The following is a 72,089-nucleotide window of genomic DNA, read 5'->3' as shown; positions in this document are numbered from 1 at the left end:
GTTTCACAGGTCTTTAAATTGCTCGATTAAAGATCAGAAAGAAGACATTCTAAAATTTGATCAACCCTAAAACACAAGTTATCAAGTTGTAAATCTGCGGTTAAAATATTGTCAACATGTGGCTAAATGAAAACGGCGGTTACGTTTTTGCGTCAATTCTTACTACTTTATTCATTAATTCACATCTTCACCTACATTTAAGTACTATAGGGTATAACTCAGGAGTAATTATGCTACTTTGATACAAATGTTATTTTAAATGTGTGTTATACTGTTCACAGTTCAAATTTAACACGCAAAAGCGGGTGTTCGTGTACAACTAGTACAGTGTTTTTCTAAATAAAGCTTTTTGTTTTTCTTAATTCTAAAGGTGTTAATATACTATTTTAACATGCAGTAAATGGATATAAATAAATGCCAGATCTTGAAAGTTATTCTGGATAAATCAGCAAAAACACTTAGTTCCAGGACATGTTCTGTCCCTTTTATGGTTAAATAAGCAAAAAAGTCCAGACGGACATTTTGTGGGTTTGGTTAAGTGTTAAATATTACTCTTTATCCTGACCTTGTGTTTATGTTTGTAGTGTTTATATCTTCCCATTAGTCTTTGTGATTTCCTTGCAGTGGATCATGGGAAGTGTTGTCTTTTTGTCTCTTGCTTGGTTCCCCTTGAGCAGCAGACGTTGCAGCAAATGGCAACGAGTAGTTGTGAGTTATTAGTGACAAACACACAACAAGAAATTTAAAAAACAAAAAACAAAAAAAACAACGATGGCTCAGTAGAGTCTTTCAACTTGAAGGTTGCGGGTTAGATTCCCGTCTCTGTTAGTCTACATGCCAATGTGTTGAGTGGTCAAGACTAAAGCACTATATAAATACCGACCATTTAACTAGAGGTACTGATGTGTCATCACAAGTCCAAAGTAAGTGGACAGCTCAACACAATTAGTCTTGTTTTAGATATTTGAATGCAGAAATGTTACATATTACGTCTTAAATTCAAATAATACGATATATTTTAAGTAAAGGCAGCGGTAAAACAGACACGTGGCGGAAAAGGGCTTTTTGAGTGACGGCTGTTATTCATCATTTCGGCTTTAGGGCAAAGCCTTGGAGCAGAACTGCTGAGGCTAGAATATCAGAAGAAAGTGGCAGCTGTTCAAAGTATCAGCAATAATATCCAGCTGAGATGAGCAGAGGACTGACAGCAGTAACTAGACTTGGAGTGGTGTAAAACCGCAGGAGGTTTGAGTTCACACACATCACACACACACACACACACACACAGAGAAACTGAGGCATTTATTGTCCTTAAACTGGACAGCAAATCTACAAGACAAATGAAAAATGAAATTGCTCTCACGTTTTTTGATAAGCACGTATCATTTGGTCAAAATGCATCAGAATTGAATTAGCTGTAATGTGTTCAAGATCCAGAAGATGACTCGATTTATGGCACATAGGAAATGAAAATAATAGAAATCTAGCATGTCTTATGTTACATCGGTTATACTCTATATTATATTCCACGCAGGGGAACACCTGTTCAGAGGAAAAGTACCTGTGTTTTTACTGGTGTCTTTATAACTGTGACCAGACAGAGAGTGTGGTACAGTGTGGTACAAAGTCTCATGCGTGTCAACAACAATACATCCATAATGATGAAGCCCAATAAATATTCAAATGTTTTTTTCACCTCTTTCCTCCGGACAGCTGTGTTTTTGTCAGTTACATTCAGACATGTGTGAAATCCATCCGTCGCCTGTATTTACTTCTCCTCCTGAGATGTTAAGACTGCTCTGGCATCTCTCTCGTTTCCATGTGGCGTTTTCCAACAGACAGGATTGATTTTGCTCTCTCATGCCATCTGTGACTGATTTGATGTTCGGACCAGATATTAAAGTGTGTCCTGAGTGAGTTAATACAACCTAAGTTAATAGTTTTAACCATATAAAAGAGGTTTATCGCACAATTACGTTAACGTATGAGCGATGACTAGTGTAAAAAAAAAATCAATAAAGTCACCTGAGGTGATGGTCTCTAATGAAGGACAGATTGAGTTCATGCATGCGTGTTCAGGACTGTGGAAACATGCCTCATCAAACCACCTCCCGCTATAGTTTCTGTCTGATCTGAGGGCATATTCAGGACGGATTAGTGCTCAGACCTAAATTAGCGCAATCCTTCACTCAGGCTGGATGTTAATAAAGAAGGCGTCACAGATAACAGGGTCGTATAGATGTCAACAGACTGATATCAAGTTGTACAGAGATAAAAAAAATAAGCATTAGGATTTAAAGACTTGTATCTTTTTTCCGTTTCATGTCTGACATGTCTGACAACCCCTAAGCTGTGACTTGGAAAAACCTTCCTGTTGTGTCAATCCCAGCATAGATGATTACGTATAATCTAAATTCACTGTATCAATAAACATGTCCAGGAGGCAGACTGACCCCACATTGACCTGTTCATATCGACTTTGTCTCGGCAGCCGTTGTGAGATTACAGCGGCCACTGTAGCTCAGTGGGACGACAGCCAGCCTGTTCATCTGAGGTGAGAAGTTAGTGAAGTAATTTGTTTATTAATGCTAAGTCGAGTGTTAGCGGGATGACGGATCTCTACAGCCTGTTTAATCTGGGGGCCACTCCCTGGTCTTTATACCGCAGTCGGGTTCCATCACGAAAAGGATTAAATAACAATCACGTCTTTATTTCTTTTATAGCCCTCCATAAAGAGTTTCATGAATGAACGGGGTTCTTCATAATATAAAACAATTACAGCCACTGCGTTGTGAAGACAAATTGACGACTGCTATAGTGTTTAATGGAAAGATACGGTAATGGAAAAAAAACGAAATACATTAATCTTCACCTCATAATGCATGCGATTTAAAGGTAAATGTTACTTGATATTTTTTTTAGCAGTGATGGAGAAGGTGACTTTCAGCAATAACTATTTAATACAACATTATCTATTTCAGTAGCAGTGATCTGCTTTTTTGTCCTTGGGTACAAAAGTACAAGCGAACCACCTGGCATAATCGCAAGCAGGTTTCCATGGTTACCGCCTTCTTCCTGGTAGCATATCACGTAGCCTGCTGCAGGTTTGTTCATTTTCTCTCTGAGTTCCATAATGATAATGAGGATGATTAGGTGATTATTATAAGTACTTTAACACATTACAAAACTGTTTAATGGCCTAGCACTGCAGAGACAGTAATGGTTATTTCTTATTTCTAAAATACTACAGATTTTCCTTTTTGCTTGGGACAGATCAGTTGCTACAGAGCAAGAAAAAAAACAACAACCCTGAAACTGTTGTGAACCAGTTGTATTATTCTAGCCTTCAAACTACGGAAACAACTGTCTGTACTTTAAGCTTAACTTTGCAGTCAGGACCACCATGTATCAGTCATGCAACACAAGTATCATTTCAAAGCAAGGCTGTTGTGTAACACTAACACTCTGGCATGTGATTGGCAACACACACATAAACAGACACTCTGTGATGTGTGATTTCCCTAACTTTCTTAGAGAACGGCTTTGCTTCAGAGCGCTTATCCACACCAGGACCTGCCATTATTTATTTGCAGATTTGAGATGTATGACATTTACTTATAAACGTGATTATTAGTGGCTGATGTGCTGTAAAAGGAGTAATGAACATGTTGTATCTGCTTCATCTTATATATTAAACTGAAGGTGGAAAGGCTATTGTGTTATTTTAACTGGCCTATATATGGTCAAACCTACTGTATGCAAACTAATCAGACATGTGCACACAAAGTAACACAAAAACAGCTCATTAGCTGTGATAAATAAATTGAAGAAGATTCTATTGAAGAACAGTTGTGACCTATTTATTACAAACAAGGTAATGGGAATGTAAACATGAACTAGTAGTCATGCGTATGATCTGAACTTTGAAATGATCAAATATAAACGTGTCCCTCTTTCCCAGATGGACATCAAATGAAAACTGAGAGGAAGAGGAAGAGGAAGAGGAGGACACTGAACCACTGCAGTACGTGTAGAAAACACAAGCAGGGACACAGAGACCGAAAGAAACATTCCCAGCTATGATTTTGTTTGATTATACTGTATGTGGCTATAATTTCAGCCACTGGATGATGTTTTAAACTCTTTTTCCATGCGTCGGTGCACGGCCCAGCAAGTAAAACAACAGCAGCTTTCTTCAGCTGTCAGAGAAAAGACTGTCAGGTAGAGAATGTGCCTCGTAAAAAAATAAATATATTAAATCTTCATGATTGGCAGCTTTATAACTTATTTCACTTTGCTAATTGGCAGGTTTTATTATTTTATTATGTGTTATTGAACAGTCTGAAAATGCAGCCAGTAAAGCATTTTTTAACATATTATAAAATATATATATACATATATATATATATATAGATATATGTATATAATTATATATATATATATAATTATATAACATTTTTTTCCCCTTCTTTTTACTTTATCTCCCGCTCTCGGGCAAATGCAGTGAAACATAATAATAATAAATTGCTGTCTGGAGGCCAAAGCTCTCACATGCATTTTTCGTTCATCAATCTCACTTTATTACCGTAGGCAAACTTTACAGATTATTTCAAGCCAAAGCACTTTATTTTTATTACAACACAATAATAGCCCTGATACTGTCAGTTACTAAGCCATGAGGGTTTGGAGATCATGAACAGCAGGGTTTTTAGTTTTTTTTGAGAAGCAGGTTATACACCAGTAGATGTATGAATAATAATAATGATTATTATTATTATATTTATATAGTGCTCACACAAACAAAACAACACACTGGATAAAACAAAACAAAAACATTGCTTATAGAAGAGAAAACAAAGACAAACAAAGAAAATGAATTTAAGAATGTATTGAATGAAAGTCTGAATATATATAAAGAAAGTCTGAATATGATGAAATGAAATGAATGAAATGAAAGGTGATTGAAAGGACATCAATTGACTGAACAAATTAGATAAAAAATGCATGTGGAAGTGGGAAAAAAGGATTTATGAAAAAACCCACTAACTTTCTATTTACAACACATTGTTTGCTTGAAAGAGTTAGTGACAGAAATGTTTACCAAACTGTATTTAAAAGAAAACCAAGTAGCCAATAAATAGACAGTTTCACACCTATATCATCTTGATTCCTTCAGGACAGGGGTCTCAAACTCAAATGAGCTGGGGGCCACTGAGCATCTAGTCTGGCACTGTTCAGTAGGGGGTGGGCGATAAGATGTTTCACAGACTTTCAAAATAAAAGTGTTTTGGATATGAAACAATGTAGCTCATAATAACAATGGATGAATGATGCAAAACGGATCTATTAATCAAAGAAAAATATGCGGAAATAACTTGTTATACGTTGATAAGTTGAAGTTAGTTATTACAAGTATTTTCTTCCATAAATTTGGAATTGCTGTGGATTGACACAGGCACTTCTTTAGCTCATTGAAAATTGCACTTTTACTTCATGTCTTAGCCAAATAGAAAATAATAAATAAAAAACGTTCGTGCACATAGGGATGCACAGTAAAGGTACAGCCCTGCGGGGTGAGCTGATGGGTGTGTAGGGTTTTCATCCTGTGAAACACTTTGACTTGCATTGCCTTGTGTGAAAAGTGCTATATAAATAAAGTTTGTTTGATTGACTGATTGATAAAAACCAAATAAAGTGAAGAAGACCTTTGTTGGCAGAAGCCGCCCTGTGTATCTAGTGTTTCTGCTTCATCAACAGCGTTGACGGAGCATTCATCCGCACCAGACACCTGATGTCTGTCTCCTGGTTTAAAGATGGAAAAGTCAAGATAACATTGAACTGAAACATACCGCACAGTTGCATGACGTCCTCAATGAGCCACAGACAGACATGTGGTTTTCAGTGTGTGTGTGTGTGTGGACTGCTTGGGTCTGACTGTGATGCAACGCGGCAAAATATGAATATTCTGTATATATAAATATGAATAACTGCCTGTATAGGATATACTGAATGAGTGTATACACATGTAATGCGAGTAATGTCAAGAAAACCCTCGCATACAGAAAATAAACTCACAGTTAACTGCCCTTTGTGCAGATTATCTGGTTAAAATAAATAAACAGACCCTCTCAATTTACAAATATTCCCTCTTTTTTTCACTGAGAAAAAAAATGAATTTACTAAATAAATGGTTTTCCATGACTTCAGAGGACATTCATTTTTTTTTTTCCTGGAGAATTACAAACCCTCACCTAACCATACAACATGTCTTCACCTTAAAATGTCATTATTTGACACACGCAAGCGGTAGTAATCTTACAAGCTAATTGTTCGACGAATAATTATATAATTATTATAATTAGCATAGCTGGTATTGTGCCTTCAACGAACATTACGAACCGTGCTCGGTGTTTTGCAGTTCTTCATCCAAAGTGATTTTATTCTTCTGATAAACAGCGAATGGAAGAATATTTCTTGGTGTTGTTGCGCTCTTATTCTGCTGCTGGATCAGTGAATCTTGTTTGCAAAGTGATAAAGTGTGTTTTCTTTGTTTACATGATCAAGCTGATTCTCCAGGGACATTTCATCAATGTTTACACTGTTAGGGTTTTTTTTTTCTACATCTGCTGGTTTGATTAGTTGGCGCCCCCAGAATTTACGCCCCTTGAGTGTTGACAGTAAGTGTATCTGTGGCATTCAGAAAGCTCCTGTGTGGGCTAAGAGAGTGTCAGCTGTGCCCTTCCCTAATTCAAAGAAAGCGAGGGAAAGACCGGTGTTGTATGTGTGTGGGCTGATGAGTTTTAGAAGCAACAACATTCTAAACTTAATAGAAATAGAAACTTAATACAAACGACTGGCAGCAGCCCAAATTCCCAGTCAAGCAGATAAATGTATTAATTACATAAGGACATACTGTACATACATGTCTGTGGTAATTAGGCCGACATTGTTCAAATGTGACCAGGTTTGTGACCAGGTTTTTCATTGGTGTATGCACAGAGATATCAGCTATTACTACATTGCACACTGCAAAAACAGTTCTTAACCCTTTAACACCTACGCCTCAAAACGTCCGTCTGGACTTTTTTTTTGCTTATTTATTTTTTCCCTAACCATAAAAGGGCCAGAACATGTCCTGTGAGTGAGTGCTTCTGCCCATTTTTCCAGAATAACTTTCAATATCTGGCATGTTAAAATACTTGTAACTTCTCAGCTTTCAGAAACCAAAGAGCTAAGCCTTCAAAAATAACAAAAAGCATGTCCAGCATTTTTACACACCATTGTACCACTTACAGCTTACTTACCCTCAATTTGTCCTGATGCAGTAAATTAATTTTAATCAGTGTCAACAAAGACAAACAGACAAATCATTAGTACTGTACGTTGTTGACCCATTGATGTTGTGTATGGCCTCGATCAATTCCTCATTTCTGTTCACCTTCTCTACTCCATGTTGCTCTAAGACAGCAAAAGGAAGCTCAGCTTCCTCTAAAATAGTGTCAAATATGTACTGTGTTGTATTTACGCTAGTACGCGCTTAGAATGTGTCACTAGTTCCTTCGGAATCAGCTGTTTATCACGGATGACGGATCGTCTTACATGACTTTTGCGTTCCCATAGCAGCTTCCTGCATTAAATCCACTTGAAACTCGGCTTCAACTCTTCTCTATCGGATGACACAGAATAGGTTTTTTTCACTGCGGTGAGCTCGATGGTGACACAACGTCACTTCCATGGAAGCTCAGCTTCTCTCGGAGTCAATGGAGCAGTGGGTGGCTGCGGGGCAAGTATTTGAAAGGTGGAACCAGTTTTTGATTGACAGCGTTGCAGAAAGACATAGACAAGACACATGTACATATACACTGTAAATAAAAACAGTTTTCTAGCATTTCCCTTGTTCCAGTGTCCTTGTTCTAGTTGTTTGTTTGCACGATTTATGTACAAATAACTGGGCCTGAAATGAGTTTTCGCTGTTTCAAAGAACAGCAAACTGGTATCAACGAGGTAAACGATTGGTAAATCCAAAACAGCCACCCTCCAAAAAACATAACCTGATGTTCATGCTCAAGGTCACAGGCGTCTCTCTCTGTCACATCCTTTCAGCAAACAGACAATAGATCCACTTTGATGTTTCAAAATAAATAAATAGAGAAGAGCTTGTCATGCCAGGCTGACAATGGTGGCCTTGTTTATCTGAAAGTATCACTGCTTTAGGCTGTTGGACTGACTACCTGTGCCACATTCCACCCTCACAGACACCCATGAAAACGCTGCACTCATGCAAATTCATGTGTGCCGGGACTTTGTATCATGGAAAAGTGCCATTAGTATGTAGGCCTTGTCTACGTTACAGAAAAGAGCTTCTTTAAATCCCCGTCCTCTTCTTCAGAGCAGGTGGTTTTTTTCTTCTGTTTTTGTCTCGATAACCCGATTGTCCCGCCCCCCTCGATGTAATTGAGCGTTATAAAGAGAATTCCCAGGGGTTTCTTTTGGATTCATACATCGCACCCATTCCCATCAAGGCTCCGCCCTGAATGCACATGAATGCACACTGCCTGACAACAGCTGGAAACCAAAAGTTCAAACAGAGAGGTTGCTGGGAGGACAGCGTTGATGATATGCTACGGACTACATCATGACTAAATCACCTGTATAAGAAAACACTGATCACGACCATAATGAACTGCAGGTACAGGTAGGTCGGGTAGCGACAGGTACGCCAGTGAATTATTGCATTTGCACTGTATGAAATGACTGGTTGTGTTTATTTTAGTATTGTAAGAGACACTATCATTTATTAACGTCTATCAGGACGTGAAAAGGGAATTTGAATACAGTACATAATCTGCGGGGTATTTCAACAAAAACAATACCTCACCCTCTGGTTCAGCTGTGTCAAATTCCCGCAGTGTGCTCAAGCATATCATGGAAAAAGTGTTGAACTGAATCTGTATTCGGGTTAACATCATTCCCTTGAATGCACAGCTTAAATAGAGTCTCTATGAACAATTGTGGAGGTTTTACATAAAGCAGACACGTGGTTGACACACTGATCACACCCAGGTTAAGCTGCGGAGCTCTGCGTGACAAGCAGGGAGGTACTGGGAAAAGTTCACCAGGTTAAAAAAGGATTAAAAAGACACCTGGCGAGGTAACGCACAAAAAAACTACTCCCGATGTGTGAGATGAACGTGAAGGTCCAGTCAGCAATTCAGAGGAGTGATGTGGGGAAAAAGGTGTCTGCTAAAGGAATAGTGCACAAAATAGGGGGCTGGGAAATACACAGTGGCAGGACAGAGAACACAAGGTGCCACATAATGAGCCACGAAGAAAACATACTGGTTTGACGTAAGTGAAAATACTTGTTGGCATAGTCAGCTGGTGCATTATGAGTGCGAAGGAATTCCTCTCACACGCTCACACAAACACACAAAGACACAATAACTGCAGGTGCAGTGCACTGCACAACGTGCACACATCCTCATCAGCCTTCATAGAGACAAAGAGCAAAGCCACACTGATTTTTCTTATTTCACCATTGTAAAGCTATACTTTGTTTCTGAAAATCTTTTTTAAAAATCCTATTCTATTTGACAAAATCATCCTCACATCTTGAGGGCAATTATTAAATAAAGTTGGGTATGTTCACTTTAAGGATATCCATGTATTACTAAAGAATTTGTGATTTTTCTACATCAGATAGATGATAAGTTTGTGTGTGTGTGTGTGTGTGTGTGTGTGTGTGCGTGTGTGTAGTGCATCAGGAAGAGAGGACAGAGCTCCACCAGCAAATGCACACACACACACACACACACACACACACACACACACGTTTTAGTGGGGACCAAAGCAGGTGAACATTGCTTCTCTGATACAAGACCTTTTTTTATCCACACTTTTAGCGTGACTAACATGTTCACATGTATTTTAAAATCCCCATTTTATGTGGATTTACACAATAATGCGTTATGTCAAGGTACTGTTTATTTACTCTCAGAAGTAAAAGTGAAAAGTTGTTTGAACGAGACATGCTGCATTGCTGCTCAGTAAAAAAAAACAAACAAAGAAAAAAAAACAATATTAGTGTCATGACCACACTGTTTTAGGCGATCCCTTCAGAGGAACACAACCAGCCACGCACACTCATGACAAAGACAAATCAACTTGTGACGCAAATAAATGCATCAATAAGGTCCCTGCAAGGCAATCTGGGCGTCGGCTTCAACCCCTGTGACCCCTCCTACAGCCCGAGAGGAAATCTCTGAATGCTCTCACCCTCCAGCACGTGAACACACTATGTCAATGCCCTAACAAGACAAGAAGGACAGTCTAATTGACAATGGATGCCTGCTCATTCCACTTTTTCATAGTTCTCCTCCGTAGCACCTTACTCTGGTATCTGTAGAGTTCACTATGGTCTTTCTGACATTTACTTCAGTCATTAGATTGACCAGATTGACCATCTGGCTGTATACATCACATGTGCAACACATGAAGCATTTTTCTTCCAGTTTTTGGGATTTAATTTGACTTTATAGAAATAATCATTTCTCATTTTTGTTCTACATTTTTATTCTGCATTATAGTTGCCATACTGTACCAGCACTTTGTATAGGTGAAGCCTGAGGCCTCATAAATCAAAATGCCTGTTACTTTCTGTGATTTTAGCACTTCCTACAATACTGTAGTTTAGTGCAGAGATTATAAAACCTTTGACTTAAGGTTTGTCAGATGGAAAACATTCCATCACCACTCAACGTCTGTGGGTTGGCAGATTTAAAATGTTCATGAAGAAAACAGATTGTTTTATGGGGAATTATGGGGATTACGATGACATTGAGAATGAGCCACACTTACGTCTTTCTGGTCCTCACTACGATGACTTAAGAACAACTTCATGAATGATGTGTGTCCTCAAAACCCAGAAATATTATGGTTCAACTGATGACGACAGAATGGAATGGATGTTTAAGTTTAACGTATACAAGTTGGCGACCTTTGTTTCTAAAGCGTGGGGGGAAAAAAACACCAGGCAGGTTTATTAGTTTAGTGTTGTCTGTGCCTTGTAAGCCCATATTCTTTAAGCGTGACACAATAAAAAATGAAAAAAAGAAAAAGACTGTTTACGTTTGTTCCATTTCCATGTGGAAAGGGCCTAATTCCACTGTAGTTATTCATTCTAACATAGTGTTGAGTTGTATTCCTGCATAAACTGTGACTAAACTGACATAAATGTTACATGAGGATCACTGATCGCTAACGGTCTCACAGTGACAGCTCCACACACAGTCCAGCTTCCAGCGGGGCGACGTCCCACCCAGCCACACCCTGCAACAGACCCCAGATGGCCAGCATCCGTCACCCTGAGGGGACACACGTGCCACTGGGACAAAGTGACAGGTGCTACAAGTGGAGATGTTAGGGAGTTGTTTTGCTGCCTCTGTGGGAAACCATTAACCTTACATGTTTTTTATTGTTAAGGCTTTTCAAACAAGAACTGTTCCTGTTTCCCCCATTTCCCATATGGCAGCTCACATTTTGATTCACACCGATCTATAGGATCTATTCATGGGTGATAAGCCGACTGCTGTTCTGCACGTCACAGCTTCGTGGAACAAATTATTAACACATTGTCAGGTTGTCCTCATGCTTCACACCCTTCCTGTCCGCATTTACCTCTGCTCTTGATTGCCCACTGTTTTGTCACTCTCAGTTCTCCTGCAATTCTCTGCAGGCCAACACCCTCTTCCTCTCCATTGTATGTTTACCCCGTTCTCAGTGTGTGTGTTTGATAGCCTGCTGCTTTATTACAGCCACGGTCTTTGTATGAGAATGTACTGCTGTGAGGTTACAGTCAGAGTAAACACGGATGCACTCAGTGCTGATGGTTACAAGAGTGCTTACAATAGCGATCATGACTCCATGCATGCAGTGCTGTTATCTTTACTCCAAGACACATTGCAACACCTGTTAATAGCTGCAACATACAATTGGTGTGTGGTCCATAAGACAAAAATATCTCAACTTTTTGGAATGCAGTAAACTATACACACACACACTTACGTGTAGTGTAGTGAATTTCTGCCAAAACCCTCCAATATGTTACAAATTGGACCTTTAAATGTGTAAATACAGCAAAAGTCCTCATCATGAACATTTTAGTCATGTTTTACATACTGTATGATAGTGTGTGAATACTGTAGTTTGATAGTTTGTGCTGCACTTTATTGTTTATGTCCTGCTGGTTTTTTTTTTTTTATGAATGCAAGCCTGGGATAATAATGTTTTGAGGTGAAGAGAACTGATACTTAACAGTTCCACCTTCTGCTATAGTAGTAGTAAATCTAAAATGTACTCCAGGGGGTCATAAAGTGAGTCTTGACTTGAGATGAAATAAATGTTTACTCAGTCTTTCAATGGTGACTATTCATAATAGAGACGAAGCGCGTGGAGGCGGTGAATTTTTTCAGTTTGAACATTTGCGCCAAGCAGTACAGTTTGACATGTTGTGCACTTATTTGACAAGGGTACCAAAATAAATCCTGAACCCCTAACCCATTTGGGTACCAAGTACCATGATCTAGCTCCTACAGGGTAGATGTAGACACACTACAGTCCCTTGATTGGTTGGCTTGGTGCTTTTCTCAAACAAAGCTTCTGGATGTCCTCCATTATTACCCTTTCATTGCTCTGTCGTCTGCGTCTTCTTCCTCCTGGAATTTATTGGCGAGCTACACTAGTGTGATGTTACGCTATTTATGTAGCTGACACCGCTATCATCATCCGGCCTAATTACCCTTGTCCAAAATCTGCTATGGCTTGTTTCCTAAAAAAAAATAACCAGTTAACTCCAAAACATGTAGTGACAAATCAAGGCCCTGCTATCATCTGTTATTAGCCTTGACTTTGAATGTCAAACACTTAAAGCAGCCATGTGACGACGCTCCCCTAAACAAATCTTATCCTGTTCAGACATGACTTTAATCTCAGAGATCAGATCGTCAGTGTCAGTATATCTTACACATCCTGTAAACCTTTCAAAAAACACATTGAAAAGTTCAGATTAACATTTTTTTTTTATACATATTTTCTCACTCTCCTGAAATGATCTCAACCATCGTTGTGTTTTTATAATGGCACGAGTTGGGAGCCATTCGCTATTTTAGCAATGCATCACTTGGATTGGACTAATTGCTGAAAATTGTCCCAGTTTTAATTCTAACAAAGATGTCAAACCAACTGTCCCAAGACAAAATCAAAGGATTTTCTTGTTATTGTATTATAATAACAATAAATATCATTATTGTTATTATTATTATTTAGTAGTAGTTCGCAGGATCAGATAAACCCCTACATTTTGAACTCTTTGTATAAGCTCCTCCCACCAGATAAGATTGGACAGATGCACGCAATTCAAACACAACAGATGACCTGAGGCTATGTTGCCACCTGTGAAATGCTTCACCCATATTGACATGTTTTTTTTAAATGTGTTTGCTCTTCTTTTTTTTTTTTAGTTGTTTTGCAGCATAGGCAGTTATTGTTAATAATGGAATAGCAGCCTTCTACTGAAGGGACGTGTGAGTGTAGCCCCCTCTATCTGACCTGCCCTGTGATGATGACGTCACAGTGGAAACAGAGACTAGAGGAGGTGCAGATGTCCAGTTCTCTCTCAATGATCGCTTGATTTCCATGATGCTGAAAGATTATAACTGAACAGTAAAACCAAATATATGTTGCCTACTCCGTTCACGAGAAGCTCCGTCAGCCGCTCGCCTATATAAGGTCTATAAACATTTCAAATGCCTGCCCAATCCCTCCTCTCCTTTCACTGAGGAGACGTCTTTATTTATTCCACGAGGACCACTTATTCTAGTGTTACCTGTTACCCTTCCTTCTCCCATATGGGAACTGTGGACTTATCAGACTAGGCAATCTAACCCGACAACCCTTGTGCTCTTGTACAGTCTCACAAACACGCACGTGCACGTGCACGTGCAGGTACACTCTCCCACACACACACAAACACAAATAAAAAGCTCTCTTTTCCCCCCCTCTTCTATCTGGCGGGATGATCTAATGCAGCAACTCTCCTGCCGTCTGGCTGCCACGACAGGTAAACTAAACCTGCGGCCTTGAATTACCCTCCTTCCCTCTCTCCCTTCACCTGTCCCTCCTTCCCTCCCTGCCTACCCCTCTATCTCTCCTCCTTTGTTTCTTAGACTTGCCACATGGTCTTACACGGGGTATTGGAGGTGCCCTCACAACAGACAGTCTGCTTTATGTGTGTGTGTGTGTGTGCAAATTAGCAGGACACACAGAGTGAGAAAGACTGTGGGATCATGGTAACTGAGACAAAGCACATCAACTTTTGCAGCACTACTCCTGAGGGGAAGGAATTTTATTGTTGGCCCTGTTCCCCATTTCCACCAGGTTTGTACAGTCTCGTTCAGTTGTGTCATTTTCCAACATAGCCAATCTGTACTGTCCCACTTTTTTGGCAGCAGCTAAAGGGAGGAGCTTTACTAGCTCCTCCCTTTAGCTGCTGCCTTTGAGATTCCTATTCTGTGCATTACAACAGGATTCTTTCTTGGGCTTCACTCTGTCACGCTTGTAGGACGTTCAGCTATTTACGTACAGTAGCTGCCACAGCTATTACCAGTTTGGCCTACAAACTTCACGGTAGGACACAAGCCACATCAGGGTCTACTATTCCAGATGGTAATGGTAAATGGTTTCTATTTACATAGCACTTGTCTAGTTTTGGTGACCAAAGCTGCTTTACACTACAGTTTTGCCATTCACCCATTCACTCACACTTTCATAGAGCACATCTATGTGTCTAACATACTGGGATTCGAACCCACAACCCTTCAAGTCCGTACCGTGGCGTGCTGAACTACACTGTATCACTTGGCGGAAACACAGCCTTAGTCAGGCTCGTGCCTCCAGTAGCTGTCGCTCATTTCCGCTCTCGCCATCATGGTTGACTCATTTCTATAGGGTTAGCAAATACAATCAAATGCTATTTTGTCACGTTTTACTAGCTTCTAATAGCTACCTATAAAGCCTTTGCAAATTCCACATGAGCCTAAAAGGAAAGACCTGATGTTGCACTCGAGACCTGTGCCAAAAGAGGATGTTTGTTCTGGAAAATGAGTGAGCTAGTGTGCACAATGATCTCATGCTCAACTCAATTAGTCTTTTGTCTTCTGCTCTTTGTTTGTTTGCGAGGAGGAACAATTATCACACTTCACGTTCTTTCCAATAGCGACATACAATATCACATTGTTACATAATTCATGAGCTGTGATAATATATGGAAGACAAGTGTGTTTTAGAAGGAATTAAATAAGTTAAACAGATGTATAAGTCAAGATTAAGTGAAGATTTAGATTTAACGTGACATTATTCCACGTGAAGATTGGTTAATGTAGGGTCAAAGTTTAAAGCTCCATAGTTGGATGCTGCAGTAGAGAACACCATGGTAGACTTCACCCATCTGCTGCCAGACTTAAAGGTCAGTGTGTTACATTTAAAGTATGGTTCTATAAGTATATACATTCTAACTAAGATTGTTTTGTTTTTGTAGCCTTAGCATAAGCATCTTACATGTACTTTAGGCAAGGGCCTTGCTTTATGGATGCAGCCATGTTTCTACAGCAACCCAAATGGACAAACTAGCCCGTGTTGATTCTGTGTTTTCAAGTGGAAACCTACAATGCATTATGTATTTGCATTGTCAAGCAAAACTATCAGAGCTGACTTGTTTATATTAAATGTTACGCACTACAGCTTTAAAGAGGAACTAACTTTCTCCCTACTTCTTTTTCAGTGCTTTATTTCAAATAGGCGAAGCTTCAATTTAGACATAAGCAGTTTTGTTGTATAGCACTGTGCACAGCGAGGCATTGGAGAGGAGTCATTGTTTGACACTGCAGACCTGGATAAACCTACTCTATAAAAACCCCTCTCCGAGAGGATCATATATCTGAATTTACATAGATGTTGGCACTTTAATGTTCAATAGACTTAGTGTGCACATGTTTGTCTGTGCATGGTGCGTGCCACAGTGGAGAACAGCAGACGCGGAGATTCTCAGGTCTTTGAAGAAAATGCGGCGTGTAAGCGAAAGAAGTGTTTCACACCGCAGATTAAATGTTGCCCGTGTAAGCGAGAGCATGTGTGTGTGTAAGCAAAAGACAGAGCAGAGGCACGGAGATAAAGGCATGTGTGACTGAGTGAGTGTGTGTATTGTAAATATGAGACTGAGCCAACAACTGAGCCCAGGAATCGAGAGGCCCTGAGGGAAAATTCACGAACTTCACGCTGGGAAAACTTAGTACTGAGCGACCATCATATTGTTTATGTTCTTTTTTTTTTCTTGTCAAAATGTTGTTGAATTTTTTTCTGTCTTTTAAACGAAATCCTACTGTTGCCCTTTGTACATTGTGGGTATTTGTATTTTGTTGCAAATGTTATTTTTTCATCATGTGATTTTGGGACACTTTGACGGCTCCTCGGATTCCTGTTAAACAGTGGACTTACTTGTGTGTGTGTGTGTCTGCGACTTGTGTGTGAACATGTGTGTGTGTGTGAAAGAGCATAGGGCAAAAAGCAAAGCGACGACCCATGAAACTGGGCAGAAATTTGATCCAGACAGGAGTGGAAGCCGCTCGCCTCCTCCTCTCTCAGTCCTCGTCTCACCTGTTTTCTCATTCTTTTTTTGAACTTCACTTTTCCTCTTATCTCCCTTTCCTTCCATCTCTCCGCCCTTTTTTCTCAACGCAAAGTGCTTATGTCTTTTCATTATTATTTTTCCTCATCCCTCGCTCCTCCCGTGCTATTCAGCTCCGGGCCAAGGATCACTGTCACACAGACACAGAAGAATGCAGTAAGGGGAGAAGAGGGTTTGGGAAGAAGGTGTAGAAAGCAGTAGAAAAGCAGTAGAAACGTGTAACCGGTTGAAACACCAAAAGATGAATGGTTGATTGTCTCTATATGTGACCCTGCGATGGATTGGCGAACTGTCCAGGACGTAACCCGCCTATCGCCTTATGTCAGCTGAGATTGGCACAGCAACCCCCGCGACCCTCCTGTGGAGAATAAAGTTAGAAAATGGATGGATGGATATATTGTAGATGAGAATATGTTCCTAGCTATGTGGGAACAGGGTTGTTCTTCCAAAGACAAACAATTAGTTTCTTAAATTTCTACAGTAAAACAAAAATATGAATAAATCTGAGTAAACAGTGATCAGGGAGAGGGTGCTTATAAATTGATGTTAAAAAAAATGGCAAAAACGTTTTTGGAACAACACAAGCGAATGTTCGGCTTTCATTTGAATTCTATACAGTCAAATAAAATGTATGTGCTGTGGCTCATTAAATTAATTTAAATAAAATATTTGTTTTGACTGCTTCTCAATTAACGATTCACATAATCGACGACAAAAAGGCAGCACATTGTGATCATACGAGCAGCAGCAGAGCCAGTCTTGTATTTAACCTGGGACAACGAGGCAATTAATGTTGTTGTTGTTGTTGTTGGAATCTTCCCAACAACAAAGAGTAAAGAGACAGAACAGTGGAGTTCAAAAGTGGAACACCGGTGAAGGGGCTGCATTCTTGTTGCTACCTCAGAACTTTCAAACTCATGCGTACCGCAAGAAGTGTGTGGTTTTCCAAACCATATCCCGGCCACAGTTGTAAGTAAAAGACCCAAGGATGAAAAACAGGAAAAAAAAAACAACAGAGGACACCAACCTTCCCAGAAAAACGACCACAACTGTTTCTTTAAGCGTTTATGTTGAATCTTATGACACTATCCTCTGATGAAAAATAACGTAAAGTCATCACTCGCTGGTTCTGATGGACAGTCTATAATCTTCACCTGACCTTCACCTGCAAATGCGACATTCTCACAGCTTATCTCAAGTTCACTCTTGTTCAGCTCAAGTGAAAGATCAATTCTTTGCTTTTAGCAGTTGCGATGACAGAATCCGAGCGAAGACGAGAAGCAGCCTCAGGGCCCGTCCACGCGGAAACAGGTTTAGGTGAAGACGCATCCTCTTTTTTTTTTGTCGGAGAGGCGTTCCGTCCACACTGAAAATCTGAAAACGCAGGATCTGTAAAGTCACTAAATATACACACGGAAACGACACGAAATGTAAAAATAAACAAACAGGTCCCTTTCTTTCCCCTGCTTCCTGCCGTTTCCGTCTCAGAAACAGAAATGTTGGACATTAAAATGCACAAGGTTTCACGGCATGAGCCCCTTTTACTTGTCAATGCAGAGACAATTCCCCCTTCAACTCCCTCCAACACGGCACACGTTATTTTATTATTCATTTCACGCAGAATCCTGTCCATTAGCTTGATATCCTTTTCCACGCATGTTTGACCTGAATTTACCGGTTCATAAATCAGTTGAAACTGCGCACGTACGTTAGAGCAACAACAGATGACTCGCCTTTGGGAAGAAGGGGCAGGGTGTGTCATGGTCTATATGCTCTGGTCGGTCACAAATAAATCAAATGTATATTGCAGCAGTAATTTGGAATGGTTTATCCAAGTCATCCCAATGGATCACAAAATACAACAAGGGTTTATTAGCAGCTATTGAGTTTACTACTATGTGGCAGCCGGGTTGTGATGTCACGCATAAGACTGTGAACTCCCGTTTTACAGCCAGGCTCCTATTGGAAAATACCAGCTATCAGTCAATCAATCTATTGTCCACTCATATAGACTATTAAATATATGGTCTATGTAATGTATTCTCCCTATAAACATGTTCCGGTAAGTGTATATTAACCTTTGAAAATGTTTATTATTGAATTTTTATTATTATTTATTATTGAAAAATGTTAACCCTTACCCTAACCCTAAAATGTTTACTTTGAGTAAGATAAGGGTCTTGCTTTACAAAGGAAGATGACAGCCTTCAACAGCCCAAATGGACAAAGTACGCATTTTATTTTTTGGTATTGCTTACTACACGTAAAGAAGAAAAACATCCTTTCTGATATGTGAAGGCCATTGTACTTCTCTGACGCACGCGTTAGAGGAGGAGTCCTCCTTTTGTTAGAGTCTGCACCTTTAGATGGCACTAATTCTTACTCCCTGGACCTTTAATTGAGCAGGTTTATCGGAAACTATCATTATTTCTTCAGAAGGTTAAAGGCAGTGATTCATACAGCGATGCTTCAGAGGGATCACCAGATCAGTAAAGAATCATATGACTTGCAGTAACAAATGATTTATTTAGTGTGGAGGATGTACTGGAGCGAGAACAATGACAGCATATTGTCTAAAATCAACATCAAACATCAGAATTACAGTTGAATCTGATGGTCGTTCTTCCCAGAGTGACCATAAAACATCCTCCGTATCGCCTCCCTGAGGCCCAGGGCTCTGGTCCGCCCACACTGTCAAAAAATTCCAAAAAAACCCAATGGACAGCAACCTATCCATCAAATAATGACCTCTCTTAGCTGTACAAATTGGCTGCAGATGCTGACTGACTGACGGACACGCAGCATCCATCATATGCATGCAAGACGTTTTCCCAAAGCATGAGAGGGAAGACACCTACACAAATATTTAAATCAGGTTGGGCAGAACAAAGGCGACTGAGGGCTGTAACTAAAAAGAGAAACACCGACGCTGGGGCCCTGTAATCCAAACATCAAGGTCATCAAGGAAATTAGAGGAGATGGGTTGACGAGCGTTAACCTGGAGGTGCTTTCAACCCACTTGATAAATCCATGACCAGATCTAAGTTTACTGGCATTGACTCCCACACTCTTATTGTAATTGGTTGAGCTCACAAGGTATTAATTAAGAAAAATAAATGCTCCTTTTGCAATTTGTTATGTTCACACAAACATTTCGAGGCCTAGTTTATCTACATGGACCATTTGGTGACCTTATATTTAAAAGATTATTCAAAAACTACAGCTGTGCGAGTGAAAAATACACTAAATGAGTAAATGAGTGGAGAAGTGTGACAAATGTCAAAATTGTCGCCATAAAAAAGTGCATATCAACAGAGTAGTGTTTCAAATGTTTGTTGAGCTTTTAGCTGCAATGAATAAATAGCATGAATGTGGTTTGGGTTTAGGTACAAAGGCAATAAAGTTTTTGTTGTTTTTTTTTGCTCACAGTGCCATAAAAAACTGTCAATTAGAAACACACCACATGTGTTTGTTCTTTAAATGTGTTGCATACAATCTCGCAGACCAGAACGTTCTCATAAAACAACAGGACGTCTTGTTTTTGTAATAAGCCACCGCGAGTGGATTGCCTCCACGTAGAGCATTGTGTGTCTAAGTGGTTTTATGAGCACGACAATGATGTCAGCAGCACCGTCATCGCCAGACTGCAACACCACTGAGCATTTCCCAGAGACGAGTATAATCTTTGCCAAGACATAGCTGGTGACTTGGGGTGGCTTTTATAAATGGCTTGTGATAAGGTTACAAAAATCACTTATCTTCTGCAGCGTTATCCTCCACATGAGGGTTGCTGGTGCCGATCCCGGCTAACATAGGGCAACCGATGCACACCCTGGACAGGTCACCAGTCCATCACAGGGCCACATAGAGACAAACAACCATTCACTCTGCAACAAAAACCATATGATGCTCATTTTTAAGTGATTATACACTCACTCACTCACAACAACATACTTATAGGTAGGATATTCAATTTCTGCCAAGAAACCCTCCTAAATGTTACATTAGAGAGGGATATTGTCATTAGGTTTCAGTGGGTACCACATCATCACAGCTTGTTGCCATGTCCTTGGTTGCTTTAGTTTAATCTCCCTTAATTTTCACTCTTTCATTGACTTTGGCTGTAGCAAATGTTCAGTAAAATGATGATAAAAAAAGCCAGTCATATGAGCTTAAAAATGAGTTATTGTTCAGTGATAAACGTACGTTCCTAAAGAGCATGTCTCTCTACAATGTACTACTTATTCTACCCTGATGTAAACTCGGTCCTGAACCACCATGTGGACTGGTTGCATAATATCTTAACAAAGGTCTTCATTCCCTCTGCAGTAAACTATCGTGTCTGTGCCTTTTCCTCTGTAGAGGAATCCATTCACTTCTCCTGCCTCAGGATGGATGAAGCCCCTGTAACCCACTATGACCACATTGTTTTTTGTCAAAGTCTCACTCCAGTGTAAATGCAATTTGCAGTGGTAATTTAAAACAATATTTGTGGAGCTGTGGACTCACGCTATAACACAAGACTGTGGTTTGTTAAGCACTCACTGAGCACAAGCTTTTAAAAAGGTTTATGAAAGATGTGTAAAACAACGACATTGTAAATTGTTTACGCTCTCGCTCTCACCTAAATACACAGCGGATACACAAGGAAAAACAGATTTAAGCCTCACAAAAGGGCTCATCCGACAAAATCTGCTTAACCTACGATATTTTAAAATGAACGTCATTGCTTTTCCGTCACTTTTAGACAGCCTTCTCCCACTGAAAAACAGAAGCTGGAAAACCACATGCACCAAAGCACATTAAGAAAATCAGTGATTTTTTACATCACAAGTTGTTAATCCCCCTATAAGTATGTCTGTATGTGTCATTTTGTGACTCTGGTGTAAATTATTTCTTCAAATTTACCTAAGTGAGACAAACTTACCAAAAAGGTAGCAGAAGACCACAGAATAAATATGCACATTTTGTTGCAGGAGAGTGACTGGTTTACAAATGTCTGTTTCTGTTTGGAAAACTTTTCTTACAATGTCATAGATTAAGCAGGGGGATATTTTACTAGGTGAGCCTTTTAATAAGTGTTTTTTTCCCCTTGACATCGTTGGCAGCAACATTTTTAGTCAGAACCAAGCAGGTTTTCTCAAATTGATGGCCCTCTGGGCATGACCTCTCGCCTGTTTTTATCCTGAGCTGTGCACATCTTGAACCAAAAATAGCCTTTCTTCACAGTTTCAAAATTGGGAGAATATGTCACAAACACAGCATGTCCTGTTCCTGTTTCACAGTAAAAGCACATTCATTTAATTTAAAAAATGTTTAAAGGTCAACTCTCTGAAGAACATAGCAGAAGCTCCACATAAGATCAGCGGCAGATGAGCAAGAAACAGGCACCCGGTGTGAATGAAAGAGCTGTGCAAGATGCAGCAGATCACAGGCCGCATATACTTTATATATCCAACCTAAAGCAGCCTAACATGTGAAACATGCGAAACCTGTGCTTGTTAAAAGCCATTTCACCAAAAAGAACTGCTTTTAATCGACACATTCATTCAATTTCAGTGTCCACGTGTCAGGCAGGATAAACTTCAGCGCCAGTGAAACACGAAAGAGGAAGACGGGGGAAGGATGTGGACCAGCTTGTTCAGAAGAAACCCCCTTTGTCCCCGTTTGTTATCACCTACAGAAAAAAAATGTAACACATAGAAACACCCATTTCTAAGGAAGGTAAACAGATATCGCCATGGACCCAGGTGGTTATACTCCTCAGGCAGCTGCTTGTTGTCTCACACCAACTTGTCTAACTGGATGAGTGGAGAGGTGGAGGTGTGCGTCTACCTGCATTTGTCACTGTTTCAGGACCTTTTCGGCAAACACTGTCAGGACCAGTGGAGACCCCATGGAGACCAAAACCTGGTCCTACTGAGGAGGCAGAACCTTGTTTCAAAGGAGCTGGTTAAGTTCTGAGTAACTGGGAGGTGGAGGGGGGAGGTTCTTTCCTGTACATAATTGTGTTGCTTCTGAGGAGGTAATGAATTGTGTCGGTATAAATAGACAAGTGTATGTAAAACCTTCCTCTCTCCCTAGTATTTCGCTTCACACTGATGGAGAGGAACATAATCCGCATGTCGTTTGAATAATTGTTATAAGCCTTCTCATTCATTCAATTCCTGCTGGAGCCTCTCCCACAATGAACTGGGTGAAAGGCAGGGAAATACCTTTGGCAGGAGGCCAGTGCAGGCCAGTGACTGCGACGTTTTTAATAGAGTTTAAAGTAAAACACATGCTTCATTTTACCTTGAACAGTTGATGAAACATGCACGATGCACAGCAAGGGCGCCCATCACAGTGCATACACACAGATGTAAAGAATACTTCACGGAGGTTTGAAAGAAGACACGAAGTATCACATGTTTCACCTTATGTGCACTGTGTGTGTGTGTGTGTGTGTCTATACTGAATTAAATTAGCTTTATTTACTCAGGGATGGTTGGCTAAGCACAACTGCATAACTCTACCAACGCCCCATTCCCCATGCACACATACAGGCAGCCCAGTGTGACTGCATTTTAAAGTGAGTGGAGCTGGTTCTGCTATTGTTGGAGGGATTAACATCAGTCAGTCACACATAGAGGAGAATATTTTTGTGAATCAATTAGAGGTCTTTTGCTCTTGTGTGTCATCCGGTGGCACGGTATTTGCACGACTTAGATGTTTGATCCCTCTTTCTCTACCAGGTATCAAACCATTTCTGGTGACAAAAGGCCTGATCATACCTGAAATGCGGATGTCATGGCTCATTTTATATCTTTCATAGGAAACACCACTTCATCTGTCGTCCTGGGAAACACCACTACATCTGATTGTGTTCCAGTCCTTTCAGTCTGCTCACCTACAGGCAATCAAAGCCGGATCAAATGTGACTGACCAAATTAGAGACAGAAACCTGAAGACTCTTCTACAGATTCTGCAATTTTTTTTAACTTTTGGCTGCACCTGCTAGTGATCAGCGTGTTTGATTTGCCGGATGGCCTTCCTTTTGTGATTTACTGTGTCTCTGGCCAAACACCGGCTATTGCATTTGTATTTTGCTACTGGCCGTCATACCCTACTCTTTTATCACTAACCCTCCTCTTCTGTACTTCTGCACACAGGCTTGTCTTGGCTTGTAGCATAGTTTTTTTCTCTGTCTAAACTTACCAGCCAAATTTTAAACTAAATCCTGGGACAACACATGAGTGATTTATCATATTTTCACACAGTCATTGATATGTAACAAAGTGAACGCCACCGATGATTCATTAGCTTTCACACAACACCGTGCCAGATCACGTTTGTGCTGTATATTAAACATCACTACTGGCAAACCGTTACTCTTCATGTCAGTCTTGGTACATTCCTTTTCTGTGACATTCTTTGCTTTGTTACCCCCCCCCCCCCCACTGGCGAACTGTAGAGGGTGTAATCCGCCTATCGCCCTATGTCAGCTGCGATTGGCACAGAATCCCTGTGACCCTCATGTGGAGGACAAAGCGGTCGAAAATGGATGGATGATAAATGGAAGTCACCCCCCCCGTAGTTACTGAATATATTCTTTTTTCCCTGGTTGGCTTCAGCAGGAAACCCGTAAGACGACGTCCATTTCTTATATACAGTCTGTAAATAACACTCACTTTTACTTAGTGACTTTCATGTGGTACAAAGCCTTGTATATTTATTATGGTTGGGGTACACGCTTCAACACAACACACACACACATACACAAACACACAAAATAAATGATTCACACACTTGCACTCTCCTCAAGTGGAGCTCTGCATAATCAGCACAAACTTTGTGTGACTGTGTCAACACAAACGCAGTCTCGAAATGTGAGGTCTGCCAGTCAGTGTGTGTGTGTGTGTGTGTGTTTATTCAGCGTGTAAGAAGGCTCCCACTCTGTCAAAGCCAGAAGTTGTATGTATGAGGTATGAGCGTGTGCGCACACACACACACACACACACACACACACACACACTCTCTCTCTCTCTCTCTCTGTTTATTTGTCTAAGTGTCTGGGAGGCAGAGTAGCACAGTGACAACTGCACTTTCTCCTTCACCCAACATCCTCCCTCCTGTTTTTTTTTGCCTCCATCGTCTCCTCTCTTCGTCACATCTCACTCCAAACTTTAACTTTCCTTCTTCTCATATTTCTCATCTCATTCACTTCTTGCACCTTTTCATTTTCTTCCACTCTCTTTCCATATCCCATCTCCTCATCTTCATCACTTCACTCTCTCAACTGAAAAAAAGGGAAAAAAAAAGGTGCAATTATCATCCAATTGGATTTTTAATAAGCATGTGTGTTCTGTGTTCATCTCTCCTTAATATGGGTGTGACTGCCATCAGCACTGTTTAATGTTCCATGGAATAATAATAAATGGGATGTCACACAGAATGGCATGACGAGGTCACTGTCCCGTTAATTGCTTGCGGTTGATGTTTTCAACAGCAGTGTTTGCTCTTGGTGGCTTCGATTGTTCATTTGTGCAAAGAAAAGAAAAAAAAAGTGTGCAGTGGGGGCGATGTCAGTATAAAGCACATTGAATTTACTCAGTAAACACGGTTTAATTTGCTTTGTGCGTCACTGGTGGGGGTCACACGCTCCGCATTGTGTTGAATAGAGGAGGCCAGGGCCGAGGCGCAAACTCTTATGGAGGAAGTTTCCCTTTAATTTCGGACAGAAAGGGCGTAAAAGAAATGAAAAACAACAGGCAGACACATGTGGAGCCTCAAAACTAATGAAATTATAAGAATAAGTTTACATAATGACAAGGAACGCTATTTAAATATACAAATAAGGGATGAAAAATATATACATATGTAAGATACTTTGGAGAAAAAAGGGGAGGATCAGTCACTAAGCCAGTAAGAGAGCCAAAGCTCATGATACCATAATGCTGTTCCCTGATGTCATTTAAGTCATTTTTTATTGTTTTAATTGAGAGAATCCGCTAGCAGCAGATATTATATACTGTGCATTTAACCATTAAACACCTGAGACTCAAAATGTCTGTCTGACCTCTTTTTCTGCTTATTTTAACCATTAGAAGACCAGAACATGTAAGGGCTTGTGCCTATTTTTTCCAGAATAAAAAACTTCTCCTCTCTGATGACAAAGACACTGATTTGCCGGCTTCCTGCAACAGTACGAGTGAAATTACCGTAATAACCGTTTTTTTATGGTAATGCACAAACATGTCGTTGGCGATACGCTCGGTGTTAAAGGGTTAAAGGCAAATGCTTTCATTTCAAAACTTCTTATTTAACAAACATTTCACCATTTTAGTCATAGTTTAATGCCACAAACATAAAGCTGGTTTAGCTTCCGTCCTCTCTCCCTCTCTTCATTCTCACAGCATGTTGTTTCTGTTCTTCCTCTGTACTTAATTTTCTCAACTTTGGGAATTTTAGATACAGTTGCATAGCTTTTCCGCATGAAGACACATTTTCTGGACAAAGACATCTCAGCTAGCTAAGAAAGAAAAGAACAGTGACTCATGGGTGAACAGTAAACTGCTGCTAAACCGTGCTGAGGGTTTGTAGGAGGAGTTATGCTAACTATGGCTCTGGTGTGTCACTGAGCCGTAAAAGCCATCGACACACCTACAGATCCAAACAGAAGACTGAGCTCCAACCATCCATCTTCTACCACTTTATCCTCCACATGAGGGTCACAGAGGACTGGTGCCAATCCCAGCTGACATAGGTGAGGTACACCCTGGAGAGGTCGCCAGTCCATCCCAGGACCACATATAGAGACAAACAACCATTCACTCTCACACTCACTTTAGAGTGTCCAATTACCTAATCCCCAAATCGTGCGTGATTTTGGACTGTGGGAGGAAACCAGACAAAACCCATGTACACACACAGGGGGGAAACATGCAAACTCCATGCAGAAGTTGTTCCTACCTATATTTTTACTCCACAGTTTTTCTTTGTTTTCACGTGTTCTTAGCCACATTATAAGCCACTCGTGTAAAAGTGCTCGAGCATTGCTGTTCTTTAAAGCAAAGCTTGCACATAACTCATGACACTGCCACTACAGAATGTCTCACCCCTGCACCCACTGCAACAGGTGGTGGTGTACTTAAGTTGTCGGAGCAGTGCACACTCCTCAGCCGCCACGTGTGTTGGCACACTTCTAACATCAGCGTTCACATTTTCACCTCAAGTGCAAAACATTTCGCCTCGTGAGGAGGTCAGAGTGTGGATCGGCTGATGAAACTTTAACTGTAACGTCACCTGTTGTCATTGTAGCAATACATGATAAAAGCAGATGATTGGTGGCATTTGGCAAGAGAATTAAACACACAAGCAAGAAGACGGTAAAGGACAGAGAAGATTGTGCAAGGCAGCAATGCAAAATTACAGAAGTCAAGAGAAATAAAATGAAAAGACTTTTAAGTCCAGTGACACGTGCTGACCTCAGTTCAGTATTACTCCCATGTAGAAGGAGGTGATGTTCCCCCTAACACACGTTTTTTTTGTTGTATTTTTTGGTTCCACTAGATTTCACAATTTAGGCTGATGATGTACACCTCCAGTTGCAACTTCCATTCATGTCTCTATTCTTTTCAGTGCCTGGTCAAATGGTCTCTGCAGTGACAAATCATACATTGTCAGGAGCTGTCGAAGTAATGTTTTGTAATTCTAAAAATGAGTGACTGGTTTCACCAGGACTAATCGTGGGCTTCAGAGTAACAAATACCTTCAGTTCTTTTGAGATATGTTAAATAATTGGTTTCAACTTACTTCAGGACCTTGGACAGCAACTAGCAGGAAAGTGCAAAATTGTGCAAAACTGCCAATATTGTCTCTTTTGTAAAGATTAAAATGAGACTAGTTCTGCCACATAAAGATGACATAAATCATTATATTTATGTATAATTTAATATTATTCTCTATTAAGAATATTCTGTTATATAATGAGTAGGACAAAGTGCTGATTAATAATAGATGGAGAAATGTTTTGTCCACACTTTATCAAATTAAGTTTTCTTTTCTGTCAATAAAAGTAGTGCTGAACTCAAATATAACATGTCAAATATGTAGGAAATAATATCAATCATTTGAAGAAAATGTTTGGTCATACAGCAGAGACCGTATGTACAACGTGGACGTAGTCTTCCAGTTGTTAACTCCTGGGGAGATGAGAGGGTGAGAAGAGTATAAGACTGAAAAAAGGAGAAAGAATATGACAAACTGGGTAGTGTAGGACTTTTCTAATTCCATAAGAAGTCAGTAATGCAACATCATGTATGCAAGCTGCTGTTAAACCCCGTAATCGAAGGAGAAAAACAAATCCTGTTTTGAAGCCTTGAGATTTGCAGTTTTTGAAATTCTATACGTCCACTCATGTATGCAATACTTTATCATCTATTTTCCTAGAAATGGGAACATGATTTTTTTAAACTGACATCTTAGCCTATTGAAGACAACTTGAAACTAGTAATAGAGACCATTAACTCCTCAGGAAAATGTTTGTTATAATTATAAATCAAGTAAGAATTAGATACATTTTTTCATAGTCTTTCATTCAAATGGCCTTTTTTTTGCAACCAGTGGAGTCACCGCCTTGTGGCTATAGAGTAAACTGCTCCTTGCAAACCAGAAGACTACATTCACGTTTCATATACCGTCTATGTGTTAGAATTAAACCATCTCTTACCACCACTAAGCTCAGTATGGCTAAGCTAATCTCCTCCTCAGGGAACTGATGCTGTATTCAGTTGTATTCAAACTGAGCAAGAATCATATGGTGTTTCTGCATGTTCTTGTGGCTACTAAGGCGCTTTGTGTTCGAGATTCCCGTCACATCTGAGAATCCAGTTACTTCAAAGGCCCGGAGTCCTAATAGCAGCTGGACCCAATTACCAACATGTCACTGTGGTGCAAGAACCACACCCATTACAGCTCTATTCACAATGCTCTGTGAACCTGAATTGTTTCTCCGACAACATCTGCATCGTGCCAGTGCCAAAATGACAAATGCAACACAATACATGTCTGTGTTATAATCCGTTTGGTGTACAAACACAGTGACTCTGGACAGGACTCATTCTGCTCTTTAGAAGCAAAGAAAATGGAGTATGATTATCACCCTCGTCTCTATTGCCACTCATCACCCGTGCATTAAATGTGACGTCACAAACCAGCTCATGACAAACAAGTTGGAGGAAGAAGAAAACAGCACCACCACCACAATGGAGCTCAGTGACAATATGGTAACGTTGTCATTCTGAATCTTTTCCTTCTGTCAATGGCGAGTTCACAATAACACACTGAAATAAAATGACGTAAGATTAAATACATAAAATATTGATTTGTCGTCCCAATTTGTAAAAGTCAGGTGAGTTAAAAACATTTAACAACACGTAGGTCCAAACAGGTCTTGACCCAGTGGGACTATTTGCTCATGTGGTCGAGTCCATCAATAGCGGGAAATCATCATCATCTTCTCTCTCAGCTGATGCCATTTTTTGTCATCCACTGCTTTTTCATTCTCATCTCGCCTCTAAAAGTCGCCCCCGCCCATCCCCGCCCCTTACATATTTGATGATCACGCTGCGGTTCCATGGTAAAAATGACACAGCTGTCAGGTCACATGTGGAGCCCCAGGGAAAAGTGCAGGAGATGTGCGTTGCCATTGTGCTGATTAAATATTGAACACATTCAGTACAGTGATGAAGCTGAATGAGAGGCACAGTGTTCAGGGACCTGTTCTGTCGGATAACTAATGCTTAGTCATAGAGATAAAGAGTTTATTTCTTTTATCAGTATAATAAGACGTGTTGTTAGATCTTGAACTGAACTGAAAATGACACACACACACACACACACACACACACACTGGAAACTGGGGAAAAAAGAGAGAAAGAAAAAGTCAAAACCTAGTCTACGTTTTTGTATTGTTGTTGTTGTTGTTGTTGTTGTTGTTGTTGTTGTTGTTTCCATCTATTTTTCAATCTACATGTATGTCTATCCATCCACCATCTATCCATTTTCTCTCCGTCATCCATCCATCAATTTATCCATTTTCTCTTTATCTGTCCAATCCATCCATCCTCTCTCAGTCCGTCCATCCATCCATCCATCCTCTCTCAGTCCGTCCATCCATCCATCCATCCTCTCTCAGTCTGTCCATCCATCCATCCTCTCTCAGTCTGTCCATCCATCCATCCTCTCTCAGTCCGTCCGTGCATCCATCCATCTTCTCTCAGTCCGTCCATCATCTTCTCTCAGTCCATCCATCATCTTCTCTCAGTCTGTCCATCCATCCATCCATCATCCAACTTCTCTCAGTCTGTCCATCCATCTTCTCTCAGTCCGTCCATCCACCTCCTCTCAGTCCGTCCATCCATCCATCCATCTTCTCTCAGTCCGTCTATCCATCCATCCATCTTCTCTCAGTCCATCCATCATCTTCTCTCAGTCCGTCCATCCATCCATCCATCCATCATCTCTCAGTCTGTCCATCCATCTTCTCTCAGTCCGTCCATCTATCTTCTCTCTGTCCGTCTATCCATCCATCCATCTTCTCTCAGTCCGTCAATCCATCCATCCATCTTCTCTCAGTTCGTCCATCCATCCATCCATCTTCTCTCAGTCCATCCATCCATCTTCTCTCAGTCCATCCTTCCATCTTCTCTCAGTCTGTCAGTCCATCCATCCGTCCATCCATCCATCCATCTGTCTATAATTAATACCGACTGAGTGTTTGTTTGGACATTGTTTCTGTGAGTGCATGAAAGCAGCAAACAAAGCTGTCACACAGAACATGAGCAGCCCCAGAAACAGAAACACATGGTAAAACCAAAAGTGACCACATGTTTCATGGCTGTAAAGTGCCAGACAAAAAGTACATGTGCCTGTTTATACTGTGAAACCAGTGACGCTTATACCTTATGATGCAGATTGTCTGACAGTAAAGCAGGATGTTCTGTTATTTTACTCAAAGGCAGGTGACAGAATGGGGGTTTTCAGGCAGTGACAAGATGTTTACAGTTAAAAAAAAAATACAGACGTGGTCAATCAAAAAACATTAAAAACGGCGGTGAAAGTTTACAGTCTTCTACATTTGAAACTGTGTGCACAACTCTATCCAACTGTTTTCTTTTACAGCGGTGAGTCATGTAAAAAAACGTTATTTTATTGCTCTGTAGAGCTGCAACATTAGGACCACAGAAGAGGGGTCACTAGCCACTTTATTAGGTGTCAACGCAAACATCTAATATTACAAGCAATTTAAAAAAAAAAATCTTATCAAGTCTTATTCATATCAACAACTTATTTATTATTTTATTTAAAATGTGTTAATCAGTTTCAAGTAAGTGCTTATGAGGTTGCTAATAATAAATAATAAAGAGATATTAGGTGTTAGTAATATTAGTTATTGTTAATAATTATGTACTCATCATGATGGGTATATCAATGTTTAGACACTAGAAATAGCTTTAAAAGCAACAATAAATGTATAAAATAGTCTCTTCTTAACAATAACATGGACTTTTTTCATGTTTATAGCATTTTATAAGGTCTTACATGTGTCTTATTAGTGGTTACAGCTTATTACAAGGACCTTAAAATGAAGTGATGTGACATCGTCTCCTTGGCTATATCACTCATTAGATGCCGCACCTTGGCTAATATCACAGTTTATGTCTCATATGATTTACTGAATAATACGACTAATTTGCCGTATCCATTTAGAAAAATAATGTTTGTTTAACATTAGTTAAATGCAAATATCTCATGAGCCAATCACAGCAGCTCAATGAATTTAGACATGTAGACATGAATTTTATGAACTTTTTTTTCCACCACTAAAACAGAGCTTAAGAGCTTTAATGGATTCTACACCTGCTTTTACCACATGTTGACATTTACAGGAAGTTTCCCGTGTGTGGCAGGAATGTGTTTGCCAATTACAAACTTTACACAAACTTTCCAGTGCACACACTGTGTCGCCACGTGCGCACTATTTAGCCAAAAGATTTGAGACCACCCGGTCAGAAACTCCAAAGTATCTCTTTAAATGTATAGCGCGTAAAAATGTAGCACCATTTATTGGTGAAGTGTCATGTTGCAGGTGAATAACCCTCATCTCACCCTTCCCTTTGCAAGTGTGTTGGCGAACCTTAGTAGCCTTCAGTTAGCATTCAAAGTCAACAGATGTTTAGTTTGGCCATTGTGGGCTATTGTAAAAACACGGGGGTCGGAAATGGCGGCTTCCGTAGTCTTGACCCAGTTCCTGATATGAATATAAATGGCTCATTCGTACAGTTCTTTTTTATCTTAATTTGACATGCTACACTTCTAATATTTAGAGGACAGAAGTTAAGACGTAACCTGAAAACTAAAAACATCAGCTGAGTCTCTCCCGGTCAGTTGTTTGCTGTGTACACTGGATTTCATTTATTTCACCTTAATTTAATCAGGCAGCACAGCTTAAGAACAAATTCTTATATACAACTGCGGTCTGGCAAAAGGGACGGCCTTTTGAGGGAGAGGGGAAAAGGGGGCTGTAAAACAAAACTAAATTAGATGAACGGAAAGTATACTTACAGTATTTTTCCACATGTGCTCCTGAGATAGACAAGACAGGAAGAAGTTAGACCAGATGTGCAGTTAACTGAGTAACTGAGTGTTGCTGCCGCTAGTTGTGATGTCTTGAATTGTGAAACCAGCTCGGAAACAGATACAAGAAATGACCTTTTGACCTGAATGCATGAAACACACCTGAACCATGACAACACAAAGTGGACTTCAGTCAAACGGAGTCACTAATGTGATATAGACTGCAGCAAATCCTAATATGATCCGATGATGCATGGGATGATACGCTCAACATCTTCCTAACAACTCCTCACTCTTTCATATTGCCCTCCTTAAAGGTGATTGACATTAAAACTGTAGAGCATAACTTCTTTTATAAACAAAGGAGGGGAGGAAAATTCATCTTAATAGTCAATATGAACTTTTTTTGGGGGGGGGGGGGGGTGTGTCAAACATCTGGCACGTGTTAGTACTTCAAGCAGAGCCTTTCTTATGTAATGACAAATGTCTGGAAGTAGGTCTTTCACATTTACACCATTCCTAATGTTGCTTTCAACTAAATGTCCTCCTTATGGTTTTCAAATCTATATCTGACTGTAAGTTAGTCTCGCAGAACGTCAGATGACGCGAAGGCCACACGCGCGCGCACGCACACATACACACACTAATTCGGTGTCCTAATTCATGTCAGCAGGCTTGTTGCGCTGACAGACAGTGGCAGCATGCATGCAGGTCTTTGCAGCCACATGCGCCAGGAGCCATCTGTCCTGTCCAGAGAGAGAGAGAGAGAGAGAGGGAGAGAGAGAGAGAGAGGGAGAGAGGGAGGGAGGGACGCACACACACACACACACACACACAGAGAAAGAGAGAGAGAGAGAGAGAGAGAGCGCATTACGCACACCCTGATCCTCTCCACATAGAACCAGTGTGGTGCACAGACCAGGCGGCTGTCTCCTCAGAAAGTGGGAAGTTTTCGCCGATCTGTCCAAAAATTAATCACCTTCATGTCGACTCTGTTGGATACTAACCCGCCGATGCTATGGTTACCTTTATTACGGTAGGAACACGTTTATTTGTTTGTGTTTTGGAAGCATTTCGCTGGGAAAAAAAAACCCCAACAACAACACACTTTGGTGTCACTGGGACTCGAGAGAGGAGAGACACCGGAGTTTTGTATATGTTCAAGATGACAAGAAGTCAGCACTTATTGACTTCAAGTGCACGGCATTATATGTTGTATCAAATACAGGTATAATTAAAAGGGTGCATTTCGAGTTGCTGAAGTTCCAGGTTGCATGACAAAAGTTTTGGAAAACTGAATTTGGAATTTGGAACTTGGAATAGTTTTTTCAGTGAAAATATTCGATGTCCTTTAGACATAAGAAGGTGCGTGACATGTTCAGGGACTTATTCCTTCCACTTAACTTCAGCTTTGGCGAGTTAAAAAGAGGCCATTAGGAGCCGCGCGCTGACAAACTATAACCTTCTTTGCACAGGTAGAAAAAAAAGGGTTGGTCTTTTACATTGCTCGCTATAACACACACGCAAACATTAGAGACTCTTGCCATTTGTAGTTGCACTCGGAAGTCCTGCTGCTTTTCCAGAGGCGCGTGCGCCCGCGCGTGTTGGAGGCAGCGTCACTGGATCAATACGCACAGGAAAAACCTCTCAGATGTGACTCAGCCTGTGTTTGACCGACTGGGCTCGCTGTAAGTGCTGGGAACGACAGAGGAAATGTCACAAGTGACTCCCAAAACAAACTGTAGTTTCTCCCTCCACGCGCGCTCCTCGCCTCATGTGCATGTTAGTGTGTGTGCGCATGTTTGTGTATGTGTGTGCCAAGCGTGCGCACGAGTTAGAGGCAGCCTCTTTGCGCTCAGAAGTCCACTCTTAAGTCTTTTGCGGAGTGAAACCTTTCCAAAAGTGTCATTTTTTAAAACAAATTAAACCACATAATGTGTCGTGTTGGGACGTGGAGAAGTGCTAAATCAATATCTCGTGCGCCGCAAGACATTCAGAGGTATATACAGGATATTGAATTAACACCAGACTTTTGAATGTTGGGAGCTGGTGATGAAAAGTAACGCGCGACTTTTTGATAAAATGACATGGTTAGTTTGATGATGTTAAACAATAACGTTTAACTTAATCGCTGTGTGGTCAATTGGGTTTGGGAGCAACTTAAAAAGTAGGGCAATAAAAACTCAGACAGCTCAGAGTTCGAATTCGACACAATTTTCTTGAACTTATGCATGTATATCTAAATATTTATCTTAGCTACTGTGTATCTATATGGATTAACATGGATGTAACTCTGTGTAACGGCCTTGTTGTGCTGTGGTATGTCTGACATGACATGTGGCCTGGGAAGCTTTGCGTAATGGCGCGCATCAGTGGGCGTCTTGGACCTTTGGTGGATGCTTTTTCTCTTGTGTGTGTGTGTGTGTGTGTGTGTGTGTGCAGAAGCAGCTGTTGCAGCAGTGGGTTTGAGGCAGAGTCTCTCCTGACATGCCGCCACACAGCAGGACAAGAAAATTAGGACGCAGGGAAGGAAGCGAAAAAGAGAGAGGCCTGTTTTTATTGTTTTCCCGGCTATGGACACTTAAAAAAATGGCCTCACAGGCCCCGAGAGAAGCATATACTATACTACAGCTGTGTGCTGTTGCGTGCATGTCGGAGCAGTGGGTGCTGTGCAGCTGCAAAGACTCAGTTTAACAAGGCCCATTTTGTGTTTTACTGCAGGAGAAAGGAGCAAAAGAAGGAGTGAGGGGTGTGAACAGATTAGGGGTTGGGCTCATGGAAAGAACATAAAGAAGATAAGGATAAAAGGGTCCACAATGGCTCCCAGGTGGTTTAACAAACTGCTAGTGTTACTATGGACTGGTCCCGTTGTTCCTTTTTCGCCCCTGCATCCCACCCTTTTTGTGCTATATCCCTCCCCTCCTCTATCTGCTTCACTCCCACCTCTTGTACCTGTTTTGTTTGTTGCCCCAGTTTCTAATATCCTTGTTGCAGGATTTGTCCAGCGGCACCCGATGACAAAAATAAATGTCATCAGTTTTAGGGTCAAGGTCAAGGCTGTGCTGTGCATACGTTTGTCAATGAGTTCAGACAATGCAGATTAAGCCGAGCAGCTCTATACAACTCTCTCGGTGTTTGTCAGTATCACGGTGCTTAGATGTTTTGCCTGGCGGCATTTCCCGTGCTGCACACAGGAGGTGATTTGTTTCACGCCAAGACACACAGCAACATTATGCAATAGCAATCAGGTCGGAGTATGGCTAAAAACACAAAGAGGCGCCCTCAAAAAGTTTTAGAGGTGAATTCATAATTCAGCAGATTGATGGGATCAACACTTTTTGTCCCCAGTGCAGCAGGTGTATACACACGAATGCTCCCTCAGGTCTGATATTTTTCATTGACAGAGCCAACAGAGTCAAACACCACTAAAAGTTACACACCATAGCTTTAAAAGCCAGCGTCACAGTGCTGGTGACGGCAGAAACGTCTAATATTAAGAAATAAGTTAGACACAGTTAGACACTGCACCTGGGAAGCACAAACAACTCATACTGCAGCGGATCAACTTTCACTCCCCGTGGCAATCACCTGCCACAATTTTTACTGTTGCACAACACAAACACTGTGGATCTTGACTGCACTCATGCCTTGGAGCTTGTGTACAACTTGTGGTTTAAAAAAAAGAAAGAAAAGAAAAAGTGTGCTTACTTTATACGTTATTTTGCAAATTAGAGGTTTAAATGAACAAAAAGAGTTGAAATGACGGGTTGAACTTTCTCTCGTAGTGTAGGTCAGCGATGGCCGGATTTTTATAGGATTAGAGCAGCAGAGGCAGAGAAGATGGTGGATGGTGGAACCAGAGGAATTTAGTCCCCTGAACTTTCCTCTTCTGGTTTTCTACGTTGACTCGACATATGTACAGTCTGCCTTAATGAACGTATTAGGTTCTTACTCTTACCAAAGAAAATAAGTCTGAGTGTGAGGAGTCAGTTAGGATTTCAGGATTGATTGACCAATGCACTAATTTAACCTGATGTATCGATGCTCTTTGGAGTTTAGAACATTGAATAAAAATCCCAAATTCCATAGAGCCCGACACCTCGTCCCATCAAATACTACAGTCACACAATCATTCTCCATCACACAAGGTGTCTTTCACAGGTTGACTTTTTCACAGCGGACATTTTAACGATTGCATTGTCTTGGCCTTGAGATTTTGATTTATCGTGCCGTCGCCACAAAGTGCTACACGTTGCGAACATTCGGACAAAGTGTACGTCAAGAGATTCACGGAAGAAATGAACTTGTGTTTCCAATAAAGACGTGCTGTCAGGATGAACAAGAAAAGCAGTGGTCGGTCAACTGTGGCCAGAAATAGACACGGAGCAGAACAACACTGCTTTTATGCTACAAAGGATGTGAGATTGCCTCTTTGAATGCATCCTCTAATTTACTGCCCTCTTGTGGGTACAGTGAGGTATTGCCAGTGTTAGTGAGGCTAGCTTTGACCATAGGCTGTCTGTAAAACTATGTTGAAAAGTGAAGCCTGGGTAGTAGGACAGGGGCAGTGCTTAGCCACAAGGGGGCGACTCTGACAAAATCAGTAAACATTTTCCTTGGCAGTTTATGATTTTTAATCACTCGTTTTCTACAGTTTAGCAGCTCTGCACATCTGGAGAGACCTGGTCCAAACATCTCAAATGCTTGATCACAATATTCACAAATCTCGAGGCTTCACAAAGATAGATTGTTTTTCAACCAGACGACTTACGACACTATATGCTCATTCCTGCATTCTGTTGACTAAGACTGTTTTTTTTTCTTTTAAAAGCTTGATCTGTGATATGAGATAAACTTTAGTTTAAACTATACGACAACACTATGACTTTTCAAAAGAGTTAAGATGCAGCAATAGCAGGTAAACAAGCAGATCTGGATGAGGTTTATTACTAATCACCTTGATCAACATGTGTCTCTTTATGGTGCAGGTTTCTCTGTGCAAGAGTTCAGGAGGCACGAGAATACAAAGAGTCCCTTCTGGAATTTGTCGTCGTCACTTAATGGCAAATAATGAGAGGATTATTTCTTAAGGGATTTTTTAGATGATATAGAAAACAGCATCACAACAAAAAAGAGTAGTCTAATTTACACTGAAACAGAATCTAATATAAGAATTCAATTGTTGTGTCTGAAAGGAATCATTTTGAAGCTCCCTGCTTTGGTTAAAAGGAAGACACAGAGTGAGATGATTTTGCATCGTACACAGTAAATTAAATTATGCACTGTCAAAGTTCAATGACCCTGTCAGAGTTATTACAACAACAGTGTTAATACACTTGGACACAGTGTTAAATCAACTGTGAAATTGACTGTGTATATCCATACAGTCTGGTGTTCCTGAACATTTCAATTGAACCTATTTCATGACAGTGTTCCATAATTTGACTCATGTGATTGCTATAAAGTGAGATTTGTGAGTTGTTTTCACCTCATTTGGACCATCGGATACTGTGATATGTTTGTTTTCTACTTTGTACATTATTTGTGCATCTTCAAAATCGACCAGATCTTTAAATGTAAGTGTTTTTTTGTCAAATGACAAAAAAGGAGCCGTTTCTCTAGAATCAGCTTTATGTATAATTCTTATGGTTCTTCGGCCAGAAAGGAGAACTTAAAGAGGAAAAACAGGCATATTAGTAATGCTAAGGTTTCAGCCTGGTCTTTCTGCTTCTGTGAATTAAAAGCGCTGAATTGCACAAAAAGGTTTATATATTTTTCTCTCATACTTCAGCGTGATGTCACGTTCAGGAGCACCACATGTAACTTCTATCACTCCGCGCCTCCAAAAGCACTTCATTTTATGTGGGGATAGTTTCTGCTTTCCAAAGCGTCACAGGGTTTTATGATAAAAGTCAAGTGTCTCAAGTGCGTCTAACAGATCTGAGGTGAGAGGATTTGTCAGACTGTCGGGGTCAAGAATCTGAGATGTTTGGAGCAGGTCTCTCTCCAGACAAGCAAGGCTGCTGAAAGGTTGAGACAAGATGTTGCAGAGTTCAGCTTGTGTTTAGGAGAAAGTCTGTTTTTTTTTTTTTTTTAAATGATGCTTCTTTCTATACTCTCTGCTATGGCAGTTGGGCCAAGGTGTACATTTCATTCTATACGGTCACAGCTCAATTTCCCCGCCCACCCGGCCCGAGGTGATGGTTTACACATTTAGCCGAGTGTTTATATGCAGCACATTCTTATGGCTGGAGAGAGACAAACAAACCGCTCTCTCTGCTCTGTGGAACAGAGACGGCACAGAGCAGACACACATGTCAGGATATTCATTACAGAAATCCATTCGTTTAACCTGTAACCTTAACTCTTACTTTGATGTAAACAATTCTAAATCTAAACTGAAATTCTATCGCCGTTCCTAACAGAACCAAACTTTCTCTCCTTGTCTGTTTCATTGTCTTCTCCACATCTCCTTGAGAGGCAGATAGAGCAGATTGAGATCATGTGGTTTCAAGGTAAGGCTCGAGCTTCCCAGCAGTTCAGTCATGTAACAGTTCAACCTTCCACATGGGTTTTTCGACCCCGTAATCTGCCTCTGTGTCTGAACGATTTTCTTTATCTCCCTCAAATTCCCTGTCTGGATCTTTATATCCCTCATTTTTTTCCCTCTCATTACATCCCCCGCTCCGTGTCTGAGTCGACCTCCCAGCCTGTTGTTCCACTCTCATGTTTCCACATTAAAAAAAGTAAACCCAGTGACCTCCTGATGCCATCCACGTCCCGATACAGAGGATCACTGATAAAGTCCACTGGGATGGGATTCCACAAAGGAAAAAAAATGCTCCATGTACTTACAAAACCTTGTGGATTGAAATTTGAATGCACCGAAAATGTCAAATTTCAGGCCGACATACAGATGGTTCTTTCACATGACAGTGGGCAGGGCTGATGCTTGTGCAGGTTGTCTGAGCAGAGTCTGCTATGGCTCGCTACTCAGCAAAAGTTGCTAAAGCGGTGGTGATGTGATGTCCGCTATGTTGGCTGTTTTTGAGGGGGAAAAAACAAGAGGAAAACAACCTTATCCAAGAGCTCAGTTTGAGCTGTTTGGTGTCACCATGATTTGATTGGCTGGCACCAGTGTTGGAACATTTGCATAACATGCTTTGATTGGTTGATTAATTGGCTTTGACCGCCACATGCAAATTTGCACATTTCACCACCTTTGTCGAACACGCCAGACCAAATTGAAACAATTCGCCCACGATGCGGTTGACACTGCTCCATTCCGAGCCAAGCGTTTCAGTTTCCACCGCATATGTGTCGGTAATGATACTGATATCAGTGACTGTGAATCGGTTGCTACATGCAGTTCTTTATATGGTACTTATGTTATCACGATATCAAATGATATGATATCACAATACAATGTGATCACAATATTTAAATCACAATACGTTATTATCACAATATTTAAGTCACAATGTGATGTGATCACAATATTGAAATCACAATACGATAATATCGCAATATTTAAGTCACAATATGATGTGATCACAATATTTAAGTCAGGGTTAAATATTGTGATATTTAAGTCACGATACAATGTTATCACAATATTTAAATCACAATCAATTATTGTCAGGATATTTAAGTCACAATATGATGTGATCACAATATTGAAATCACAATACGATAATATCACGATATTTAAGTCACAATACAATGTTATCGCAATATTTAAGTAATCATACGATATCATTGTGATATTTCAGTCACGATTCGATGTTATCACAATATTTAAGTAACAATATTGCAAAACACTGAGCACTTGGAGACAACTAGTGGACTCAAGCGTCATTTGATTGTTTATTATGCTAATCCACAAAAAGTGGATCAGAAAAAAAATGATGTCTCTAAAGCAATATAATACTGATAATATGCACATGTCAAAGTGCTTTGGATATTCTGCACTGCGGTTTAATTTCCATCTGCACCGAACATGTACATGTTTGCATTGCAAATGAGACCACCACGGAATTTGTGTGTTTGATGTGGTAGAAAAACCTGTTTCCTTTGCACTGTTGAATTTAGAGGCTGCGTGACGGTCCATGCAAAGCTTTGTTTATATTTATTTTTCAGGAAAATGTGTTAGTCACCACCTTGCCAAGTTTGAATGATTAGACAAGTTGCTACGTATTCATTCAAATCATGTAAAATTCAGCAACATTCACTGCTTTGAGGCGCTGGGGTTGCGTCCTGGAACACATCTATGTTTCAGTGTTTCAGTGTTTCAGTCTTTTCTTCTCTGCACTTCATTTCCTCATGTTTTGGAATTTTCAATAAAGTGGCAGAGCTATTCTGCACATCTTTGCATCCAAGGAAGATGTATTTGCCGGACAAAGACATCGCAGCTGTCAAAGGCAGGAGTGTAGAAGCATGTGCAGCTACTCATGAGGTTTTTATGTTATTACAGCATCTCCGGTGCATCCTCCAGCCATATTTTTTTAGAAATGCCTACAAAATATTGATCAGAGGACTAGAGAGGAACTGTTTTCAGTCTAAACTCTTCAGCACTCTTTTTCCCCACGTTCTCAGACAATATTTTCTAACATATCCTAGATAACGTGTGAAGAGGTCAATATATGCATTTGCTTGACCTGGTATTTGCAGCAATAGCAATGATGAACAGCCTAGAATGTATACATTCAATAAATTGTACCCTCACAGGTGCAACAACACTCTTAAAGAGGAAGCTGCCAGCTGTGACAATTACAGAGGTTTAGTTGTATGACAAAATAAAAAAATGTGGTTGTTTTCGAGTGTTCACTAGAAACACAGAAATGCTCAAAAATCATTCACACACAGCATCCAGATAAACCTTCTTGGAAAAACAACTGCAATTCATTTCATAATGTTTGTCATTTATTTATACAGTCATTTCAGATTAGATTTAGTTTTTGCTGCTGATCTGATTGTAGTCATTTATAGACCCTACACGTTTTGTTAAGTTAGTTAAAAAAATATTGACTGAAATCACATTTTTTTATTAGAGTTAAAATGATCATAGTTTAAATATAAAACTTTTTGATTTTAAATTTAGATTTATTTATTTAGTGTATTTATTATGCACAACCTATCGTCAAATTGAAAATTCACTCAAAATTGAAACTGTGCTTTAAATGTCTTATCTTCAGGAATTATATCAGATTAAGATCTCTCATCTTTTGCCATTAAAATGATTATTGTATTCAACCCATTTCTTTGAAACTATGGCTAAATTTAAGTCAATTCATATTTATTGTAGAAATGAGAGCAGGGATTTATATCATCCAAGGGGCTCACATGTAGCACTTTTCAAGATTTTTGTATAAACTGTACAGATATTTGACTCCTTCATTTATCTTAAGTGTCATGTACAAGCCAGGAAACCCTGCTGCATTTCTTCCTCGTGTTACATCGATGATCCCGTCACAGCGATAACAAACAGGCAGTGTTTGAAGTCGGGGTACAGTGCTGATGAAGTGGACACAGACACAGAGTGGTTGAATGAAAGGATGCAGCTCCGGTGTGTGTCTCAGACAATCCAGCTGGGAACAACCTGTTGTATTAGCACAGCTCAAATACTTGGGAGCGGCCATTTTCATTCTCCCCTTATAGAATGAGATGCCTATAGGTGACATCTTTGTGGACTGATGTGTCGGGTTAGTGGCCACCTTTGATATGCGAGCTCGCAGATGTTCAGACGGCCTGAGGGCCAAACTCTCTTCCCGGCATCTCAACCACACACTGGCACACAAACCCAGTCACTGCATGTCGCCTTGATTGCATGGCTTCCCTCTGTCCCTAACATAAGCCTAATCTTAACCCCGGAGCCTAAATCACAACCTTTAACTCGGCTGTTTGAAACCTGTAAAAGTCATTCAAGGAATGCCCTCGAAGCGTGGAATCCTTGAATGCGAGTCATTATGCTTTAAGTCGCTATGTTTACACACATATATGCACCGTGTGAAAGTGATAGAGCATGAAATACAGTGGCTAATGTGCCACACTGTTACAGCATGTTGCTAAACTGCTGCTTATAGACATCCAGTATAAAAATACACTGTTTTGAGCCATCATTTGTGTCTTATGATGGAAGTCTGCTACTACAGGCCTGCTCATGGTAGGTCATATCACACTTATGTAAGTTGCATAGTGAACAACCTTCTGGCACCAAACTAGTTGTGATGTCACAAAATCCTGCCAGTAGGTGCATGTCTTCAGTCTTCATTTAGACTGGATTTTACTCTGGAAAGGAGGTGAGGTGACTTTAACATTCACTCACACTGGACAGGTGTTATAGGTAGGAATGCAGGGACAACATCAGTAGAGAATAGCTCTGTTAATTCCTCATAAGCTCTGAGCCCCATGGCCAAACCAGTTGATGGTTTAGATTTAGATCAGGGGTGTCAAATATACGGCCCGGGGGCCAGAACCGGCCCGCCAGAGGGTCCAATCCGGCCCACAGGATGAATTTGTTAAAATTTCACACTACGATTACAATCTAAACGTAATGTCAAATGCAATATTTTTCTCTTCCAGATACCTGTAACTAAATGTTTGTGCCTTTTTAGATCCAGTGTGATGTGTAAATAGTACATTTAGGCACAATATTGTTGAAATTGCACTTATATTTCTCAAGAAATTTCATGTTTTGTAAAAATATCTTCATTAAATGTAAAACAAAGGAGAAAAAAGCAAGGAGTTCTTGTTGTTCATAGGTTATTATGCTATTATTTTACTATTTTTACTGGTCCGGCCCACTTGAGATCAAATTGTGCTGTATGTGGCCCCTGAACAAAAATGAGTTTGACACCCCTGATTTAGATGGTTTACATTCACTGCATCACAATTAAGCGAAACTGGCGATTTCAGTGGTGACGGCTAGTGATGAGGTGATTTTACATTTTACACAGTATTAGTTATATACCGGTCAAATTCACTGGATCGCATATTGGATAAAGAAAAACATGAAATCTGATATTATCCAAAAACCTTAAATTGCACGTTAATGCTCCTGTTAAACAGTCTTCTTTATAGGAGCGGAGTATTTGATCGTAAATTCATCAACACAAACCTTTTGCTCAAACTGTGGTAGTTTAATAGATGGAAAAAAATGAATATAACGCACTGATTTCAGCATCATTAGATACTAAAGGTGGAAATATGCAATCCCTCTCGTTTTTTGTGTATTTATAAGTGTTTAAATACATTTTAGGTGGGAATGGACTTCAAAGCATGTCCTGGTCAAAACTGCTGCATGTGAGTCTTGAGAGTGTGTAGGAGTGAATGTCTGGAGGTGGGTGGTTAAGTACAGTATAAGTTACAGTCAAATCATAAATGACAAATTCTATCCCTCCCTCGACGTTGGCCTCACAGGAATACTGCTTTTGGATAATCCTGCTGAACCCGAGATGACCAGTTGTTCTCGGTCCAGTATCAACAAATTTTGACTTTAGATTTTATGGAGCAGTTCTCATGCCAGGACTGTCCTTTTATAAGTTACTTTGTGGACTGGCCATCCATAAACCATAAAGCAAATTTAACAATAGTTTAAATATATATAAAATGAGCTAAACCATGGTTTTATCTTCATGTTGTTTCCAAGTAGCAAACGGTCACCCATAAAAAAAAAAATCTAAATTCCCATTTTGAAGCCTCCAGAAACACAATGTGGCCGATGTTGGACGACACCACATTGTCTATTTTTCTCTAAATGGGAACATTGTTTATAAAGGTTTACAAGGTTCTGTAGAAGAAGACCTGACACTAGTGCATGAGATATTAACTCCTGAGGAAAATGCTTCCTGATATTATAAATTAAATGAAAAGTAGGCTCATGTACCTATTGATTTTCATTCAGAGAGTGCTCTTTTTTTGCAACCAGCAGAGTTGCCCCCTGGTGGCTATTCAGTATATTCCTTCTTCCGGATTGACTTCACTGAGAAAACTGGAAAAACTCCATCTACTTTTTTTCTGTACAGATGATCGTTTCTTGCTTCCAGCGTGAGTGCAGGGTAGATGGAATGTTCATGCACAGAGAATATGTTTAGTACTTATGTGAAACATCTCTCACTTCAGCAGTGGAGTATAAACATTTCTGAAAAGCAGGGGGAGAGAAAACCCAAATGCACATGAGCATACAGGACAACTCCATTACCAGTGTGTGTGTGTGTGTGTAGCGGGACGGTGGTGGTGAGTTTGTTTGCGTCTAATAAGCCGTCAACGTCCTGTCAAGGCAAATTAAACCTTTGCAAATTCAAATAGCCGAGCCAGCTGTTGACGGTAAATGCATGATCTACATCTGCATCCGTACAGTATTGGTGCAGCCCTCACATTTAATGAAAAGAATTATTCCTGGAAACCTAATGTTGCATGACCCAACATGCAACTCTCGAATGGGAAAATATTCCGTCCCACTCTCTACGCCAAACACCGTCCGATGATATTCAGAATTGAGGTAAGACGTGGCATGCATGAAATGTCGTAGCGTAGAATGGGCTCGACTTTGCATGATAAAAGGTGACAGGAAATGGGACAGGAAAAACAGATGCTTGAGTACAGCTGCAAATACACAGTGGATTAAATGGTGTTTTGTTGCTTTTGTCCATATTTCTATATCCATACTGTTTGAGAAACATGCCACCTACCATGAATGAATGCAATAATGCATTTACAATAATAATGCCAGCACCTTGATGTTTACAGTGTCATTTGCAGATTAAAGGTCCAGTGTGTAACATGTGGAGGTTTTGTTGGCAGAACCTCACGACACAGGTTTGTTTGATACGTGTACGATCGCTTTAACTATTATTCTCTGTAGCAGGAGCTTAATTAATGAATTAATTAATCAATCAATCAAAGAAGACCAACATCCTTTATCACAAAACCATATCTCTGCAGAGCTTGATTATTTGCAGGATATTATTTTTTTTTTTTTACGATGAATCGCAAACATCAACGTTGAATAAAGAGTCAGAGGATCGCTCAAATTGTTGAAACTTATCCTCACTGTGCAAAAACACAGCAACAAATTTCAGTTCCACTTTCACAGGCCTTCATGTCTGTGCAAGTACAAATATCAGCTAAGGCATACTTGGCACCTTTAAAGTAAGTAGTCTAAATTAATTTGAGCAGATTTTTTTCTTTTTTAAGTTTTGGCAGCCTGGATGAAAGGACGTTGGCAAAGAAAACAAAACAAAACACAGTAACACAAACAGGAAGAGGAACAGCAGCTTGATTGGTTTTTGGACTATTTCAATTTCAATGTAGTATTGCATTTATTTATTAATCCTCTCCTGTCCTATCCTCACATATGACCCCTGTAACCCCCTTAGTCCTACACCTCTGCATTTCAAATGCTGGGTGTGATTCGATGCTTCTGGCGTCAACGCCTCCTCAACACTGAACATCTGTGAGATGATGCACACGTCTTTAAGAAATTCAAAGTCAGACTAAACAGCCAAATGGTTTTTTTTGTTCTTTTTTAAGTCATCAATCATACGACATATGACTTTATCTGTGATAACAACGCACTCATAAATGAACAGTTTCATTCATAAATCTGGTAACTGTAAGATTAATGATATCCAGTTTTCCATCTTTTATGTTCCTTTGACACTTCAAATCTCAAAGGTCCGCACGAGAGTTCCAACAAACGACTACTTTAGGCAAAATAAGATTGCGATCTAGTGTGTTTGATAAATAGGAGTTGAGGCAAGAGTTCTCTCAACTATTGAGATCACCAAACATTAGCATGTGCGTGGACGTGTTACACGCGGCTGCTTTTAAACAAAGAGCATGACAACACAGCAAGTGCAAGGTGGTTTTAAAGGAGTTTGAAGAAGGAAACACAACACGATTGCGAATATATCGCAAATTGTACATAAACGGAATGTTACAGTCGGATGATTGGAAGAGGAATATGTTTTTTTTTCCTGTTTGGATGGACCAAACATGATGCATTACATATGGCGTTGCATTTAGCTGGCAGTGTAACAAAATTGAGACTCAACATGAGATGCTTCTGTCACGACTAATTAAAATAAAGCTGATATATCAAATGTGTAAAGTTAAATATCTAGCATCTAGTCAAACTGGCGGCCCGCGGGCCACATGCAGCCCTCCAATCGATTACATGTGGCCCGCCCACCACAAAATTAATTAGCTAGCAATATTTCTTATAATAGTAATAAGATATTCGGTTGTAATTATTGCTTTATGAAATGTATTACACTCAACATTAAATTCCATTTATTTAAGATGTTTTAATAAGAGTTATCCTCGTCATTATTTGCTAAATTTATTTATCATAAATAGGTTTTTATTGTGAAGTATACGCAATTTTATATCAAAACAAGCTCTTTTACTTTGAAATTCAGTCTCATATCATCATGAATATCTTATATTGCCCACCCTGCTACGGAACACTTTTTTTCTCTAGACTGGCCCCCTCTTGACCAAACTAGATGCTGATTGGCCCCCAGGTCATTTGAGTTTGACACCCCTGACATAAAGAGTTGCATATCAAGACCAAGCATGTGAACTGTATTTATCATTTAACAGTTTAAAGCATGAAACAGCTGCCCCCCACAACTTATTAAAAGCATTCGAATATTTAAAAACAAAACAAAACAAGTACGATTGGCGCTCCGGTGTTATTTCATGGAGTATTTAAACATTTGTTTTGTTATTAACCATCAGAGAGAAAAATATGTCTTGTATTTCCACATTTTTTTATTTATTTTTTAATCAAAAGTGGCCTATTATGAGAATGTTATTGTGCTCAGTGATCTACTGTGCAGCAACAATGCCTGCGGAGCCTCCGCGCAGACCAGCGATCTGCATCTACACATGACAGGACGACACAATCAGACCCAGGATACACTGATGCCAATGGCCTGAAAACCGTAACCGTAACCGTTTTCTCTTTCTGAACTTGTCTTTGCGAAAGAACTTGTGGACACGCTTTTACAACTTAACCTCAGAGCACAGCCACACCTCCCTCCCTCTCTCTCTCCCTCTTTGTGTGTTTACTTTGTTTACCGAGTGTCAGAAGTACACTTTTGTTACCCAGATGGAGACAAAAGCTGCTTTCTTACACGCAATACGGCCATGAATCTCTCTTGAGCAGCTTTGACTGTAAACACAAATGTGCAAATCACTTGAAGCAGACATTTGACAGACATTTCCCTGCCTGTGTGCGAGTACACGATCTGTATGATGTCCAGCTGAGCTGATGTGTGACCGGAGCTGGTCCCTGTCCAGAGAATACCCAGTGAGAGAGTAGGCGTGATAATATTTCTAGCTATATGAACTCATGCTTCTTCTTCCCTGACGCCACCGGGGGCATCGTCACACGTCATAAAGCCGCGTCTCACTTTAATAAAACACAGACATGCTGCATACCTACAGAAAGGTCAGGAACTCGGCTAAAGGCTCATAAAAAAACAATCTGATGTTCACGAAACACAGTCAAAACACCAGTCGATCAAACCAGCAGGAGCAGAAAACACCGTAACAGTGTAAGCACTGAAAAGCGGCACCGGAGATTCAGTGTGATTATGTAAACAAACAAAAAAAAACGTGTCTGATGGACACCAGAGACTCCACAGAGTCTCACTTTACAACCAAGAGTTTGTCAGCTCCTTCTGCATATTTTTAAAGGTGATATTTACTTTAAAATGCAACATTTTTTTAGGTGAGGGAAGAAAAAAAATCCTTTGTTTATGTTGGGTTCCATCTGTATTTACTCTGACACAGTGGTATCTACGGTGATGCTTACACTTGCGGAATCTCGCAAATGTTATCTTGATTTCGATACGAAGATAATACACGTAGAGCCCGTCATTGCAGAGATATACTCGGTTTTAGTTTGGGCGTCAACAGGGAAGAAGGGGTTAAAGTCACGTAGGTTTAAAAGGGCAGATTCTGTTGCAGACATTGTTTTGAAACCATGGGACAGACAGTCAGAATGAAACTGATTTTTAGGATGACAGTCAGATGACAAGCTGTGCCTGGGAGGACAAAACAACAGAGCCCATCTTATTGTGAACAAGTTCATTATGACCTGTTCCAGAAGCTCACTAATTGTCTGATGTTGCTTCTTGAGATGCTTGTTGAGATTAATTGCAGTTTTTTTTTGCTTTTTTTTTAACCACTCAGAAGATAGTCGATCATGTGGATTGCGTGCGACTCATTAATCGTGTTAATGACCCATTTGTCTCTTCGCCTCATGGTTTGAGAGCTATTTAATAGTAATTACAAATGAGGAGATGTGAAGATTAAATCTGAGGCCTCACAGATCCTCCACTTAAAGAAAATACATAACACGGCTAGGTTCTATTTTGCTATTTACTCGAGGCTTATTGGTGTCTTGACTGTGACATGAATATGTCCTCATTATGTGACCATGGTTCCAATGTTGAGGTTTTTGTCCACTAGTAGTTGACACTAGCTGTCAGTCACACAGGTGCTCATTCATATTTAGGATTTACTAAATGAACATTGCGCTCTATTTAAGAAGACCTGAAATGATAGGGTCACTCTAATCAGTCAGAATCTCTGCCAGCATCAGTCCCTTGCCTAGAGTCTGTGCCTTTGCAAAGCCATAACATTAGTCTTCTTGCGTTGGTTCTGCTCTCTACATTGCCTGCCTGGTCCATGACAAAGACTCTCCTCTCAGCACGGGGTCAGCACTTGTGCACTTCCTGATGGCCCCCCCCACAGCCTTCACACATATGCGATTTCCTGTTTCTGAGCTGGGACAACCTGGATACACACTTGGGTAGTCAGTAACCCACCAGAACTGACAAGGAGCTGTGGGGCTCTGAGGCTGGAAGCAGACAAAACAAAACAAACACATTGGGTGAGGAGAGGATGGCGTACACGCGAGACGAAGAGGTCGTTCACTGAACTCTGACCCTTGTCAAGTTCCATCCCTAGACACAAACAGATTTGGCCCTGCGACCTTTAACATCCTTTATAGATCTTTCTAATGAGAATTATTTCATAATTCCGACATATTGTCCTGGGATCAGTCGTGTGGTTTGTGCAGCGGAGAATTCCACAAAGTGTGGAGTCTTATGTGACTCTTGGACTTGTGGGGCTCAGGGAGAGTTACCCACTGTGCCAGGTTGGTAATCTGGACCATTAATCCAGGAAATACTACCATAACACACACATACACACTGAAGCAAGGTCAAAGCCACTGTTGAGCCCTAGCAGTCTATTCCTGTGTCTGTGATTCTATTAGGATGGATGCTGGATTAGCGTTCCCTGATCTCTGTGGCTGAATTGGGATGGTTATTATAACCTACTACTGTTTGGACCGATTCAGATCACACAGTTCTCAGTTGTCAGCCTGCCCCTCTATTCAGTCTTAGTTTCACCGTCTGCTTCAGACCCCGTATCAGACACGATGAGAATTTAAGTGCTGATGTGATATGAAGTGAAGTCGACTTAAATGTCACTCCGGAAAGCTTTTAGCACCAAATGCCACAAAGTGGTGGAGAAAAAGCAGAAAAAACTGATGAACAAAAAAGGAGGGCAACTTGAAGCAAAAGCACAAACCACTGTTCAACGTGTGTGTGTGTGTGTGTGTGTGTGCCACAGTGGATCTTGTCAGATGTAGGGCATAATGGAAACCACATCAAAGTAACAGCGGATTCTTTTCCATTCACTCTTTGAGCAAAACCGCAGACATCCAACACCGAGGCCAGTCCTGTTTGGTCTGTCTGTCCCGTTGTGTGAGGAGATGAATGGAGGCCGTCATGTTACGCTTCTTCATCTTCCTGTCACACATGGAATAAACAGGTGTTTGTCAAGACTGTTTCACTTGTTTACGCACTCAGACAGATGCACTCGGGAGACACAGATGCAGGGAGAGAATCCCATCGTCATCTCTCTTGTGGTTCCCTATGATCAGACTGGTACAAGTCAGAATTTATATCATATAGAACCAGAAGTATACACGCTGCTTTTCAGATGTTCTGGTGAGGTGACTGTCTGCTCAGGAGGACGGTTGAGTTTAATTGTGTCCTCCATTGTCACAACAAAACAACAATAATGAACAAAGATTCAATTTCTCTCTACTGGGAAAAACTGGTAATTACTTCAAACAGTCTGATGTACTTTTAGGCTGACAGCCCTATGGTGTGGCAGTATAAATATCATGATTCTCAGTTATTTTTCCTTTGAGCATCATGTAGACCCTGCGTGTGTGTGGCACAAGCTCACCCGTGCATGCATTTTCCCTGTGCGTTTAAAAACTGTAGCTTGGAACTTTTAGGTATCAGCAAATGTCCATTACATTCGATTCCATTGTTAAATGAGTTCACACGTACATTAAGCCCGTCAGCTCCACACGACTCTCTCTGTGTTTCTCAGTGTAGCAGTAACAAAAACACACTACAATCTCAGGAACTACCTTGAGCGACAATCCTCCTCCTGTACGACTCCTTCGCCTCCTTTGTTGATGAGAGTTTTTGACGGGAAGATGGACAAAGGAAGTGAGAGCTTTAAATGCAGTACCATGATATCGTAAACAGACCTTGGTCTTGCAGATTCAACCTGCTCAGATACAAATTACACCCTGCCTCCACTGTCTTGTCGAACAACTTATGAATGTTATTTGTTCTAGTGTGGTTTGCTGAAATGTGCTGCGCTCTTACCGCAGCTGTACAGCAAATTTCCCCCTGGAGGACAATAAAGACAACTTTAAACTTGAACTTTCAGCTCTGTGCCGGCCTGGGGCTCACGGGCCAAAACGTATTGACAGCTGCGTTCACTCATTCCACCATGCGTGAAACATGAAGGGCTCGGCTGTGAAGATGCTCTGTAATTCAGGTCACCTGATGATACTGCTTTCACTGTGCTGAACTTGTGGGATTTGATGCAGACTTAAACCTAACTGCAAGCTAAAAGGGCTGTCGAGACTTTGAAAACAGTGAGATAAAATCACGTTAGGCTTTAAAACTCTTTTTTTTAAATGAATCTTTCAGAAAACACCCGACTTCATGGAACTTGATAGTTAATAGCTGTCTATTTAGAGTTGCAACATGAAAATGAAATGTTCATTTCCATGAGTTTCTGGTGTGCAGACACATTGTTACTGGTAGTAGTGCAACCTCAAATCTTCTACTTCTACGACTACTTTCCTGCAGCCATGAGTCCTGTAGAAAGCATCTGCTTTGTCTGTAATCTCAGCTTTGTCTCTCAGGTGTAGTTTTTTTAGCAAATTGATGGACTCGCTGACTTCTGTCGTGTGCACTCTAAGAGGGGCGTTTTACGTGCGGCGTCTAAAAAAAAAAGAAAATGCTTGAAAAACACACAAAGGAGGTCAGAGTTGTTTTTAACCAAGGCGGTTGTCAGCTCTACCCCATCTGTCATTAATTACTCAGCAACCAGAAGCCTGGGAGCTGTGGAGATGACTGAGGTTGCTGCAGCGAATGAATGAACACAAATTGAAAAGGGCTGCTTTTCCTCCACCGGAGATTAGCTGGTGAAACCGCTTCTTTGCCCCAAGTATCAAGACAGATATTTCCGTCTCGATGCAGCGCAGACACATCCAGATTAACAGTGGATGTCGCGCATGTCCCGATAGCATTAGCATAGCTTTCTCTTGCTGTGATGTCTCCATACAAAGGGCTTGTTTATGTACCGAGACAAAATGGGAGTGATTTTTTGGGAAACATTTTGCAAGCACTAAAACAATCTTTAGAATTAAAAAATGACTTACACATTGTGTCGTTAGATAAGAGCACCAGGAATAGCAATAGTTAACCAGAGTGTGTTATTTAGAGAGCCAACAGGGGAAGTCCTGCCGCCCTCTGTGTTCAGACTCAGTACAAAGTGTGCGTCCTCACATGTTTTCACTGTCAGATAAAGGAATGTGTACCTGTCGGTATGTACCTATGTGTGTGCACAGCTGTCTGTTGTCGTTGTTGAACACACACAAATTTGATCGGTGCATGCGACTCCTGCCACTTCCCATGCCAGCTTTGCACCGGCAAACATACACGTAAACATCACTCTCATGCACACACACACACACACACACACACACACACACACACACACGGCATGCCTTTACATTTGCAACCACACTCGTGCAAAAACTAGTTTTCTCAAGAGATAATCACCACAAACGCAGATGACTCACATGGCTGGAGGCAGCGATACATTCAGAGGGTAGCTCGCTGTTACGACAGGAATTCTGCCCTTCCCTGCACTTACTTTAACATCCCGGGGGTGAATAGAGAGTGAAGAGGGATGTGGAGGAAGGCGACGGGGATGATCCAGCGGATGTGTGTGTGGAGTCCCACTCGGACCCTAAAGAAATTTGGAACAAATTGTGAAATACAAATTTAAAGGGATTTGTCACCTAAGAAGATCTTATTCATTGTCCTCTATAGTGACATGGGAATAAGTGACATGAATATCTACAATGAGACAGAATTGCACACACAGAGCCAGTTTTCAAATTGTCGCATGAAAATATTTTATTTCATGTCCCCAACATGACCTCGACACTCCTTTTGTTTATCTATTTTCAAACCAGTTCTTCAAATCAAATTTCTATTGCATGCAAAATGTGTTGCACAGTTCCATTGATCATCTCTGCAAAGGCGCCACACTTTCTGGATTTCTTTCCTCACCTTTTCTTCCCCAAACAGAGCAACGAGGTGGGAGGTTGAGATGAAAACACTTTTTTTTATGTAATCTTTTGGCTTTCCTAAGCCACATTTACACGTTGGTTTTCTATTTACAGTCATTTCAAGGACCACAAAAACCACCTGTAGATGTGTAATTACGATGCTGTCATCGAGCATACCTTTGATTACAAGGAGAACTCCCTCGACCAAAACGACAACTAGCAGTTGGCAATGAAAGACTTTTTTTGATGACTTCAGCGGTTGAGTATTGATTATTTTACAGCCATGTTGATTATTTATGAGCGACACACGTAAATACTGCATACAGAATGACGTCATGCTCTCAGGCTGTGATATCTGGAGTCAATTGGACAGTATTAGGGCTCAGACTTTGCCATGTCAAAATCCCTCTGGAGGATTTGTTGGTTGGGGATACTGCTCGCTAAGCCCCATCACTAAGTGCCCTGACTGCATCATCACGGGGGTCTCCACGGCAACTGCCATGCTCACCATTCACGTCACGGTCTCTAATTGATATAGCTTTAAGTGTCCTGAGGTAGCAGGTTTAGACAAATGGGTCAGGGCTGTTTTTATTTTGTGCTTAGTGGTGACCAGGAGTAATTTTGTGCCAGATGTTCTACTTTTTGAGTTAAGACTCCAGAAGGTTGTAGAAGTACTGTGCAAAAGTCTCAGGGCACCAACAGTTTCGTTGTCTTTATGTCGATCAAATTCTGTGATCATTGGCTTTCGGATTTGAATGATGTGACTGAAAGTTGGTCTTTAGTGAGCTGTCGATGAGTTTAATTCATAAAAACATGTCCCTTTTCACAGCTGATATTTGAAATAGTAGTTAGTTTGCTGCAGGGTTGTGCTATTGTACAGTACAAGTGTAAGGATAGGTCACACTAAAGACTTGACACAAGCTATTTCTCACTGGGAAATGTGTAAAGTCAAGTTTAGGGAATCGCAGGTGTTAATGAATGTTAATGAATGAAGCTGGATCTAAATTTATAGATGAACCGTGAAGATTTTTAATCACCACTGTGGCATTAGTTTGATAGCTCAGACTACATGTAATACTTATTTATAATGTCCCTCTTATTCTGTTTTGCTGAGCTTTGTTGATGTTGTTTTGTTAAATCTATCCGGTCTGTGTCATTAGAGTGTTTCTAACTCTATTTTGGAAAAAAACATTTTGGTGTTATTTTTAAGAATAGTCATTATACCCCATAAAGTAATACATTTTTCTTTTAAACCTTTTACAAGCAGTTATTTTGACTACAGTTCTGATTGTTTTTGACCTCTCTGCCGCACCAAACCCACCAATTTGCTCATCTTTGCTCTTCACAGTCATTTTGAAACAAAATGTGTTGAAACAAAAAATGTAATAGGCACAAGAATCCTGGAATTTGGCTCAATTTCATGGTTACTTGTTGTTGTTGTTTTTTATCATTTGACTCCCCTTATGGTGTTTTCATTGTGTAACTGACCCTTAAAACCTTAACTTTGTATCTGATTTTTAAAGTCTTTTTTGCTAATCTAAAACCCTGGCGACTGGTGGCTACTAAAACTAACTTGCAGAGTAGTTCAATGTGCATAAAGTTGTTGAAAACATTTTTTTATCATAGAGCTGCATAAAAGAGTGGCCTTAAATACATGTTTCCACAAAGTGTTGTTGTTGTTCTTGAATGGGCCAAGAGCCATGTGACCGGAGGGTCGCCAGTTCAAATCCTTGCATGGATCAAAGGTTGGGGTGACCCTGAGCAAGACACCAAATCCCCCATTGCTCCCCAGGCACACATAAGCGCTGCCCACAGGTCTTGTGTGTTCACGACTGGTGTGTAAAAAGGATGTAGGGTTAAATACAGAGGTCAAATTCACTATCAGTACTTGGCGTGTGTGCAAAAATAAACAAATAAATCTAATTCCAGTAATGACGTGACTAAACGTTGGCATTTCACAGCTGGAGACGGCGCTTGGTAAGTAATGGTAAACATGTCGGCTAGATTAGTCAGTAAACAGCTGTTAATGTCTGCGTGCGCTAATGGCAAATATTTCTGAAGCCCTTTTAAGACTTTTGGGTTGAAATAGCATGTTTGTTTTCCCTGCTGGGATTTAGGAGATCACAGAGTAGTCAGCGGTGACATGTACAGTCCGGTCTGCTCTGCCTTCATGTGTCATCAGGTTGGGATGACTCCAGAGAGTGAGATATTTTTGGTGATTGAAGGTAACGGCAGTGCAACAGTGGATGTCTAAATAGCTCACGTCATGTCGTCTTAGTCTACATTTTTAGCCCGACAGCCTGAACAAAAGCATAATCTCCCTCCAGGGCCCACGGTCGGTACAAAACAGACACCATTAAAGGTAAAATGCAATAAAATCTTCAGGATGATACTGTTATTGAAGTTAATTTTATTTGGTCGATTTCTGCTAAAACAGTGCTGCAAGTTATTGTCTGTGTCCGCGAGCCTGGAGTTAAATCACGAGATCGCAATTTGTTATCGGGACGAATACATTTGTTTGACCGTTTGGTGACGCCGGCTGTTCTTCCTCATTATTAAATTCATTGTGGATATAGACATTCTTGCCAAGGAGAATAAAAGAGTGGGTCATATGTGTCTGATCTTATTTTCTCCTCATCGCCTTTCCTTTCCTTTTGAAGCTCTAAATGCCTTATTAAGCGATGCTGCCGGTGGATTACCAGGCTCCAGGCCAGGCACAGTTCAGAGGTTCAGCAGTGATTTGCTGTTTTCATACCAACCTCCCGTCTCTAATTGTTTTATTATTTCTCTGCGATAGCCTTGTTTTTCTTTCCTCATGTTTTATTTTCAGTTTCCCTTCTTCCTCTATGTTTTTTTTTAACACTATTAAATGTTTCAAGCATGTTCTACTTACTTACTTTCCCTTCCCATCCCTCCCTATTTGCTTGGTGAGCCATATTTGAGTCTTACTGGAATTTACCAGCCCACTTCTTACAATAAAAACTACAACTGCAGATGTTAAGCTGACGAAGTGTCGAAGAGAAATGTCGGTGCTGCAAATGTAGGTTTTTACCTTAAAGCTGGGGCAGGCATCATAGTTTGTTGTGATCTGAGAGAGAACTTGATTGTTCACTTCCTCCAAACTCTGTTTTCAGTCTTGGGTAAATCTGGCCTGAGACGGCAGGACGTAAGCAATCACATATAGGATTTCAGAGAGAGAATATTCTTCTGTTGGCTGTTATACCAAGCAGCTGTGAATGTATATTTCTTTTGTGGGAAGGTTGATATGTCAGCATTGGAAACAATCATTTACAACCTTGAAAAAAACCCAAATGGGTCAGAGCAGGTACTAGAGGTTACCTTGGGTCCTCTGTCATGTATGAATATCTATTATTTGGTGGGAGGGGCTCGGGATGAAGAACAATAACTCATTAAAATGAATATTTTAATACTTTAGAGACCCAGCATTTAAAGGTCCAGTGTGTCAGTATCAGTGACATCTAATGGTGAGAGTTGCAATTGGGATGTTGTCCTTTTTGTCTGTTTGAGTCGAGGCCCTTATTGAAACTACTCTTTAAAGGCTTATTCTATGGCTACTTTATTATATTTAAGTAATTACACTTTTATACAAACACACGTATGGGTATTATGTTCCGTTTTTGACAATAAACCCTGCTTTAACTGTCTTTCTGGCAATCTTGCCTAGTATAGCTTTAAGTTCATTGCCCCCATGGCTTTTATATTTTTTCAACCCCTGAACTGGATCTCTAACTGCTCTGTAGTGGTTCTGCAAATGAAGTCCAGACCATTGCTCAAGGTCAAGGATGAACAGAGGTCCCAATTGCTTTGAAACGTACTCCATTTTAATCATTTCCTGAGTTGGGATTATTATTTTTATTAATGAGATCAATATAAACGCTGTAATAAGAAGTAATTCAGTGTTACACTCAATTGGGCTGGGTCAGAATACATAACCTATTTTTTTTTCCACACACATGTGAGCAGGCTGTGAGTGTGTGTGTGTGTGTGTGTGTGTGGTAAATGATCTGTGTTTATATAGTTTGTATAGTTGGTTGAAGCGTCTTGCCCAAGGACACATCTGCACACAGACTATAGAGCGGCCTGGGTTCCACCGCCCCCCCCCCCCCGGCCTTCCGATTAACAGACACGACTCTACCTACTGAACCACAGCAGTACTCAGTGACATAATAATATACTGTTTACAGTGAAGAGTCTTAACACAGGAAGAAATGTTTAGATTTGAGTTACATTTTAAATTTTGCTGACAAATATTTCACCTTGAATTAAAAGAACAAGCTTGGGTAGGCCACTGCTTAGCTAAGTGTTCCACTATGCTCACACACTATAAGCACTACTTTAAACTGCCAATCACTGTGCACTTAGTGAGTCTGCATCAAAGAATAAAAAGCAAATAAAAAAAAAAATCAGCCAATAGCATGCATCTGTCAGTCAGTCAGACAGACAGACAGACAGACAGACAGACTGGCAGGTGGGTGACTGTTGAGCTCTAACATGCCACTGCCGGTAAAACAGCATGTTTCCTCTCATGCCCTTTACAATCTGGAGTTCACCAGGATAGAGTGTGTGCAATTATTTGTGACATTTTATCACCACCACACCCTGATGAGCCTGCATCTGCACACACACACACACAGAGACTCACAACAGTTGCATCACACTGTCTAACGTGAGTCTGTCATTCATACTTATGCGTAATTTGTGTCAATATTTATGTCATGAAAGTATTTTTCAATAAAGTAGTATTCCGGACTGCGAGTTCCCTGGTTTTGATATTTACGAGTGAAAGTCAAAATATTTAGACGTGTAAGAATTGTTGGGGCTTGCTGTGTTCGACTGCAGAAGTATTAGACGTGTGTGTTCGCCTCGGAGCAACGGGGGCCGCTGCTGAGGTTTAGTGTTTATTTGAGTTGGCCCACACTTCTGTACAGTCTATGACTTTTATAATCCACGGTGAAGACGAAAACAACCACTGATAGGTGCACACGCACACAATTCAAAAGAGAAAAATCAAACACACTGACAGGTGTGTTGTTTTTGAGGCTCTTAGGCGTGTATAAACACACACAAAAGACACTGTTCATCACTGTTCTTCTTTTTCATGTGATTTACATGGGCCACGTCGCTCTAAAGTCAGTAGAAGTGAACAAACGCAGACGTACAGTTCCTCAGATCGACAAAACTAACCAAGCACATGCAAACTCGGACTCTTGCCGCACGTTTTGGTACATCAGTCCTGATGAAATATTTACATTTTACAGACATATAAAAGGCTGCACTACTGCTGCACTGGTGCCTCTGCGCATAGAGAGAATGAGAGCAGGAGGCAGCTGATGGTGAAACAATTAAAGAACTACGGTATAGTTTGGATGATGCATAGAGTCTGAACAGTTTTGGTGATGAAGAACAAATGAGATGATATGATGCGGAGACTTTGAGTGACAAAAGATGACTCCGATCCATCTTATTTTTCCCAACTCCATGTGTTGAACCTGACATCACAAAGGTGTGGGAGGAGCTTTCAGCTGACCACCTGACAAGCACCTTTTTGCATTAAAAAAGGTGCTTGAAATGCAAGAGGGAGCTTTTGCTGCCGTGTTCTTACAGTGACCAAACAATAATACACCTGGAACAACATCAGGGACATAAAATGTCCATGTTGCCTCTCCAAGATATGGAATGTACTGTAGTACAGCTTGAATGATATGCAATGTACTGTATGCATAGCTCGAAACTATTGTAGTATTTAAATGCAACAAGACCTTGGAAGGATTTGCAAACATGGTGTATTGTAAGCATTATGGATGTCCCTGGTTGTCAAAAACGCCCAAAACGACCTATGTACCAGATCAGGACATGGTAACGGCAGATATTCAACAACATAGATGTAAAGTGCACCATTCAAAACAGACCCACTGTCAGTAAAAGATATAATCTTCCTGTGTTTGTGTAAATGTCAATAAACTGCAACCAAATTGGTGAAAATATCACATTTGATATTCTGTGTAAACCAATGAAAAGTGTTGTTGTTGAGATTCAGATAAAAAGTGCCCAGATAGGCTCCGATCCAATACTTTGGATCAGGATTGGGTCATCCCTAATATGAGCATTCAAAGCATAGCAAGTTCTGCATCATCATCATCATCATCATCCTCCCTACATGTACTTGTGTGATATTGGATTTGCTTGTGTCAAAAGAAGAATCATTTCCTGGTGTCAGCTTCGTCCACTCTCAGCAGTGTTGCCCAAACAAACACGACACACACACTTGAAATCCCTTTAATCCTATGAAAACAGAAGCTTATATGTCTCCACTTGTCTGATAATGTCTGACGGTGTCTTCATAACAATCCATAATGCCACGGTGCTTGACCTAGACTTCAACATGAAAAACTCCATCCATCATAGCACCGTGACACTGCAGACAAAACCTGCTGCCGCGCCAACGCAGATGATCTGGATCAATCCATCAGGTGTCAGGAGCTCAAGAGGGCATGAGACACCATCATCACCTTCTTCATCAGTGTGTAGGTTCTCACCGACTGCATTGAAAGAAGAGCCGTAGTTTGTTGCAACTGTATCCTCAGGGCACTGCTTGCATCTCATATTCCTTTGACTCACACTTTTTTGGACCTTTTCAAATGCATTTATGCACATTCGTCATGAAAGCAGCTCTGAGCTTTGACACCGGCCTGTAGCGGCCGCGGTGAGCGCGTGAGACGTGGAACCAACATGTTATTTAGAACGAGCAGTTTGGTAGCAGAGAGGGGGGGGGACAAGAAAAGGACACGTGGGCATAGATATGAGGATATAGAACAATAAGAGGATAAAGGGAGGGTTGTGTTAGTGAGTATTATTATTATTATTATTTGACACTATTATTTTGCACTTCACAAAAGGATTTTAAGTCCATAATGATAATGTAATACAACTCTTAACAGTGTGTCTCGCATGGGAATCGAAGAACTGCAAAGAAAGTTTTAGAATAGGTTGAAGCGTTAAATCAAAAGAAGTGTAATAAGCCTGAGGATTTCAGGAATTCCAGTTTATTGCTCTTCTCTGTTTCATACAGGCTGTGTCTCAGGGTTGGGCTGATGAGTGATTGACGAGAGTGACTCTGTCTGTATCATCAGCAGCCGTTTCTAAAAGTGCAACAACTTTCATTTGCTAATCACTTGTGTTTCTTTCTTACCTTACCTTCCCTTCCTTCCTTCCTTCCTTCCTTCCATCTCCCTGCTGCACTCTAGTAATCTTCTTTGTTTTCACATTTTGGCACAAAGGCCCTGCAGACAGTCTCTTGCTAACCTCTTCACTTCAGATTTAGATTCACATTCAGAACATTTTATTGGCCCCAGAAGGGCAGTTCATCTGTAGCTTCCCACACACAATCATATGTTCTCACACACTCATTCATGACATACAGGGACACAGATGAAACGACAGCGAGAGTAAAACTGACCCCGACCCGAGCTGAGTTGTTTGATAGCTGAGGGAACAAAAGATTTAGATGATCTATTTGTTCTGCTCAGGGACAAAAGAAACCGGCCACCTGAGGGTAGAAACTCAAACTCCGATGCCAGGATGTGAGCATGATCGTTAATGTTTTTGTCCTTTTTAACCATCTGATCTCCCCAGAGTGAGCGCCAGTCTCTATGTCTGACCCCAGTGATTTTGCAACAGATTTTTATAATGCTGCTGAGAATATAAGAATATAAAAGAATATAAAACACTGAAGCAGAGCAGAGTGATATGATGTAGGACTTGATGAAAAAGATGAGGCTTTTCTTTGTCTGACTAGAGGGCCAGTACAATACAGACATTTAAGAGTCATGTAGTACATCTGCAAATGTGAAACCAGGTTGCGGTTCTTATATTGTACGTCTGTTAATATTAAATACATGACATCCTTCATTTTGAATTTATAGCAATTAAACAAAATTGGCTCATCTCAGGGTGTATCCTTTTTTTTTACAGTTACATCAGTTACATTATGTACTGCAGCATGTGTGTCCTTTGTTTTTGCGTTGTTACCGTGTGGGATGTCGCTGAAGTGACAGCCCCGGGGGGGGTGTGTGGACTCAGAGACGAGCAGTCTGGTCCTTTTCTTATTTAATTAGAGGGTTGGAGGCCGCCAGTCTAGGATCGGTCTCATCAAGCCCTGACCTGTCCTCGGCGTCCTTTACCTGTGTGTCACTGATGGCATGTGAAACACATCAGCCTGAGCCACCGAGTGACATGTTTTACATGAGGGTCAGTGGCTCCACACTTTTGTGTTCTACGGCGAGAGGGTCTTTTGTGGGCTGTTTCATAAAAGAGGAAGCGGATCAAGTCTTCAGGCTTAGACTAGGTCTACAGTATGTCGGTCTGCGGTCATGTTCCTTGTCTGTGGAAAAGCGCTTCACATTTCCGAGTCAGATTGGGGTTCTTCACAGAAAGTATGACCCGGGCCCAGAGTCTACTTCTACATACATACAACAACACATTATTGTTGTTTGGTTACATTGTGATGTGAGCAGGACCCCCTTTCTGTCGATTCACTCCGGGATCAGTTGTTGGGTATGAAGCTAAAGTATGTCCATCAGGCTCACTTTTATTTTCTATAAAAAGGCCCAGTGTGTAGGGATTAGTTGCCACTTCAAAACACGAACCGAGACGAGACCAATCTGCTAATATAGCGTGGAGGTGAAATTACAGGGACAAATAGTCCTTTAACAATCACATCAGCACCAACTGTTGAGAATCCTAATGCAACAAAACCGGCATTGTATGTTTTTGGTTTGTCTGTTCAAATTCACCACAAACATTTCACCATAATTCAACAAAAATCGTGTTTGTTTGGACAAATGTGTAAATGGACAGAAATAAATTATGGCATTTATAATCACCGCATTGGCTTTCGGAAAAAAAAGAAAAAAAAGAAACATGACATGATTTGTAAACCACAAAAATAACTTTAGCAGAAGCAAACACGTTGTAAAAAACAGATGTGTGTTCAACTCTTTGCCATCTTTGCCATTGGCAGTAAGAAACCATATTTCCTGCCACTGGAAAAGTAGGCGGAGACGTACAATGTGGCATAAGAAAGCAAATCAAGTAGTTTAAGGCATAAGATTCAAGGAAAGATTGTTCTTGTTCCATCTTGTTCCATTTCTTTGTCCGGGAATTTGTGTGATTGGTAATCTGCCCCGGGGCAATCGTTTTAGATAACTGGTCTGGTTCATTGGCACCAGGAATTGCCAAGAAAATTTCAGTCAAGTTCATATTCAATTAAAGGGAGTCACATGGAGAGTTGTGCTGGTGATGGGGAGGGGGCGGTTAAGCCCCAAAAACCCGCCTTTTTCAGTTCTGAGACTATTTTTCAGGCCCCAGTAGCAACTGAATGTCACATGAAAAATATATCTTCCTTGAGCAATTATCCATTTAAGTGTGAAGCACAGCGCTCAGAGAATGTCTTGTAAACACGCAAACTGCTGTGTCAAATCAACCCTTTTTGTATTTAAGGGGCAAATTGGGTTTAAGGAAAACTGTAGGACAAAAAAACAGGCTCCTAATAAGGAAAGATGCGCTTTTCTTCGTCCTGAACATGACTGCACTGAATTGCTGATGACCTGGAGATGAACAATGTGAGGAATCCCATGAGAGTTCCCTCTGGGTTTTAGATGTTTCTCCTTGTCCAGACCTGTTGCTCTTCTAATTTTCCATATTTACACTCCATTTACTTCTGGAGGTAACTAACAAGCTCTGGATTGGACTCAAAGAGGCTTCATTTTCCGATTCTTTTTTAATCTTTTTAATCCAATGACAGTTAATGCTGCTTTTAGTGTGTCCGGGAGATGTCGTTTTCATTTTAGAAGAAACAAGGCTGACGACTAGGTTGTAACCTCTTCTGCTGCCTGTTTGAGCCAACGGCCGCTTCAGCGATGCACATGGAGAGGGCAGAGTTTGGTATGGGTGAGATTTGCACGGTTGGAAGGAATAATGTCGTAAAAAAAAAGTAATGTTACTTCACAAGGAAGAGTGACTTAGATGAAAATGTACTCGGATAAATGTAAGAAATTTAAAATGGAGTAAATGTGACTGCGTTGCATATTTAAAAGTGGTCAAACATGCACTGGTATTTAAATGTATATTAAGATTGTACTCAGTCTGATTGAGGTGGAATATCAAACTGCAATGTATATATTAATTTAGCTTCCCTCATGATATGCCATCAAAGTATTAACTAAGAATTGTTTTGAACCTTTATGTACTGTTTTTTATTTATTTATTTTTTTATAGTACAATAATCTGAAATCAGGAAAAAACTGAGTGTGTAAATTGCGTCTTTTACCATTTGCGTTGATTTAAACCGCGATTTCAATTTGAAAACCATTAACGGTTCAACCCTAGTGTTAACTACTGTATCTAGCAATGTCAAAGCTTGGGTAATAAACACATTTTTGAATGATTAAACAATACTTCTATCAGAACCTTTCAGCATAATGAAAATCCGGTGATCTGAGAGAGAACGAAATAATGTGCACGTCCTCTAGGCTCAGCCTGTCAGCCTGTGACAGGAGGGCGATCATAGGGCCGTTCACAGAGGGATCGCTTTCACTACATTCATCTTTTACTCGTCTGTGTGTTGTTATGTATAACTGCCCTGTCTGCCTTTAATTGCCCCCTGGGGACAAATAAATTGAATTGAATTGAAATGGATAATTATTCTACGCGGCAGCTGTGCATATACAGCCCTTTGGTTTAAAAGTCACGCCATTTTCTTACAAATCTGTTCCAGCTTAAAGCTACACCACTCAAATAGCCGTCCAATTTATATCTTGAAAAAAAATAATAATGAGACAATTATATAAGAAGAAGAATATATTATCCCTTAAATTAGTGTATAATCTATTCAACATTAAAATAATTAGTTTTTTGTCATCTAATTTTGTAGAATTAGCCTTTTATATGTCACCTCGTCATCTTGTGTGGCCATGTTTCACCAGCAGCAGGGATGGACAGTTCACCGCAGTTATATGACACACTAGTAAATCTCCGAGATGAGCGGAGGAGTCCCGCGTTTGTTACAGTCTGCAGTCTCACCATTATAGGTTTAACAAATTCTTACACACTTGACCTTTAACAGCAGAATAAAGCAACATGACAACAAAGTGACAAAACCAAAATTGACAAATAGATCATTGTCGTCGTCGCTGTTCTTCTGATCTTTAAAATGATCAGCTTGTTGTTGCACTTAGACCCAGCATGCACCTGTTTTTGTCCTTCGTTGTCACCGTGCCATATGCGTGTGTGTGTTCGTAATGATTTCCTGACAATCTGTTCTGCCTTTGGATTCAGTTTTTTGTATTTAATTCCGTCTCTCAGTAGCATTAACATCTGTCACTCTCTCGCTCACTCACTCACTCTTGACATTCAGGGACTTCACTCATTCCTGAAACTTAGTCTGTATGTTAAATCAAGCTATGGAAGGAGCTCAACTTTTTAATAGAATTGGACTATTCTTGTCCCAGTATAAAAATACTTTTTAAAATTTTTGAATGAAGTGTGTCTACGTCACTTTATCTAGAAACAATTGACTCCCTTTCACCTTGTTCGTGTATTAGGTGTTTCCTTTATTTGGAGGGATTTCGATAATAGTCTTCTTTTTCTGTGTACCAGCATCATCTATTACTTCTGGGGGCTGGAATATGCAGAATACGAGGTCAGTTTGGGGCTAGTGGAACATCAGTAGAAATTTGACTCCCAACTGCGTTATCTGGATGTATAAGTCTGGTTTTAGTCGGATTAACAAACCGTGTGAATGTGACACCAACTCCAAATTATAATCCTTAATATTATTATTATTATTACCTCACGTTATTGTTCTTATTTTTTTCCTCTTTCTTGTCCTTGTTTGTCAAGCATAACAATACAGAGCAGCTCAAACACACATGCACAGGCTCATTATCACTTTGTACACAGAGCAAATTATTGCTCAAGGCACAAGCCCCATTCGCCTCTGCCATGCACCCTGAATGTCAACATCATAAACGACTACAGTGAGGTTTTTATGATCGTGATTATGCCAGCAGGAGGATAAATTAATTTGTCTGACTGCATGCCGTTTCATGGGCGGGGCACCTGATTTATAAAGAGATCTTGATTCATGTGCTTGGATTTAATAACCCGGGCAGAAGGAAAGATGAGTGAAAAGACAAAGGTTGCGGTGAGTGTCGTGATTTTGACTTTTATAAGAAAGTTTTGCCAATTTTAAGGGAGGTGGACCAACATTGATGTAATCATTTTTACTTCATTTGGAGGGTAAACCTGGTTTTAGGGGAGTTGTGTCTATAGATTTAACACAGTCTTCTAACGTGTAAGCCCAGATGAGTGCTTTCTGAATGCAGTACTTGAACTCACATTGCAGTGAGAAAAAACAATAATAAAGTGTTTTATTATTATTATACCTGTGATAAAGCTCAACATCCCATCGTATCCGACAATGGACAAGTATTTAATAAAGATTTAGATAAAACTATGTACGTGTACATGGGTTTTTACAGAAGATGCACTTGTGTGCATTTATTTGTAACATCAACAGCAAACTCCAGTGACTTTTGTGCAGGGGCAGTTATACACACGCACAGTAAATGATGCTGGTATCTACTTTTGTAATGTGACTGGCATAGAATTCATAAATGTTCCATTTACATTTAAGAAACTATTTATTAGACTGGACTGCTTGGATTATGAAAAAAAAAAAACGCCTATAAAAAAACTATACATTATGGGCACAGTATGTCCTTTACATTTTTATTCAAGCCGAGAAGTTTTTATTGCATGCACATTTATTTTAAACCTATAATGCTTTATATTTACTGCCAAGCATAACCATAAAGCTACCGAGTTGAAATCCCACAATTCTAGCGGGTTTTACCCTCAGTCAATCAGCCTATGAACACAAAGAGAAGGAAAAGGGAAATTTACATATGTTCAATTATTTTTGTGAACTGAACCTCTCAGAATTGTGACTGAATTCCCTTGACACAGCCCTACCTTGTTATAGGTTGTTGTTGTTGTTTTATAGAACCACTCTTTGTCTGATTGGTAAGATGCGATACACCTACGATCAATTATAAAACAGACCGGCGTTTCTCTAATCAGCTCACAGTATTATATTACAGCAATTATTCAGTTCCCATCATCATGCTCCCATCACTGCTCATGTGCTATTTGTTAATTCTTTGAACCACTTAGAGACAACCACTTGATGTCCTGAGATGCTCTCACGTCTTTGTCTCCAGAATTATGTTCCAGGAATGCCCTCCTTGTTTTAGATCAGCCAGGGCTAAATAATTGAAATGCCACAGGATTATTGCAATTGGTTTGAATCCTAACTTACTGGGCTTTACTTCTATGTTTCATGGCAAGCTCAATTGTCCTTACCATTTCTGCTCCCTCAAGGGATCCCCCAAGGCATGGTACTGGGACCTCCTACAACCAAATTCAAACAGTTAATGCTCATCTGGGTCTGCACCCATCTACTTGTGCACAGTGGTTTGGGGGTTATGTTCTTTCTCAGCCGCCCCAGTCGAGCAATGTGATATTGCCATCTAATGATCCTAATGATGACTCGTCTCTTCTCAGAGCACCTCCTCTCCGAAGGTCTCACCCCAACATGCCTATGTAACACTTACTGTCAACATTTGGTGCATTTCTTTACCATAACTTCTCCACTTTTAAGTACTTGCTTCAAGGTTTGAGTGTATGTAAATGGGGCAGATGAAGCATGTTAACACAGCTGGTGTTATTTAGTGTATATCATGATAACAGATTTGAAGTCTCCCTGTATTTAATGATAACATAGCCCTTAAAAGTGTGTCTCTCTTTGTCTTTTCAGATCTTACAGGTGAATCTAGTGATGTCCATCCTGCTGTATGTGATGGTCCTCGTGTACCTCTATGGTATCCAGGCAACCAACATGGATAGCAGTCACCAGGGGCAACAACAGCAGCAGCAGCAGCCAAGTCCTGACACGTTAAACTCTCTTATCATCCAGCTGCTTCAGGCTGACCTGATGAGGGGGAAGACCAGGGGTAACCAGAGCCAACAGGGTAAAAGCAGGGACATGGAGCCCCAAGATACACTGCCCCCTCTTCTCAATAACAACTTTCCCTTAGAGGACCAGGGTGACGTCGAGCCGTGGGGAACGGGGGGTCACGGTGGCGGGAGCAGTGACGGGATGGTGGACCAGCAGGTGATTATGTTGAACTCAGACTTACTCAGGCAGCATAAGCGGTACAACTCACCCCGGGTGCTGCTGAGCGACCGACCACCACTGCAGCCTCCACCGCTGTACCCCGCGGATGATTTCGTAAGCAGCGGCCCAGAAGGCGGACCGGTGGGAAACAAGACACGAAAGAAGCGCTATGCTGAGCACAGAAGCTACCGTGGGGAATATTCTGTGTGTGACAGTGAGAGCCAATGGGTGACTGATAAAAGCCAAGCAGTGGACACTGGAGGGAACGCGGTTACTGTCCTGGCTAAAATTGATACCACTTCCACGCGGGAGATTAAGCAGTTCTTTTATGAGACACGCTGTCGGACCCCGAGGCCCTTTAAGGGTGGCTGCAGGGGCATTGATGACAAGAACTGGAACTCACAGTGCAAGACGACGCAGACGTTTGTGCGAGCACTGACGCAGGTTCACAATTTAGTGCGTTGGAGGTGGATACGCATTGACACTTCCTGCGTCTGTGCTTTGTCAAGAAAACGTCACAGGACGTAAACAGGACGAGACAAACTCCGCTGGGAACTACCTGCATGGAATTTACTTCCAAAAAAAAGATTTTGGCTCCTCTTCCTCATGCTCACCACCACAAGGTTATGTGTCATGGCGGTTTAGCGTAAGATTCTGCTATAAAAATGATTCTCCTACAGGAGAAACCTTGGGTCCATTGAAATGACATTTCACTTTAATGTGCTGCATATCCACAAACCAGTGCAGCTTTGCTGTTACGGGAGAACTCGTTTGAGACGGGCAATGGAGGGGGGGGCGCGAGCGTGATGGAGGACATATAAATTATTTAAATTATATGAAATGCATGTATTTTATACATGTTAATCTATATATATGATGTATGAAAATATTTGTGTTATTTATTGAAAGAAGTCTTCTCAAAAGGCAAAAAAATCTATAAAAAAATAATAATAATGAAACAAACTATGAACTCATTTTGAGATTGTTTTATGGAGCTGGGCTGCAAAGGTGCTTCACAGTGAGACTTTACATGTGCCTTGACCAGTGTGGAGGCAGAGCGTATAGGAAACTGTAACTTACAGACAACAGTTGCAGGGGCCTGTTCTGTCAATGCACTTGAAATTCTTCGCATTACCACTCTGAGAGTCAGATATTTATGGTAAAGTCTTAAATTACAAGGATTTCTGTGACTAAGATGCAGTTCTGAGATTTGTGACCAAATGTAAACATGTACACTGCATTCACAACTGACCATACTGTTATGCTGTAATACACATTATATTTATTCATTCCACTCGTGGACAGTGTGAAAAGAAAAGAAAAAAAAAAAGAGGTTGCTCTTGTTACATCTGCTGGCAGTGGCAGAGATTCAAGAAATTCCATTTGTTTGTTTTCCTCAGGCCACCTTGATGCTATTCACCACATTTTAATTGTGAGTTGTTTTTGTGTCTTCCTATTAATAAAAACCTATATTTCTTAAAGTTGGAAACATTTCATTATCAATCTTTCAGTTGCTGAAAGACAGAAAAGAAGATAATGGCCGGTCACGTAGTTGTGCAGCAGCAACCATTGCTGAAGCCACCACACTCTGCTAAAACTTGTGTTGTGGAAAAGAGAGATGGGTCCATTTATCTACTTTGCTGCTGCTGCTGTGTAAAAAAATGTTTCCTTTGAGATTATTAGCCTGTGCTTTTTACATGTTCACTTGAGAGTCTGACTAAACTAAAATATAATACGTTTTCACATAATTGCAGCTTCTGGTGACATTCTGTATTTTTCCTACTCATTGAATTCCATTAAAAGCCAACAATGATGTGATTCCAGTCACAAGTACCGATGTATAGCCAACATTACTTATCTTATTTCTCTGTGCCATAGGCTCCAGTTGGTCTAAAAGCTATTAAAACACACTGGCAAGCCACAGTAATGCCCTGGCCAATGTATTTCTTGTTCATTATAGGTTTCACTAAATGCCACAATATCGCATCTATTAAAACATCTACCAAATCCAGCATTTGCATGGTTTTAGGGAATTATTAAGCTTATTTTCTAAAGAAATTAATCCCTTGAAGACAGCTGATTATCTAATTTCCTCACAGGGATTAATAAAATGTTTTGATTCTCTTTATCCCCCACAGGAGGGTCGCTGGGGGTGCTGTGCCAATCTCAGCTGACATAGAGCAATAGGCGGGGTACACCCTGGACAGTTCGCCAGTCCATCGCAGGGCCACATAGAGAGACAACCATTATTAAACCATTCACTCTCACATTCACACCTATACAATCAATGTAGCGTGTCCAATTTACCTAATCCCCATATTGCATGCTTTAGGATTGTGGGAGGAAGCCGGAGATCCCGCAGAAAACCCACGAACACACGGGGAGAACATGCAAACTCCATCCATGTACAAAGGCCCTAGTTCCGACCAGGTCCCAGGTTTTCTTGGTGCAAAGGCACTAACCGTGTGGCCCAGTATTATTATTTATTTATTTATTTTGTTTTTAAATTAGGTCAGTGGTGAATAGATTATTGAACAGACGGTGCATGTCTGTACACAGTGAGACTCAGACTCGAGACTGGATCCTCCAGCTGCTTCACATCATTTCACTCACACTGCAGAAAGTGATGTTCTTAAGCAGAGGGCACAAATCAATTATCCGTGGGACTAATGTGGAACGGATGCAGGAAACATCCAGGGACTTTAACAATGGCACCCGTTGTCTGCAGCACTAATGCAGAATAAATGCAGGACTAACTCAAAGTCCAACTTGCATACAAGTGCAGAGTTAATGTGTTGAAATGAGCATACGTGAAATGTTTGATATGATGTTAAGCCACAACTAAATGAGAAAAAAAAAAAACCGCAAGATATCAAAAATGATCAGAAACACACAAAAGCAGAGACAGACAAACTGAGAAATAAAAAAAAATACACTTTGATTGTATGAAGAAAGAATGAGTCAGAGGTTAACGAGAAGAAGCTTTCAGTGACAGTGTGATACATAACAGATGATTGTTTGCATGACAACATCACGTGTCCTGGCTTACTATGAGGCACAGTCATCTTCATGCAGTCAAAGACACATGACACATGACACATGTCATTGTTGTGTTTCAGTGCGTCACAAATCGTCTTTGTCAGAAATAACATTCTTCAAAAACATATAAAAAGTGCTTTTGGAATGAAGTCACCCCAGCGTCAGTAAAAGTGGCCACAGGCTGTTGTTGGGATTGAAGAAGGAATGCAGCAGCCACGTGTTTTTTTCAACATTACCCAGGGAGGACTGGTGTGTATTTGTTTTTGTCAACTGATCTTTTGGCTTGAAAAGGGAAAAAATCCACTTGTAAAAAAACTAATGAAAGGCCTACTGGTAACGTAGCTCATTTGAGCCTTCACTAATCATCGACCGAACACGTGACGTCAAGTCCACATGTCACCTGAGGCCTGTGGCATGAAGCACGTTCAACATTTGCTGGGTATCTTGTCATTTTCTGGTTTTACTGACCCTACCTATGACCATCCTGTAACCTGTGTCGAGATGGTTATCAACTGGCTGTAGTTAAAGGGATAGCTCAGGTTTTTTGTTTTTTTTAAGTATGGAAGTTCTGAAGACTCACCAGGACACTGCATAACCTTTGAAAATGGTGCTTCCCAACCAGTTTCCCCTGACTCGAGAAATATCTTCATTCTTTTTTTAGTTAAATGCCCACCAGTGACAATTGGTCCGTGCCTTGGTCCGAGTCTTAAAACTGCAGCGCTAATTCCCCACTTTTTAGACCCACTCGTAGGGGACGGGACCTCATTCCCACAATGTAAACAGTGTCCGCCATCTTTGCTAACTGTTACACTAACAGGACCAAGTGTCACTGGTGGGCACGTAACAAAGAAAATAATGAAGATATTTCTCAACTCAGGGGAAACTGAGGTTGGGAAGCACAATTTTTTCCAAAATACTACCCCTATTCTAGTAATACATAGCTAAATGCAAATCGGTGAAGTTTTCCTTTAACGTAAGAGTCACCTAATGGTCTAGTAAAGTCTATGATATGTTATGAATATGTGTCCTGCTTTAGCTTGCTGTTGGAGAACTATTTCCGGCCTGAAACTGAAACTTTGTAAACTCTCCCACACAAGAAAATCAACGGTTTTGGCTCCCAGTGACACAGGAGTTGCTGGTCCACTGCTAACTGTTTTTATACATTTGTGACACTTAGGTTAATCTGTCCTCCAAATGTTAAACTCCAAATTCACAAGATAAAACTTGTACTTGCTTATGAAGGCAGCAGTGGATTAACAGCTCACTGGACTTTGGTGTGGGAGAGTTAGTGTCAGAAAATGCTGTCTAACAAGCAATGAACCTTCTTCAGATAATGGTAGGATTAAGCAGCCATGTTATCAGGAAAACCGCGCAGTCGCCGTCTAATGAGATCAATCTCTTTATTGTATTGAAGGGAAATATTAAACAGCATGCAGGTAATTATCATAATTGTTTTCCTCATGTTGTTCTGATCTGCACTGACAGAATCTATTCTCTTTAATTGTTGTGGATGAATGTGGTGTGATCAAATCTCCCTCTGTTTCTAAGAAGCCAGTCTGGACACAACAAGAGTGGAACGACAAAGTAATACCACACAGAGTACTGTATCTGAAAGTCAAGTTGACTGTGTTTTCACTCACTCTTGAGCTTCATTTTTCTGCTGAGCAAGAACTAAGTATTATAATATTACTCTTAATAATTAGTTGAAGGGAATACATATGTTATTGCTTTATTTTAAACAG

At 40.5% G+C, this 72,089-nt stretch overlaps 1 protein-coding gene across 1 annotated transcript; it reads left to right on the top strand.

Annotated features, from left to right (window-relative positions):
- Nucleotides 1-33,252: 33,252 nt before the first annotated feature.
- Nucleotides 33,253-68,789, top strand: ntf3 (neurotrophin 3). Its single transcript, XM_058625347.1, has 2 exons — nt 33,253-33,392; nt 66,949-68,789. The coding sequence occupies exons 1-2, from the start codon at nt 33,375-33,377 to the stop codon at nt 67,834-67,836; spliced, it is 906 nt and encodes a 301-aa protein (XP_058481330.1). The 5' UTR covers nt 33,253-33,374; the 3' UTR covers nt 67,837-68,789.
- Nucleotides 68,790-72,089: the final 3,300 nt, after the last annotated feature.

The sequence above is a fragment of the Solea solea genome, chromosome 3 (genome assembly GCF_958295425.1).
Source record: "Solea solea chromosome 3, fSolSol10.1, whole genome shotgun sequence".
In the NCBI taxonomy this organism is placed as follows: domain Eukaryota; kingdom Metazoa; phylum Chordata; class Actinopteri; order Pleuronectiformes; family Soleidae; genus Solea; species Solea solea.
This window is presented reverse-complemented; position numbering and strand designations above follow the sequence as displayed.